The 71470-nt window shown below is 37.2% G+C and overlaps 9 protein-coding genes across 9 annotated transcripts; all 9 read left to right on the top strand.

The window, feature by feature from the left end:
• The first annotated feature begins 10604 nt into the window (after positions 1 to 10604).
• On the top strand, positions 10605 to 13206 carry LOC108667633 (cuticle protein 7). Its single transcript, XM_018154677.2, has 4 exons — positions 10605 to 10668; positions 11014 to 11088; positions 11745 to 11882; positions 12660 to 13206. The coding sequence occupies exons 1-4, from the start codon at positions 10660 to 10662 to the stop codon at positions 12801 to 12803; spliced, it is 366 nt and encodes a 121-aa protein (XP_018010166.1). The 5' UTR covers positions 10605 to 10659; the 3' UTR covers positions 12804 to 13206.
• Positions 13207 to 16152: 2946 nt separating this feature from the next.
• Positions 16153 to 18343, top strand: LOC108667632 (cuticle protein 19). The gene is made up of 4 exons (XM_018154676.2): positions 16153 to 16235; positions 16733 to 16851; positions 17459 to 17596; positions 18136 to 18343. The coding sequence occupies exons 2-4, from the start codon at positions 16735 to 16737 to the stop codon at positions 18268 to 18270; spliced, it is 390 nt and encodes a 129-aa protein (XP_018010165.1). The 5' UTR covers positions 16153 to 16235; positions 16733 to 16734; the 3' UTR covers positions 18271 to 18343.
• Positions 18344 to 21256: 2913 nt separating this feature from the next.
• Positions 21257 to 23558, top strand: LOC108667629 (cuticle protein 18.6). Its single transcript, XM_018154673.2, has 4 exons — positions 21257 to 21348; positions 21862 to 21967; positions 22729 to 22866; positions 23276 to 23558. Exons 2-4 carry the CDS (start codon positions 21872 to 21874, stop codon positions 23477 to 23479), a joined length of 438 nt encoding a protein of 145 aa, XP_018010162.1. The 5' UTR covers positions 21257 to 21348; positions 21862 to 21871; the 3' UTR covers positions 23480 to 23558.
• Positions 23559 to 26859: 3301 nt separating this feature from the next.
• Positions 26860 to 29157, top strand: LOC125178977 (cuticle protein 19-like). The gene is made up of 4 exons (XM_047883965.1): positions 26860 to 26915; positions 28021 to 28113; positions 28491 to 28628; positions 28886 to 29157. Exons 1-4 carry the CDS (start codon positions 26913 to 26915, stop codon positions 29036 to 29038), a joined length of 387 nt encoding a protein of 128 aa, XP_047739921.1. The 5' UTR covers positions 26860 to 26912; the 3' UTR covers positions 29039 to 29157.
• Positions 29158 to 30157: 1000 nt separating this feature from the next.
• Positions 30158 to 30845, top strand: LOC125178978 (cuticle protein 19-like). The gene is made up of 2 exons (XM_047883966.1): positions 30158 to 30316; positions 30574 to 30845. Exons 1-2 carry the CDS (start codon positions 30161 to 30163, stop codon positions 30724 to 30726), a joined length of 309 nt encoding a protein of 102 aa, XP_047739922.1. The 5' UTR covers positions 30158 to 30160; the 3' UTR covers positions 30727 to 30845.
• A 2717-nt stretch (positions 30846 to 33562) lies between these two features.
• On the top strand, positions 33563 to 35376 carry LOC108667630 (larval cuticle protein A2B). Its single transcript, XM_018154674.2, has 4 exons — positions 33563 to 33616; positions 33957 to 34055; positions 34376 to 34513; positions 35093 to 35376. The coding sequence occupies exons 2-4, from the start codon at positions 33957 to 33959 to the stop codon at positions 35276 to 35278; spliced, it is 423 nt and encodes a 140-aa protein (XP_018010163.1). The 5' UTR covers positions 33563 to 33616; the 3' UTR covers positions 35279 to 35376.
• Positions 35377 to 39405: 4029 nt separating this feature from the next.
• Positions 39406 to 43182, top strand: LOC108667624 (proteoglycan 4). Its single transcript, XM_018154667.1, has 2 exons — positions 39406 to 39516; positions 39801 to 43182. The coding sequence occupies exons 1-2, from the start codon at positions 39466 to 39468 to the stop codon at positions 41523 to 41525; spliced, it is 1776 nt and encodes a 591-aa protein (XP_018010156.1). The 5' UTR covers positions 39406 to 39465; the 3' UTR covers positions 41526 to 43182.
• A 1923-nt stretch (positions 43183 to 45105) lies between these two features.
• LOC108667628 (cuticle protein 7) lies at positions 45106 to 46855 on the top strand. The gene is made up of 3 exons (XM_018154672.2): positions 45106 to 45166; positions 45391 to 45531; positions 45999 to 46855. The coding sequence occupies exons 1-3, from the start codon at positions 45158 to 45160 to the stop codon at positions 46482 to 46484; spliced, it is 636 nt and encodes a 211-aa protein (XP_018010161.1). The 5' UTR covers positions 45106 to 45157; the 3' UTR covers positions 46485 to 46855.
• Positions 46856 to 54211: 7356 nt separating this feature from the next.
• On the top strand, positions 54212 to 56469 carry LOC108667631 (cuticle protein 19.8). The gene is made up of 4 exons (XM_018154675.2): positions 54212 to 54283; positions 54772 to 54885; positions 55763 to 55905; positions 56196 to 56469. The coding sequence occupies exons 1-4, from the start codon at positions 54278 to 54280 to the stop codon at positions 56338 to 56340; spliced, it is 408 nt and encodes a 135-aa protein (XP_018010164.1). The 5' UTR covers positions 54212 to 54277; the 3' UTR covers positions 56341 to 56469.
• Positions 56470 to 71470: the final 15001 nt, after the last annotated feature.

Consider the following 71470-nt stretch of genomic DNA (forward strand, 5'->3'; position numbering starts at 1 on the left):
AGTCCATTAACGATGTATTGTTTTTGAGTGGCGTAAGATCTGCTCGTTACACGGCGCAATAATTAAAGATATTTCTCATCCTTCCCGTGTAAATTTTTAAAAGGTTACAAGGAAAAAATTGAAAAAATTAATATGAACAACAAATTTTTTGGTCAAATGCAGTCGATCAAATATGTTGACAAAACTTGGTAAATATACTCTGCAAAAGGGGCTTACGTTTTAATATATAATTTTAAAGTTGCCGATTCAATGAAATGTCCATTTTTCATAACACAGATGGATAATTTTTAATCAGTCCAGATCCAGTATAGGCAAACGTAAATACATTTGTTCTTATTTTTCTTTTTTTTTATATCACATGACGGACGATCAATGTAGCACCGACCCACCGGGCTGATGACGCTGAGACATCGTTCAACTAACGTTACTTCAACGGAACAACAACGTTTAATCCAAGTCTACTCAAGGTCAGATGCCCGTTGGGAAGGCTTCAAAATGAAAGAGTTGGGCTTCGACAAGAAAGATTTAGGCTTCAGCATGGAAGAATTGGGCTTCAAAGAGAATGAGTTATGCTTAAAAATGAATGACTTAGGATGCAAGATAAAAGAATTAAGCTACAAAATGAAATAAATATGCTTCAAAATAAAAGAATTAAGCTTCAAAATGAAAGAAATATGCTTCAAAATGAAAGAGTTAGGCTTCACATTGAAAGGGCTAGGTTTCAATTGAAAAATTTGAGCTTCAAACAGTTACCTTGTAACCAGGACCGAGTCTGTGCATGGCGCAGACTTGATGCGTGGTGAGCGCCTCGCTGAAGAGGTACACAACACTCATTTGACCACAAAACACTCGCTCCTCGTCCAGCTCCGGAGTCGCTCCGATGTGGCATTTGTCCCATGCCTGTCGCGATAATGCGTGTATACGTGATACCAGATACCAACGTCATTAAGATTGTTGTAGGCAATTATGTTTGAGAATAAAAAATTCAAGGAACATGTACGTTTATTATTCTAAAACCTAAATTTTCATTGAACTTGAGGGTGGAATGAGAAAGTTAAGTAACATCTATCAATATTAGAATAACATAGTATTTCAGAGTTGCGCATTGATACATTTTAAACGCGTAGCGTAGATGTCTTAAAGACGATATGCATTAAGTAATTGATATGCTATAAATGACAATTTATCAACAGTAATTAACAATTTTGACCGAAGTCTAACATTCTGACGGTAATAAAGCTCACCTTGCGAGGCTGGAACTCATATTTGATGCAGTGCTGGTAGCCTTTTCCTTTAACTTTGAGCGACGTGAGCACGAGGCAATTGCCTACAAAATGCGCCGTATAGCCAACGCCTTTGCTCGTCTTGAAACTGAAACAAACATGGAGGAGACGTTAAGTTAGACAAGAAATTAAACTCGCTGCAGAGGGCCTGTACATACGAGATCATGTTGCGGCCTTCTAAATAAACTCTACAGAAAAAATTACTGGAGGAATATGTACTTGATTTAGATGATTTCGCTAAATTAATCACACAGAAGACTACAACATGACTGAACTAAGTCTAAAAATAAAATTCAAAAATTTAAACGTTAAGTTAAACAATATTAAGAAATTACACTGCCTTCTTTTCGTATCGAATGAAGAAGTAAGGAGAAAAATGTTTGTGACCGAGTAAGGTATTATCGGTATTGGATCGGTAAATAATAATATTTATCTCGGCAGACGACATTCAGGCGCTTCGAATAAAAAATCCTCTTGATAACTGCCTTGTTTCTAGCTTAAGGGTACGTCACAGCGAGCGCAGAAATAATGGCCAGGACTGCAGCGGTGTAAAAGAAAGGAAAAGCTTTGCTTGAGGCACGCAGCCTGAATTGCCTCCAGTAACGAAAGGAGGAGGATCACACAACTTTCACCGACACATTGCAAGAAAAAATCTTGATGGGATGACTGCAACAGTTGCGTCGTGATGCCGGAGTACACGCTTCATCTACAGTCGTTACCTATTTCATGTGATGCAATGCAGCGCTTGAAGCATTAACAATCGATGATTTATGAGAGTTCCATGATTGATGATTGACTACTTGAGGCCAGTGATAGTGGAATAATCTTTTTTATTCCTTGCAATGAGGAAGCAATACAAAGTTCAGCGTTCCAATAATTATCCGAGTACGTAAATACTACAATTAATTTTACTTAATTCATCCAGTATATGCTAAAAACGCATTCTTATCAAGAAGCTAGCATTGAACTCGTAAAGGACATGGCTGAGATGTACAATGCATGATGAGAGCTAAAGGATAAGTATGAACTTGATGATCATTGTTCTTTTTTTGTTTGAATGAAGATAATCGTACGCCATTACGCATCGATACCCAAACACCGACGATCCGTGCGAGTGCCGACATGACGCAAGAGTGGCGTAACCCAACAAGCATTTCGAACTTCTGACGCCACGAAAGAGTTACGAATTAGCCAATTTTAAGCCTGAACCTTAACCAATATTGCAGTCTGTAAGAGTGTTTGATTAGGTTTGCACACGAATATTTCGATTACTAATGAGGTGAAATTGTGAAATATAAATCATGACAATTCGGGGATCATGACACAAATTCAATTATAAAAATTATAAAAATTAATTCAAAGCTAAAATCTATAGTTATTGTTCATTAAAAATAAAAGGAATTTGAACACTTAATTTACTCTCTATCGACGAGTGGTCAATGTGCATAGTAAAAATGTAGTTAGAAGCACTTCATGACTACCATTTATGACTGATGAATTTTTTGCTTAATGGATTTGAAGACGAACAGTAATGTTGCGATAGGAAAATGTACAATTTTTTCGACAAATTGGTTCAATAATGTCACCAAGCCTCGAAAATGAAGACATGAAATTTACGGATTCCCACTTATTTAGCAAGCGAAGAATAACGTAATCGCGCGGCGCTTCACCGACCAAAAGAACAACATCAATGTTTTTTGTTTTGTCCATGCAGTATAATTATTACACTCCCGTCTGGCAGCGTCACATGGATGTTACTCTATCTTGACACTGACAGCTCGAGCTTTAACAGCCAATAATCACAACACAGTAATATAAGCGTAATTGTACTAACGTCCAAATTATCACTAAGGTGGATAAAGTTCCTTTTCATGGATCAACAACGGACTAGTAATACACACGCGCCACCAATGAAGTCACGAGAGCGAAACGCGAAAATTGCGTGTAATTGTGAAGAGGTTCTCACGATATACTGCAGCAACGAACTTGATTAAGATCACTGAAGTATACGTATGCTCGGTCATTGTTCACTGCAGTTCTTGCGTTCAGAAGCAGTAAGTGGTCAAAATGATTCATCGAACGAATATAGATGAATTTTCATCTCCCTAATCTATGAAAAAACAAGAGTTTATGAACCGGTATTTCGCAAGACAATATTTTTTAAATTATTTCTGAAAAATGATTAGAAGTAGAGGAGCAATTTTTTAAACTTCGGATAAGGCTTTTAGAAAAATTATTTGCATGCGCATCAGACAAGAAGCAACTTCGCACATTTTCAAAGAAACATCAACAAGGTGGATGATTTCGATCATAAAAAAATTTTAAAAAATCATTCATTCCCAATAGAAGAGGAATGGTCTCCAACGTTCCAATAGTGTCGAAAAAAGAGCAGCGCTGGTCTAGTATTGTGGAAAAACGAACAATAAATAAATGATTATCAATCGAAACGAAGACACTATTATGAGCGGCACGCTCAGGGCTAGGTGAACAAAATGCAAGGAATCTTACCCACACAACTTCAACCCAAGTTGACTCCTTGGGAGACAATTTTTCTTAAGCGAATCTTTGTATATTTTTCAAACGAGAGCGGGCTAATCATCGTCATAGTTTGGCAGCAATGTTGTTTCATAAAAAAACGCGGACTAAAGCAGAATTACACTGTTAGAAAAAAAAAAACAGTGAAGAAACGGTCCCACTGGCATTCTCGTGGCCGGCCGCCCCGCAAAAATAAACTGTTTCGCCGTTTTTATCAGACGTTTTACGGATTTATAGTGTTAAATTAGATTAAAAATGGCGATACGGTGTTTCTTTTCACGTGCCGACCGGCCACTGAAACGCCGGTAATACCGTTTAACGGTAATTTTTCTAACAGTGTATAAACATCCCGGATCACTATTTAGGGTTTGCTCCGCGTACATCGAAGTAAGAAGTAAAGGAAAGTATCGAAGTAGACGCCTAGCGAATTTCCAGCCTTACGTACTGCGGTAAAGTCCGAGTAAGCGATCCCAGCACTGCTTCCGGCGGCTTCCGGCGCCTTTTGATCTCACCATTAACAAAGAACCGCAAAAAGTCGCGAAAAACTTCGAACACAATCGAGTAATGCAACAAGACTTCAGTAACACTTGAGCCCATTGTCACCAAGGTCGGATTGCACAGAATCCCAGCTAGATCAAGCGAGGGATCGAACGCTGAGTGCAGATGCACCACCTTAAATTGTGTCACCGGGAGCCACGCCACGCAAGACATTGTCTTCTATAAAGCGATCAGTGACTCACAAGTTGGTGTTAGTGATTCGTTCGATCTAAACGGAGTAGCTCATCTATCATGGACCGATATTTGCGACGAAAATTACCGAGAATTAAGTGCTGAAAAAATAATCTGTTTGTTTCTCATCGAATTTCTACAAAACTTGTCAAAAAACTATTAAATATAGCGCATTATTTTATTCACTGAATATTAAACTGCTTGTATACGGATACCTAACGGAAAGAGTATAAGGTTTGCAGTCTAGAAATAATCCAATTTTCTAGCAAAACTTTGCAGTCATCATTTCTTTTCAAGCTATCCAATTCAGTATTTCTTTTCAAGCTATCATACGAAAACAGTTACTTAAATTAAAATGATGACATTTATACAAAATATCCAATTAGTAAGTACACGATATCATCATATTAACGAGCGAAATAAGAGGGAAGTCAAAAAGGTACAATTAAATACGATGCTATCTCGAATTGTTGTGGTAATGAAACTAAATTTTCCGAGGATTTCAGTGCAGGCGTGTGCATCCCGTTGTTTGTTTTAATTACTTAATATTCCAGGACTTAAAACGTTGTGGACCATTTCAAACTATATCAAAATAACAAGGCTCAGTTTCGTATATGTTTTAATTAAAAAATAATGAATCACAGTCAAACTTGAAACACTAGATAACATTTTAATAATTTCCGATTTATCCATCAGGTGTAATTCGAATTCGAACTCTCGATTTTTCAATAGCTTATATATTAGTCCAGGGATAAAACGTACGACTCTAATTTAGGAAATTCGTGATCCAATTCCTAAGTCAGTCACTTTCCTGGTGCATAATACTTCAGCTAGTCACGCATCAGTTGTAATCCAGTGTTTGAAAACAATAAATGGTACGTATAAAACATCGATATAACGTTCATATGATATAAGTCGCATATTATCAAAATTTTCATTTTCCATTGAAAATGAATCATAAATCATAAAGGAAGGCGAGCGGCATACTATTTGAATTGATAAGCCAACTATAACGCACTGCTATTAGAAAGCAAACTCTTCATCATGATATTATTGTGATTGAAAGATATTAATTTTCATGTGATGGATGATATAAACCAAGAATAATACGAGATGAATAAAACAAGTGCAGAGATTTATTTGATTCGTGGGCATAATGCTGTAACAAGCTGTACAGAAAATTTTGATAAATGCCTCTAGTAGTAGAGACATATTTATTTTCATTCGATTAGTAACATTACAAGTATGCAATATTGATAAAATAACTCCATTAGTAACAAGGAAATATTGATATAATAATTCCATCAGTAACATCATCAGGAGGCAATATTGATACAATAATTCCATTAGTAACATCATCAGTAGGCAATATTGCTATAATATTTTTTCTGTAACATCATCAGTAGGTAATATTGCTATAATATTTTTTCAGTAACATCATCAGTAGGCAATATTGCTATAATATTTTTTCTGTAACATCATGAGTAGGCAATATTGATATAATAACTTTTACAGTAATTGTTCTCGTGCTGCAGGAGCTGACACTGAGATGGATACGCACGAGCCTCGTGATCTGCCTTCTGCACACCACAGTCAGGGCAGGACATGTGAGTAATGAGCTAATTGTTCTATTTATTTTCAATCAAACTAAAGAACGTAAAAAGGATTGATAAACTATAAATAACTTGATAAATAATATAACGAAGATGTTGCACAAATATCTAAATAGGCACAGCCGTTTGAACAATATTTTTTATTTTATTAATTTTTTGCTAAAATTAAATTCCGGCCTCAGAAAAGCAGAGATTTCGATTCACCTTTTGGTAGATTTATTCTCAATAAATGAATCTGGCAGTGGATGTTTTTCCGAACAGGGACCACCAAAGCCGTACAAATTTTCCTACGAAGTGGACGCCAAAGATGATAAAAATGAACTAAACTACGGGCATGAGCAAGAGTCTGATGGACATACCACCAAGGGCATGTACAAAGTCGACCTGCCCGACGGCAGAAAACAAATTGTAAGAAATTAAATTATTTAGTATAGTTGGACGAGTAGCATCTTCATGTCTGTGAGAGTGAAGAGTAGACTTGTTGGAAATCACAGAATTAGAGGATGCGATTTGACCAGGTTTTATCTTACGTAATTGTTCCGTGATATAAATTATTGGAATATTTTAAAATAGGTATCAGGAATTGATGTCGGAAAAACACCGAGATGAACAAGTGTAGGATAATGATATAATGAGGAACATTTTACTGATATAATTTTTTTTTATATAAATAATAACATTGTACAGTCAAAAGGACGCTCAATTTTCAGGTTACTTATGAAGTAGACCACGATTCTGGTTTCAAAGCTGAGGTGACGTTCGAAGGAGAAGCGAAATTCCCAGATAAAGGAGACGATAAAGGAGGTAAAGGAGGAGACGATGGCGGTGATAAGAAAGGTGGTGGAGGAGACGGTGGCAAGGATAAAGGTGGAGGGAAGAAGAAAGGTGGCGGCGGTGGAAAGAAGAAAGGAAAGGGAGACGACAAGAAGGGCGACGATGATGACGACGATTGGTATGGGTCTTTCAAGGGATATGATTTCGAATTTTAGTACAAGCTTTCACAAATAGTCTTCGTATTTAACACTTTAAATTGAGCGACCGATGTAAAAAGAATTAGCGAACTGATAGAAGAATCTCTTTTGACTAGCGAATAATAATAACTGGTACATTTCATACGTCTTCTTATGGAAAAATGTCCTCAGTATTGACCCGTTTATATCTTGTACTGTTCTTTGATTAATTAAAAAAACTCAAATCCTTCAATAAATGGCAAAGTTCATCACTGGGGAGACAACGATTTATTTCGTGTAATTATTTGAGAGCGAGTGAACACAAAACTTCAAAGTTCATTTTAATTTTCAAGATAGAATTAATATCGTTAAACAAAAATTAAATTTACGGCATGATTAGCTGTTACATCATCTCTAGAAATTCCGAGACTAAAATCTAGATTCTGAGGTGTTAACCATAAAACATAGAATGCATTCAAAACGCCCTAACTATATGGCCACAATATCGTGACATAACGGCTATCATAATTGTCAATTATTAGTGATGTAAATAAACACGGACAAATTCGTCGAGTTTTCTATGACATGAATACGAATCTGGGATGAAGTGCGATTCATTTAATTGACGCTCTGGTAACGCACCGAATTTACTCGGCCTTTGAACAGCTTACACTTCGATCAGTTAATTAAATTCAAAGAAAGCAATATCATTAGGCCATATCTAAAGATGGATAAGTAAGAGAAACCTAGTTAGACAGCTTTTTTCTCAGACGCTTCAGATTTTGAAAGCCAGTGATTTCGCTAAGCGAAACACAAATACCACTCAAACCTAATGTAGGTGAATTCTAGCATGAGCAGCAATTTTTTTGGACGCTTTCTCGCTTTCTTTTAAATATGATAGAGAAGAAATCTAGAGCAGCAAGAAAGCACAAAGAGCAAGGAAGGTAGCAGGCGCCAAGCTGGATGGAACGCCCAGCGTCAGCTGTTCGACTAATGTAATAACTAAGCCCGAACCTAGCCTGTTATGACACTCTCGAGAGAAAGACTCGTAGCGCCCAGTGAAAGTGCCTGCTGCTACCGAGTGCAGTTCTAAAATTGAGTCACGATGTCCAGAACAAAGTGGCCTCTAGTGAAACAGACGGGAAGAAAAAAAATATATCATACCCTCACCAGACACAAATAAAAAGATAAATGGACGGGAAGCGACCGTGACGCAGCAAGATTCTTATTCGCACTAATGAGCATGAAAGCACGTCTTGAAACACACACTTTCCGCTTGCAAATGCTCTTTATGGTATAATAAAAGTAGTGGAAATGGAGCAGTACAACCACATCAAAAGATTACTTGATCATTCTAATCCTGAAAAGTATTAACATTAGTGCTTAATTAATGACCCATTTAAGAGTGTAGTTTCATAATCGCTAAATTAAGAGCCAAAAATTAAGATTTGCCGTATCCTTAAAAGGAAGTAGTTTAGTGAATGTTTCGATGAATGCATTCCTCTAGTATTGTCAAAGCATGGAGAAATTATTCATATATATTAGGTGCAAATAATTTTTTTCGGCTTGCACAAAGTGTATATTTCACGCATGCTAGTCGCAAATTCGACTATAACATTTTTTAGCATTAATACCAAACTTGATACATGTGAAAACATATAAGAAAACAGTGCAATCGCGTTTTAATCCACGCCGAAGCAGCGAAGTAAACTTAGAAGCAACTTCACGAAACACAGACCAGTTTACACAACAGTATTGGAAGCCGGGCTATCAAGATGCAGCTACAGCAAAAGTGATAGGGCTCAAAGTATCGTGTAAGGATCACATGAGAAATCTATTCGAAGTAGCACGAGCATTGCACAGTGTAACCGATGCGTGATAAGATCGGCGAGTTGCAAGGCTTCTATGATCGCTCCACTGCACATTCTTAGCTAATCTTCATCGACAGAGAACTGATACACTGCGCACTAGCTGCAACACAACGAGCAGCACACACGCGTCCGCTGTACGAAAGTGGTCTCTCGCAATCCGACTTAACGTGACCTACCGCAGCATTTGATTCTCACGGAGCTGAAATTCATATCATGCAAATTGAAGAGTCTTCCCGACTTGCTTTTCAGTTACCGTAAAAAAATATTTTTTGTGATTCATTTGGAACAGTAAGAATTAACAAACATGAAAAGGCGAATAATTTAAATTTATACTAAACAGTGGCAGACTATCCATACTAAAAAAAATTAATTAGACAAATTACTTATGTAATGGTGCAATGTTTCTTCTTTGCTTCATTTAACACTGACCACTTAATACGGCGTTGACCGAGATAGATTTTCATCTAGCTAATTTACAAGCTAAAATAGAGTTTATCATATAGGGGACTGATCAAACATACACTAAAACAAAGAAATCTAATGCAACTCCAGTTTCGAAGTTCGAAAGAAATAGATTTTTTTCTAATTTAAACAAAAATTAAATCTACTAGATAAAATACAAAATAGACATTTTTATACCAACCCCCTTTACTTCTTTTTGCTATGCTTCATGATTTCACACTACAAATAGAATTTGGAATCCAGACAATATCCCTATATACGATCGATCATAAGACAGAAACGCGCTCAAACGTACTTGCCCTAGAGCCAATTGATCGTTAAACATCGTAGATTCACTAGATTGTGAGTCATATTCGTTGAAACGAAATTAAAACCATATTTCCTTTTCGTTTAATTAACGTTATTTCAACGCTAGACATCTGTTGGGAGAGTACCTTCAGTTTCAGACTTCGGAAAAAAAGACTTTTATATAAATATATAATATATTGAAGAATACAAATCATGCCTTTTTTATAAGTGAACTGCAAGTCGTCACAAGAGAGAACGCAAAACTCACGAGCTCCAATTACGACCAAAGTGAAGCAGAAGCGACGATTAACGAAGGTGTGCGTGTCCTAGGAAGGGTTTTGACACCGACATGTGCGCATGCAAATAGCGTTGTATGGCGACGGCAGTCAAAAGTCATCACGCAAAGACTATATAATGGCAGCCGCGCAGACTAGGCATCACTTGCCCTAGAGCCAATTGATCGTTAAACATCGTAGATTCACTAGATTGTGAGTCATTTTCGTTGAAACGAAATTAAAACCAAATTTCCTTTTCGTTTAATTAACGGTATTTCAACGTTAGACATCTGTTGGGTGAGTACCTTCAGTTTCAGACATGGGAAAAAAAAGACTTTTATATAAATATATAATATATTGAAGAATACAAATTATGACTTTTTTTATAAGTGAACTGCGAGTCGTGTCAAGAGAGAACGCAAAAATCACGAGCTCCAATTACGACCAAAGTGAAGCAGAAGCGACGATTAACGAAGGTGTGCGTGTCCTAGGAAGGGTTTTGACACCGACATGTGCGCATGCAAATAGCGATGTATGGCGACGGCAGTCAAAAGTCATCACGCAAAGACTATATAATGGCAGCCGCGCAGACTAGGCATCATTCACCTGCAGAACTGACCGCGAGCAACAGCTTACCTCCTCAACTTTAAAACATGTACAAGGTATATGAATATTCAGAATATTACCATAGCTGCGTCAAAAAAGTAAACGTGTTCATCATAGTAAAATTTCACTTCAGGGCATGTTATTTTATGACTTTTTTATTCCTGAAATCATCGCAAGTCCAACTGCATAACTAACTAAGAGAAATTTCTGCCCAATTAGGGAATATCCCTAAAGTACTATATACCCCATGAACGAAGCAATTACCAACTAAACCCGAAATGATAGATACCTGATATGAGAGATAAATTTTTGGGGACACATATTGACACAGACTAAATTTAAATTAGATTAATGAGGAACCTAAAAGCGCATTAATTAACAACACTCGCGTCAACTTTCAGTTCGCGTTGTTCGTTTGCCTGGTGGCGGCGGTGTCATGCTCGCCCATCGACCCATACGGACCTGTTCACAAGCACGTAAGTCAATACATTTTATCAACATTATAATATCAGGATTTTATATTAATCATGCAAGTATCACGACACAATATATGTTTCTATAACCCATTACATTAGTCGTGACAACGACTAAGACTTGCAGCATTAACTAATATTAATGTGTATGGTGTTTACTGTAATCCATTTGACCCGTGAGCATTTGACAACACCAATCTTGTTATCCGCTATTGATAACAGAATCAAAATTAGAAGAAAAAATAGAAGTTTCCGATCAGAAACTTGAGTTAATATGCATTCGTTAGTTTAGTTTATTTACTTCTGAATTGCGAATTTATTTAGACTCCGTGTGATTTATAATGGGAATGTTATATGCCTTTGTGTAAGGTGATACATATTCAGACACGTTACATTCTTAATCAGTCAAATGACAACCGGGAATAAAACAAGTCAAATAACTACAAGCAAATTTTGTTTTTATGAAAATGGCATCGAAAGGAAAACCAAGTACTGTTATCGGTGAACCATATAATTTTAGTTTTGGGAACCTAACAAGTTTCTCGACCGAACATCATAGGGAGATTTTCATCTATGTTATTAATATCGATCGATCGTTCTGAGTTGGCGGAATGAGATTTGTCGATAGCGAGCGCTCAAGGGATTTCATTATGTTGCAGGAGCCCAAACCTTACCAGTTCGCATACGGTGTAGCCGATGAGCACTACGGACCTAACTTCGGACAAGAGGAGAAGAGTGACGGCAAGAATGTGTTGGGATCTTACACCGTCCAGCTCCCTGATGGCCGCAAACAAACCGTGAGTAAAAGCATATTGAGTAATATATTCAATATATTGAATATATTGAGTAAAAGTTATGATCGATAGTATGGCCTCAAAATATACGGGAATATCAATAAGTTTTAATTAAAAAAAACAGCTTTGCGTTTTCTCTGATCAAATAATTAGTTTTACTCGACGAAGTACGACTTTCCCTCAACAAAAACAATACAAATGACGTCAAGTTCAGCGTGCAATAAAAAAACCGGTTGCAGTAGAAAACTATTGCCCGGAGTAAATATTTGCGGAATTGCGCAAGAAGTTTTGATGCACGACAAACAAGGGACAGCAAAAGTTGTGCTGCTGATTGCACAAAGCAGCGCACACAAACACTGAGGTGACAGCGGCGACGCATTCCCAAGTTTGCGATACCCGCAGGGGGCGGGATAACTTCGGTGCTCGTCTCATAAGACGGCAAATATTACGCCTCTTGCAAAACATGAATAGCTTGTTAAAAATCAGTGTTTTTAATGCAGTATCAGTGAAAAATATCAAACAATTGATTTTCTTCTATGGTGTTGGTTAAAAAATAAACAAGCAACAAGTTCAGCAAAACACCTAATTTGACTGAAAAGGGACTCGTGTTTTCAAAACGCTGAATCTCAAACTGAAGTTTTTGAAAATTTCCCGCAAAATAAAACATTGTTTCAGATACAAACCCATATTCAAATACAGCACTCTATACCAAGGTTGCCTTGTTACAGTAAGTCATTTCACTTAATAGTGTATTGATGTTAAATGTTTTGTGGTTAACAGGTGAAGTATCAGGCGGACCATCACAACGGTTTCCACGCTGACGTACAGTACTACGGTGAGGCCCAGTACCCTCCCCCCTCCAAGAACCCTCCCTTCGTGGTCAAGCCCCAGCACTACGCACCTCCCCCACCAAGCTACCATTAAACCTTTTGAAAATCAAGAGACTTCCTAACAGCAGATAGCGTAAATCGGGATACTCGGAAATCTTTGATCGATGTTCGATCGAAATATGCAGCAACGGATTATATGAAGTCATAAATATTAGTTCAGTGATGGCAGTACGATCATAGAATAAAAATAGCCAGCCGAATTTTGATTATGGAAGTAATAACATTGATTATGACTGTAATGAAAAATATAATTTGTTGAAATTCGATGACGCTATCACGCTTGTAGGAAGAGAAGACGAGCCGGCTTTGAGGAATACGCATGGATATTTGTATTTGTTTCCTGAGCTTGATTTTGGCCTATTGTTGAATGCCAAAGATCACGATGACTGCAATTTTGTTCACGAATATTTTTCTTTTTAATAAAAATGTTACGTTTCTACCTCACTCTCATTTTTTCCTATACCAAAATTATAACTCGTATCATCATAAATCATAAAAATTTTAGACATACAGTGAAAATCATTCTTCTGAGCGGCAGCTTATCATGAAAGTCGCAAGTACCGAAATGAAGACAAGCTGCTAATTTTGAAAATATATCAGGCCGAATACAATTGTTGTTCTGAATAAGTCATAAATTTGTGACTTATAAATAATAAAGACTTATTTATTTGATAAAATAATTAAGTCTTGATAATAAACAACAATTGTTGTTTATGATTATAACAATATAAACAACAATTGTTGTTTATAATATTTCGGTGAACCATAATATTATTATGGTTTATTATAAACAACAATTGTTGTTTATAACATAAAGTCACGAATTTGAGCCAGCAAGCCTTTCAAACGATAGTGAGAGTAAGTGAAATGTTCTGTGTACATCCCGTGGATATTCTAACGGGTCAAGTGGCATACCAATGGTGCGAAAATGATTATACATAGGTGGTTTACATCAACCGAGAAAATAAGAACGAGAAGACTTGGTAACCGTTAATTGTTTGTAGCACATCCATTAGAAAGCTCGTATTAGATACGATAACACAATTAGATAAGATATGCTAACGCAATCATCTTATGTCAGTCATAGAACTCTCCAAACCATAGAACAGAATCGAAACAAGAGACCAGGAAATGACAACAAACAATGAGTCACGGTCCCTTATTTTACACACAAGTTTCACTAATGAGACATGTTCGCAGCCTAATATGTTCATTTATATGAATATATATTCATGTAAATGAATACGAGTTAATATATTCATTTACATGAATATATAAACGTTTCACTAACATGAAACGTTTATTCATGTGCAAATACTATTAAACAGATGGAGCATTTTTGTCAATCAAATCAGGAAAACAGGTTGGGGCTATCGAGTCCAACAACAATAGGCAGCGAGCTTGAGACAAAGTTCCATTAACCTTGAATCGCTCATTCAGAAAATGAATGGGGCAAATTGTCCAAATTATGACAGATTTTCTGCACATAGTACTGATACGCCTTTCAAGCCGAGCCATAATAGGTAAGAACGACCAACATATGGGCAAAAAGTGCAACGCTATTTGGACAAATCTCACTCTTTCCTCTGAATTTCTATTCTAAAATTGATAGTGTCATTTAAGAACGAAGATTTCAGAAAATAAACAACTATACTTCAGGTACGTTGAGCATCAGATATTTAGGATAAAATATAAATAATTAAGACTGATGTTGCATTACTAAAGCAGGCAAAAGTAGCGCTGACCAGTTCTGGTTGATAGAACAATTAATTAGCAGCAGTCATGCTGATAACAAGATAGAACAACAGAGTCAACGCAAACAAAATGTTGAAGCGCAACATTTCGCATTATGTTTACAGAGTTTACCTGTTCGAGGTTGATTACCAATTATTTGTCTGTCAGCTGAGCTATTTGCGTACACCGAACCTCCAGAAATTTGGTAAGATTTAATTGTCATAATTTTATTAATGGTGATTTTAATTGTCAGTTGTCACCATACAAATTTCTTATTCGAATTCTTATATACTAGGTATGTTTTAGTTATCGACTCACAGAAATCAGTCTATAATCGACAGGATAACCGCGCATTCAATTACTTTTCTCAACGAACTGAAGAATCTCTCTGAAGATTCATTACACAAAGACTACAGAGATCAGTTCATTTTTAGTTAGACCCGCCACAAATTTTGCAACTCGTGTATCTTTCAGCCTGATCAAGATATGTACAATAATTTTCCTCATATAGAAGCAATATTGAAAAGCTGTATTTTTTCCACCAGTTAACATAATATTTAAAGCCACACACGTAAAAACAATCACGAATATCTATCTGCTTTCTATTTTACAAAACGAAAAATGCGTGATGCAAGAATTAATAGCCTATTATTTCATCAAATTAATTTCAGCCTGAGGTCACGAAATATTCATTAGAACGTCAATTACTTTCACTTGGTATCAAGGTGCACAATAAAAAAGTTTGCTATCCACGTCGTAGTAGTCGAAAGTGAGAGAAATAGCGAGAGTCTCCGTTCCTATTCGCGTAAGAATGTTTCAGCTAATTTACGTAGCCCACTGGAGAGCAATACCATATGGTTATCATATGTATGGTATGAGCTTTCATTACTTTCAGCTAGAATAAGCACCGACAAAAAGAACCTAAATATGGATTTTTGACGACCCATATTCAAGTAGAAAAAGCATTCAAGTGCGACCAATATTTGTTCTATAAGCATCTACTGACAAATCACACAAGAGTAGTCGTTAAACTCGTAGAAATGAAATAACTCGCAAATGACCTTGTGGGCGACTTAATCATTATCGTTTAATTAACTAATTTTTTTGTAGTATAACAATATCAGGTTGTTATTGCATGAGGCAATCGAAATGCAAATGTAACGCCAATTGAAATGAACATTTTTCTTACCATGGGGAATGGATTTTCTCAACGAAGGTTCACAAAAATTAAATTTAAGTACGGAGCAGATGCGTAAACTTTGAAATAAGTTATCGTTTTTAACAAGTCATGACTACGCACCAGAAAATATTTAAAACTTAGAAATTAACCTTATTTGCGAGTCAACTAATAAATAAATACTATCTAGGTACTCCTATAACATGTAACACAGTATTTCACCAACGTAATTAATATTGCGATAACACAACAAGAGCAGAGGAAGCGACAGCCACAACTCGATCGTAGCGCAACTCACTTTCGCAAGATTGTAGTCCATCGTTCATAGGATGCTACCGGCTGGCCTAGCAGGCGAGAGCAATCAAATAATTACAGCTGCTCGAGCTGTTCAATGGTGGGTGTTAAGTGCAGCAAAGGTTCCGCCTACATACAAGACTAGGTGCGGCAAGCATCCTATATAAAACTCATAGCACCTAACGCAGTACACATCATAAGCGATCTTGACCGCGTCCCACACACTCAAGCACTCCTCAGCAACCGGGCGATATTTTGAAGGTAACATAACGTGTTCGGAGAAAGATTACTAGTAACGGTAATAGATAACATATTTCATATCAGAATTAACTCAAATTAAATTTATAAATCATAGTAATATAAAGGTGTACGGTACCAAGAAAGATTACAATTTGCAGCGATCAATAACATATTTCATCTCATAATTTACTGAAGTGAAATTCATGGATCATAGTACAGTGAAGGTGTTATAAAGAAAATTCTATGTAGCAGTAAACCATGACAAAGTTCATCGTAGAACTTAATCAAGTTAAATTCAAAAGTCATAGTAATATAAACTTATAAAAAATTGCAAACAGCGAAAAATAATAATAAATTTAATCGCAGAAATTATTAACATTAAATTCAGGTGTCGTAGTATATCCTATAAAGATATTCCAGCAAAGATTGAGTAGCGGAAAACCATGACAAAACTAATCTCAAATCCACTAAAATAAAATTCAGAAGATATAGTACAATAAATGTGTTCTGTATTATAGAGATGGCAGGATTACGATGCTGTGTGGTGGTGGTGATTGCTGTGATGGTGGCAGCAACAGCGGCGACACCCACTGACTTCTACGGACACGGTGGCGACCACCACAAGGGATACAAACCCGTTAGTTATTCCACGGAAAACTTGAAAAACTTTAAAATGATTATTATTATTTTAATATTTATGATTTATCAGTAGCGTCTTTAATTAGTCTGTCAATCGTCCGTCAACTTCATACATGAAAGTAATTTTTTGACTTAATTGACTATACATTTTTGACGTAAGAGACACGACGGCATTGCATAAGGTAATCTTTCACTCGAGTACATCTTTGCCTGTTACAGTTGTGTTATATGCCGAAACATGAAGAAGTTATATGCCGAAACATGAAGAAGTTCCTAGACAGGAGCATTAAAAATTTTCTTAAAATAAATTACGCAGTGATAGGACCCAAATTGAAAGGCATTCCACCGAAACGAAATACATTATCATGCTCACTTCCAATACATCATCTTCTAACATTACTATTAGAAGGAAAATGGGCTGGTGGGCTGAATGCGGGTCAATTGGAATCTAACTTGCCATTGTAATGCCTTATTTTGAGAAGATCCAAGAAAACTAAGATCGTAAAACTCATATAATGTTTACAAATCCATCACTTAAGATAAAAAAAAACTAAGATCGTAAAACTCATATCATGTTTACAAATCCATCACTCTATGTCCGGCAGCCCCCGAAACCGTACTCGTTCTCGTACGGCATCGACGACAAGCACTACGGTCCATCGTTCATGCAGCAGGAGAAGAGCGACGGACACAGCGTCAAGGGCTCCTACACCGTCCAGCTACCGGACGGCAGACTGCAAACGGTACGAAACCAATGCCAAAGCTGACATTTAATGCTGAAAGAATGTTGAATAAGCGTTGTTTCAACGAAATAAGCTTGAACTCAACGTTATTTCAATGACATCTGTCAGGGGGGTTGGTTTCATGGCACAAACTTGGATTGATGGCAGTAATTTGGGTTGAAATTTGGGTTAAATTTGAATATCCGGGAGAAGTAATTTATTTTGGCAAAGTTAGTATAGACCATGAAATTATAACCAAAAATAATTCAAGTTCTTTACAAATCAACTGCAAGAATTCACAAAAATTTCAAAAATTTTTGTCGAAGCTAATTCAATGAGTTTTCTTTATCTAATATACAATGACTAATGCTTTTGAAATAACATTTCAGCTTACAAAATCATAGGTTTCAAATGAACTATTTTGGAGACTATTTTTTCTTGTCGAGTATACTACAGCTAACTTCTTTCTATACATTAGACAATTCTCTGTTATTTCTGGATACAAGTATTGTATTGACCAACTACTCATCTCAATGACATCTGTAATTGCATGATCACAGGTGACGTACACGGCTGACCACGACAACGGATTCTTCGCGGATGTCAAGTATTCCGGGAAAGCGCAATACCCGTCCAAGGGACACCCGCCTTTCATCGTCAAGCCTCATCATCATGGCGATATTGGCTACCACTAAGTGGGACGCACGTCTTATAACAATAATTTCTGTTGCTCATTTTCTATAAATAATAAAGAAAACTTTCATTTACTGTCTTTTCATTTAATGAATCATCGTATTATAGAAAAGATACAGGGTGAAAACACACGGAGAGGCTCGACAGTATACTGCAGAAAATGAGTAGCCATTTAAATTACTGAAAAATGCTCCATAGCAAACTAGCAGCCTCTGTAATAAGCCAAAAAGTTTGAATGGAAAATACAAAATATTAGTAATAAAAAATTAACGTTCAGCTGCGCATACGCAGAAATAAGAAAAAGAAGCTAAAATATACAAATAAAGACGGGCGTTTTTCAGTATCTTCATTTGTGGAATACTGAGCGCGGCGAGAAGGCGAGTGAAAGTTCACATGATCTGTGCCTAGCAATTAAGCGATGTGGTTGTTGTGCCGAAAGAGAATAAATAAAAGTTTCACCAACGCTTTCCAGTTTACTATTTTTTAGAAACTGTATCAAAAAAATAGCCAAATACGTAGAAGTATACAATTTTTGGAACATGACTGTCCAGAAAAAATGGAAAACTTGCATGGTCATCGATGGAAAAAAGACTACCATTGGAATTTTTAGGTCAACCAGAAATGCTAAGCCGGATTCTAAATCAACAGAAATGAAGTCATCACCAGACCGGACTAGGCTTTTATGGTCGTCGCACCAGCTGTTACTAATTGAAACTTACAGGAGAGGATGGGGAGGGGGGAATTATTTTTCAATGCAGATTATCAGCAGAATTTCAGTTTCAGAAGAGATTTAGAACATACAAGAAGCCCTTGATTTGAAATTGATCGGTAAAATAATCGGTGTGATTATGGGCGCTTAAGCTAAGCTCTTTACAAAAAAAAATATTTTAAAAATCTCAAACCAGCACAGAAAAAAAACACAGCATCATAATCGATCTTCCGTCACATTGAAATATTGGAATTTTCTTTCTTTTGGGCGAAGAAAACGGTTAGACAATGAAGCTGACACGGTTTCTGGAGATTAGTGGGACGAAACTTGGCACATAATGGGGTTCGAAAGCAGAAAATGCCCTAACACCAGCAGTAAAACGAAAACTATTAATTATAGCATAGCGCCCTGGAAAAATCATGGTGGTAAGATTTTCTCTAGCAACCTGAAAACAATTTTCAAGCATAATAGAAGCAACTGGGGGCACGAGCGAAACTAGCTCACCTAGTGCTTGCAGCAGCAGGCATAATCCGATAAAAGGAGGCACGAAAAGGACCAATTGAAAGAGAGAGCCAGGCAGAAAGTTGGCTCATTAGAAAGCGCGTCAGTTGGTGCTTCACTTAAAGCTACCGGCAATATTCCCAGTTCACGCCTAACCCATACGCGCAACGCTTTCCAAAATATGCACTTGCCTATGCAGCAAAAAAAAATCTATGGATTTACCTGGCTTCTAATACAGAAATTAAAACTATAATAAAATTTTGCACACTCTGGCTGCTACTAGTTTCGCAATAAATATAATCCCAAAATTTTGTAAATATTTCACACATTCCAAGTCTCTCGTTGAAATATGACCACATATATATAGGTAATAAAAAATTTGAAAGTAAAATATATTTCAACGAGTCAAAAGTTTCTAGAAAGCTAACGAACAACATTCCGAAAGCCAGAATAAACAATAATTATCTGATCAATTATTAAACGCATACACCATCGTAGTAAATTATACCTGGAAGGTGCCTGAGTGCACCACGCACGCGTAACACCGTACGGTCGTAAACATGACATTTGTGTTACATGGCACTGCAATTCCTTGCAACGAACTGCCGCCGTATCCCACGTATAATAATAATTCACTGGAGAAAACTTCAGCAGACAGGCAGCACGCAGCAAGCGAGTGAGTCTGCAGTTCAGGAAGAACAACTGTATGCAGCAGCGGCAACACAACTGCAGGTAAAATTTTATTTCTCATTATATACTCAATTATTTCGATTTTTACTTCCGCTAATTTGGAGACGTATTAATAAATCTAATATTTAAAGAAAGAACAACAATAAATATAAGGAAAGCTCATGTAGGGGGCTTTGAAGTAGCTATTAATACATGCAGACAGACTCGGTAACGAAGAAAAGTGCAATAAGAATAAAAGATGTATATTTGAAAAGCATAATCATTCAAACGAATGATAATAGTAAAAAATAACGATAATTTAAGGATAAATCAGTTAAGAGAGAGAGCATATTCATCTCGGTGAAAGTAAATATCATTCTAATGAACAAAAGAAGAATGAAAATAAAACGCTTATTAAACTATTACTTATGAATAACTTGAATTCATTTATAGGGTGCATTCGATTTCCGTACGTGTACAGAACGCATAACTATTACAGAACGCATCACTTATTGCTTAAAAACAAAATCAAGTCGGTTTAAATTATTGAAAACCTGAATTTCATTAAGAACCGTAACAAAATACGGTCATCAAGGTAATAAAATACATAACCCTGTTGATTTCACATGCATTAAATACGAACTAAAACGAACCGATGTTTTCTATTAGGATAAATTTAGCAAAACCATATTTAATAACATGGTTTTGCAAATACTTGTCAAACTCTGAGAACTGCGATCATTAGTAATGAGCCGGAGTAGTCCAAAAGCTTCAGAGTTGAGATTGAAAGTGTATTCCACTCAAGGCAATGCAGATTGCTATTCTAAAAGTTTCCGATTGCAAATAAGTTACCCAAATAAACTTTATAACATTTATTAGAGTCAAGGCCATCGACAATTGCAACAGTGAACCAATTTCACGCTAAGTAGCCACGATATCATGCCGATGAGACGCAATGTAGATAAAGAGATGGAGTTCGTGATGACGAGTAACGGTTGCGCCGACCCTCGCAATACCGGCCTGATGAATAGATAAGATGAAAGCGAAACCGCGTCCCAGACGCTGCAGGTTTAAGGCTAAGAGGAGAGCATATAAAGCAGAGGCGTTGCTCAAGGCACAGTCAGTTACAGCCACATCTCACCTCATCTCGCATCTCATATCTGAAGCCGCGATAACATAACACGCACGACAAAAGCAACTGGTAGGTACAAAAAATAATCCTACAATATTGATGAGTACGAACTATGGGTAATTCGATTCATCAAAAATACCTCAAATAATCAATTTTAAACATTGAATTCATACTTCTACTACATTAAATTTACAAATTCTGTCAATTTGATCATTCAATTTAATATCAATTATAGACTTAACACATTAAATTCTCATCTCATGTATGTGCCCATAATTTGCGATCGAACTGCATTACGTAATTTTAAAGATAATGGAGCAAATATTTCATACTTAAAAATTTAATATTCTTCTTGGTGTAAATCTTGAGTCCATCTGTTTTTGTATTAGTACTTAGTAAATTAAAAAAATGAAGTATCAGTAACAATATTATTCAGTGACAATACATATATTATATATTTGTTATTGTAGATACAGTATGAGTAAAATTCAATACTGAAATATTAACATATATTGTATTTCTTACTCTAGATACAGTATATATGAGTAAAACTCAACATAGAAATATTAACATTTATTGCAGGCGGTACAAGATGAAGACCATCGTCTTAGCAGCGTTTGTAGGGGTTGTGGCGGTATCAGCGATGCCTGAGAGCAGCTACCATCAGCCCAAGCATGTCTACAAACACGTAAGTTGCCAACCAATATATTATGGTTGAGAATTGCATGTCGGTTGTAGGCTTTTGGCTACCAATGAAGAATATTTTAAATATCACTCTGTTGAAAGAACTTTCAAGGACAGATTGGCGTGTTTTTGTGAACTTTGACTATCTTTCGTATCAATTAAAATAATCATTCTTAATAAAGGTTATAGAATTGGCATCGACAACAGAAAATTCCAAACTCTGTCTGACATATTTTTTACAGTTGTAAGCACTCGTAACAAAACAACATTGAACAGTCGTAAATATTGGCTAGAATTTCAGCAAAAAAAAATAAATTTCCCATGGCCAGTACTGCAATGAAAATATGCAGCTGAGCCTAAAAAAGATAATTAAAGGTTCATAGCGAAACTCACAAAACGAGGCGCAAAACCCTGCTACAATGTTACACGCGCTCCTATAAAGAACGCATCTTGCGTTTCAGACATGAAACAAACTTTTTCAGTGTGTTTCATGATTGCACTTCATTCTTGATTACATGGATATATAACATCCATGGATCCATATAACATCCATTCCATAAGGATCCAGATTGGATCCATAATTTTTCAATCCAATCTTTATCACCTAAAAATCAGTCAGCTTCTCACCAATTGCGATCATTTTAATTATAATTTACAAGATGAACCGACATATGGAAATATTTCAGAAGTGAATAGCAGTTGTAAATTAGTTGATACTTTGCCATGGAAATGTTTCAATTTTTCGCTCTTTACCCACCCACACAGCCAGCTAAGCCGTACAACTTCGCGTACGGAGTGAACGACCCTTACCAGGGCATCGACTTCGGCCAGCACGAGGAAAGCGACGGAAAGCAAGTTCAAGGCTCGTACACCGTGCAGCTGCCTGACGGACGCAAGCAGATCGTAAGTGTATGATGTACGATGAATTGGGTCAGTTACTTGGTTTTCAGGAACTCTCGAGCCGTACTAGCACACGTTGCATCATAAATACAAGTAGGGGCTGATTTTTGCTCTGTGACTAGAAAAGACGTCAGTAATTATCTGAAAATATTGTCTTTGATATTATGGACCTGCTGTGTTAGCGTCAAGATTTACGAATGTTAATCGCTACGTAAAATGTGAAAAAAAGTAGAAAACGCAGAACTCGGATATAGTTGAAGAGAACCTCAATAAATTGATAGATGTTGAAAATTGAACACAAAAGAATTAGAATAGAAAAGCCGTCAAGTTCTTTTTATTCATCATGTGTTCTTTACTCGAAGCAGTAACAAAATAATAAAATACAGTGTTTCACACCACCAAAATGTTTCAGGTGAAGTACATTGCTGACCACGACCGCGGGTTCCACGCGGACGTGCATTATGAAGGCAAAGCTCAGTATCCTCCCAAATCAGAATACCCTCCCTTCATCGTGCCCCCTCACAAGGGGTACTCAGAGCCCCACCATGAACCAGTCTACAAGCCTCCCGTGCACCAACCAGTCTACGCACCACCCCACCAGCCCTCCTACCACTGACGCCCCAAATATCAATACTCCAGTAAACTCGCTTAACGATAACGGAAATTTATTTATGAATAAAATTTGTTATTAGTCATATACTTTTTTTATTTCTAAGGCATCCGCAGTTACTTGATTATACACGGAAAAGTTTTAAAAGTTAACAGTATCAAGTACCTGTAATGAAAATAACAAGTGATCGCAGACAAACATAGCGAACAACAAAAAAAAATCGCAAGCAGAATTCAGTGCCATTCGATTAAAAACACTTCGGTCGCATGATAATGACGCTATAGCATAACATTCGTATAACTGATAGGATGCCAACGCCTTGAGAGATCACAAAGTTAATATTTTCGGGAGACACGAAAAGAATGATACCTGGAATATGCCTAATATTGAAATTAGTATCAGCATCATATGCTATTTTGGCAAGAGTTTCCCAGCCTAAATTCCCTGTCAAACTATTCAATCACTCCGATGTCTTCAACTGCCATGGGTTTGATTTTAAAACCCCGAAAAACCCTTATTCTATGGTTTAAAAACCATGGGTTCAGTATCGAAATTTTCGGTGTTTAACCAGTAATTTGATTCGTATTTAATATTCAAAATCAAATTGATTGCACATATTTTTGAAGAAAATGCAGGAAAGAAGTGGTTATGGAGAACGTCATGTCTTGATGCAGTGAAACTAACGGAACTCACAATAAGCTACTGTGAAGTATCTTGAGGTTTAATACCCACAATTTTCTAATTTCGGTGAAACTTGCATCACGGCAAGAGAAAGTAATAAGTATACTTCCACAAAGGTTCTTTAATTGGCACTCGACTCGAGGCAATTTATATTGGCTTAACTTGCAATGACCTATTCAATGGGCTCAACTTTCTCCCCTTCACTGTGTCATCAAATCGCACTAGATTTAATTGGGTGAGTTCTACCTTGATGCTTCAGGCATTGAGGCAGACTTAAGTTTCTAGCGACAATAGGAAATTACTGCCTGTTGTCTGTTTTATTCAGTAAATTTCATCAAAATTTCAACTCTGCACAATATTAGGTGAGTTCATAATTAAATTATAGTTAAAAAACTACAGAATTTCATGAGAGTTTGGAAATGAGCTAGTATACCGAGACCTTCAAGTCGCTTGATTCAAATGTGAAAATAAGCTCTAATGTCCCTGCCTCAGCGAAGCTTAGTTAGATTTTATTTTAATTGCTGAACGGCTGAATAAACAAGATTTCAAACCAACCATTTCACTTGTAGCCTCATTCTACTGTAAACTGCAGTCACATCTGCATGGAACGAAGCATTAGTCATCAATGTCTTGATGCAGTGTTATACAAAATTATTTGCAATTCCAAATTTGCCAGTCGGAACTGAAGCACCGATCGGTCAGAAGGCTGCCGAGTATGTGCGCGGCAAGGGGGGATGGCATCTGGCAGGATAATGCTTCAACACAACAGCAACTGATATTGGTACTCCCACAAGGCCGCAAGGAACATTCAATGTTGTCACGTGTTCCTTTTATTTGGATGCCGACCTCATATACTCGAGATCCGCGCAGCTGCTGAATTTTTCGCTTTTCCACATCAAAGTGACAAGGAAGTCAGCATTGGGCACGGGATTTGATGTGGGCCTTAGCTGCATGGGTTTTTGTGCACGTACGGCTTATATACCACGTAGCACGATCGATAGATGCCAAAGTCATTCACTGCCAAGAAATATTTCGGCATGAGCTGGTGTTCAGCGAGCACTATATTAGCTTTCCGAGGCGGATATGTTTCTTTCGCTACGATCTTCACGTGACCTTCTGAAAAGCAGAGCTATTATATACTGACGGCAGTTCCTACAAAAGACCTGCCATTAGCTGGGTATTTTTGTTAGCTGATTAAGGTTTACTTCTGCTACAGAAAAAAAGCCACCATTGCTGAAAAGAAACTCGAAAATCATTTATAGAAATTCAGTGAAAATCTTGCTGCATTTCCTGCGGAATATAGGGAAGAAAGCGTTTATAGTGTTATGCGAAAAGAGCTATTTCCAGAAGACAGAAGTACATCAGATTTACCAGTTTCTGATCTTCTGTAGCTTATTTTGTCACACGGCGAACACTCTTCAAAGTGTTTGAGTCTCTTCGTCTCAATCAGCTAACACGTTTACCTCAATAATGTTGCAAAAATGTTGTCAAGCAAATAGGAAGGGTTTCAAAAAATTATTCAACACTGAATTTCAGTACAAATTTATACTAAAACACTTTATTATGTAGGAATATATGATGTATTCTACAACACTTTATTTGCCATCCCATCGAACATTTTATTTATAAAATGTATCAAAATTAAACAATAAATGATCGTTTGAAATGTTTAGGCATTTTTCATGATTATTTTACACTAAGTTTTGACGCACAATGAGTCGACGTAATACGACATCTAAGTCTAGACAAGAATATGAAAGCGCGTTATGATTAATTCATGGCGAAAAATTTCCTTTGCCGTAATTCCACAGGTCTCGTCCTATCATTGAACAAAGTAATGCGTCCAACCGAAATGAGTTTTAATGTTGATGTATCATAACTCGATGTGGAGATCAGATCTCAACTCGTCTAGAGAGATTTAACATCCAATAGAACTGCACAGCTTAGCGTTATTTAAAAAAAAACGTATTGGGGCCTAGATCCCTTGAGATAAAGGGAGTAAACCCAATAAATTTCCAAAATAATTTCTAATGAAGTTCTCGTTCTTTGGCCAGTTTTGGTATTGTAGTTTGCGGACCGAAAATAGTCAGACATTGAGCGTGTGTTCACAGAAATGTACCTTTGAAATTTAGCAATTTAGCACATGAAAATTATTTACAATCCAAAAGATGAACCAATTTGTGTACATAATTTCAAGGTCGTTGGAAAATTATTGAAATATTCAGAATAACTGAGCGGCGAAAGTTATTTGAATTAAAGTTAAGTTTAAAAAGTATGCACTGAACTTTCCAACATTTATTCACAACCTACGAATATTCGAGTGTAAAATAAGAAGGCATGTGACATCAACGGAACATAACGGATGGGATTTTACAACTTTTCCTTTCAAAATCGCATGTGACATTTAGGGCTTAAAATAACAATGGGCCTGAATTGCCTATTAGAAAGGTAACAGCTTTTTAAACATTTATTTAAATTTAAAACCTGGCAAATAAAATGCCACGAAAATCGAGCTTTTAATATTGAGTATGATGAGACTTTAAATAACATGCAAGTGCACAAGAAAACTCCTGCAACTGCGGTGGCTGTAAAAATCAATGATGCAAGGAGATATCGTGCGATCATGACGTGCAAAAAGGCGACTATGGAGCGGTCACGAAATATGGGAAATGCTCCTTATAAAAGACGCCGCTTGGAAGCAAAGTCAAGCACTTCCCTGCAAGCAATCGCCAAGGAACGACCACCAGCTTCAAGCAAAATGGTGAGACCATCGACAAAACTCGACCAAATAAAATTTTAAAAACGAATTTAATCTTCACGCAGCGCTCTAATTTAAGCATATTTCTAGCAGAACGAACCAAGATTCTGGAAAAACTTTGAGTTATTGACTAATTTAGAACCATTATCCGCCTTCGCATCGATATAACCTGTTATATAAGGTTCGCCTTTGCATTGATATATGGTATTTCCGATACATGGTAATTCCATTAGTGCAGTTAAAACATAAAATAACAATTTCTTCATAAACATCGCACGTGATCATAAGTTCCAAGACATTTAAAAGATGCATTGTGAAGTAGTTTTGAAATAATATTACCTGTGAATAGAATGCTAGCGCAGCATCTACATGTACCCTTAATTACGATCACTGATTAAAATGCACTACAGGACCAGAAAATCCTTTTCTTCCCTAAAAATATGTATGATTGTCTCTCATATATTGCGTGAAAAACCGCCAGACTTAATGCTCAGCCACTTGATAATACGATCGCATTTGAAGTGGAAGATTTTATAGGCTATTTCTCGACAGTTAAAGAGGGCAACTTGAACTATTTTCCTTTAAGATTTAATGCCGCCATGGACCCGAAATGACGCACTGCAAGGGCAGCAATAAAAAGTTACGATCGGTTGTAACGAGGAAATGACTCCAAAGTCAGTGTCACCGAAGCGAATTTCATGAACGAGTACTCCAAACAGACGAGAGGACGTAAGCTCGGGCCCAATATTGAGGTGCTTCTGAAACACAATAAAACAAAAGTTGTGGCGGAATGGAAACCCTTCTGTTCAACTAGCATTAAATTTGGTTAAAAAATACTAAAGATTTGAAAAACGAGCCAATTATTAAAAACTTACAAAATATCGTGGGATCGAGTTAGGAGCAAGTTTCAGATAGTTTATTACGCAAAGATACTCCGAAACTTTTGAGAATTCTTTCTTTTACTGAATGAGAACTTTTTACAATACATGAACGTAAAAAGAGTATTCATTATCGAGTCGACTAGTTCTTTCTTCCTAATGCACAATAATTCAGGGATAGATGGCTTTTTTTGTAGAACATTTTTCAAATAACCTAATTTGTCACACAGAAATTCAGCGTGATGGCACTTTTGATTGTGGCGGCGGCGGCAACAGCGATGCCAGACAGCGGATATCACAAGCCTCAGCCCACGTACAAAGCCGTGAGTTTAATTAAAATATGTTAATATTTCTTCATCCTAAAATGAACACAAAAGTCCCTTACCTTAAGCTGGATTATATCATATTAATTAAGTTGTTGGATCAATAACATTAAAAAAAAATATCGTCGTCCAGAGATGGGACACATTCCCCATGCAGGAATCTCCGAAAAAAGAGAATTTAAGACAAGTGCAACAGAATGGCATAAAAGGAACAGAATGCAAATACCATCAAAAGCTCCAAATTACTACTTGCAAAAAAGTATTAAGTAATTACTCCTTTCTTGCAAAGAAGTAATTCATAATAAAAATAATTATGACGCTAACCAACAGCGCCCACATTATTATTTCAAAGAAAACGAATGATTTTCCATGTACAGCAACCAATGCCGTATGACTTCGCGTACGGAGTGAACGACCCGTACCAGGGCATCGACTTTGGCCGCAGCGAGAAGAGCGACGGACATCAGGTACAAGGCTCCTACTCCGTGCAGCTGCCCGACGGACGTAAACAAACTGTGAGCAGCTAACGTTTTAACTCTGAAATAATAGTGAAAAGAACTCTGAAATTGATAAAATATTGACAGGAATGTGAGGAATATTCGTCCATACCACCGAATACGATATCTACAACACATTAGATGGAATATTGTAACAATTCGTTACTGAAATGCGTAGTATGACTTGCGTGACTCTATAACAATTTCATTATTCATAAATTACGGAGGAGATTTTTATAAGATCATACAAACGATTACCTTGATTTCTTGCGCAGGTGAACTACCGAGCGGACCATGGCTCGGGCTTTCACGCTGACGTGATTTACGAAGGCAAGGCTCAGTATCCTCCAAAGTCTGATCATCCGCCCTTCGTGGTCCAGCCCAGCAAAGGTGGAGGCTACCCAGCTCCCCAGCCGTCCTATCACTGATCACTGAACGCATCGCTATACCCTGACCAAATACCGTATCACAATCATAGGCGGGCGAGAATGTGAACTTGTTAAATCTGTTGCATTTATAATAAAAAATAAAGCAAAACTCAAACCAAGCATCTATTATCCTTAACAACCAGAAGTACATATAGTATAAAACATTAAGTGGAAATGGAGGTTTATAAGCTCTTTGTGCAATGAAAGTAAAGAAACAGTCATCGCCAACAAGGAGGAACGTGTCGATTATCAAGCTTTTCGTAGTTCAGATTGATAATAATACAACTAATTATTATATTATCATTAAATCATGAATATAGCTATGTTTCAATCGTGATCAATCTGTCGAAAGGAATTATTTTCTAGTAATTTATGTGATACTACGATACATGCCTCCAAGAAATCGCACGTGCGACTCATTTGTCTTGGTGCAGCTCTCGGATGGAACCCCGAATCACACCCACCATATCTCACAAAAGAAGTTCGATTGTATTAATAATATAGCGGTTTCAGCGTTTATTAGACCGTAGGCCTGTCGTCGATTCTTAACATCGCAGAACATTCGCAGCATTTTGCGGTCTCGAACTCGCAACTCACTGCTACAATTCTGCTGTGCTTAACCGCCCGGCCTCCTTGCCGATTCTGACCAGAAACTGGCGCACAGAGCTGGGATCGAATCCGTGCCTCTCTGCGCCAATTCTGGTACTCTGGGCCACCCTGCCCAGAGCAGTACTTCAGAACGTTCGGTGCGCGCTTCACTATAGTGGAGAACGGTGATTTGGGAAATTGGACGTTGAGGAAAGTGAAACTGTAAATTCTCAATATCTTTGTAGAGAGGATGTAGGCCAGGAAACCATGTTGGATCAATAACATTAAAAAAAAATATCGTCGTCCAGAGATGGGACACATTCCCCATGCAGGAATCTCCGAAAAAAGAGAATTTAAGACAAGTGCAACAGAATGGCATAAAAGGAACAGAATGCAAATACCATCAAAAGCTCCAAATTACTACTTGCAAAAAAGTATTAAGTAATTACTCCTTTCTTGCAAAGAAGTAATTCATAATAAAAATAATTATGACGCTAACCAACAGCGCCCACATTATTATTTCAAAGAAAACGAATGATTTTCCATGTACAGCAACCAATGCCGTATGACTTCGCGTACGGAGTGAACGACCCGTACCAGGGCATCGACTTTGGCCGCAGCGAGAAGAGCGACGGACATCAGGTACAAGGCTCCTACTCCGTGCAGCTGCCCGACGGACGTAAACAAACTGTGAGCAGCTAACGTTTTAACTCTGAAATAATAGTGAAAAGAACTCTGAAATTGATAAAATATTGACAGGAATGTGAGGAATATTCGTCCATACCACCGAATACGATATCTACAACACATTAGATGGAATATTGTAACAATTCGTTACTGAAATGCGTAGTATGACTTGCGTGACTCTATAACAATTTCATTATTCATAAATTACGGAGGAGATTTTTATAAGATCATACAAACGATTACCTTGATTTCTTGCGCAGGTGAACTACCGAGCGGACCATGGCTCGGGCTTTCACGCTGACGTGATTTACGAAGGCAAGGCTCAGTATCCTCCAAAGTCTGATCATCCGCCCTTCGTGGTCCAGCCCAGCAAAGGTGGAGGCTACCCAGCTCCCCAGCCGTCCTATCACTGATCACTGAACGCATCGCTATACCCTGACCAAATACCGTATCACAATCATAGGCGGGCGAGAATGTGAACTTGTTAAATCTGTTGCATTTATAATAAAAAATAAAGCAAAACTCAAACCAAGCATCTATTATCCTTAACAACCAGAAGTACATATAGTATAAAATATTAAGTGGAAACGGAGGTTTATAAGCTCTTTGTGCAATGAAAGTAAAGAAACAGTCATCGCCAACAAGGAGGAACGTGTCGATTATCAAGCTTTTCGTAGTTCAGATTGATAATAATACAACTAATTATTATATTATCATTAAATCATGAATATAGCTATGTTTCAATCGTGATCAATCTGTCGAAAAAAAACGGTTGACATCTCAGAGAAGAAGAATGAGAGGGGGAAGGGCAAACAGCGACAGTAACAAGTCGAAAAAGAACATAGAACATTAAAGCTAAACAACAATAAATTTCTAAATCAAAGTCACTCTCGAACCGTCCCAAGAAAACAATTAGAAGTTCTAAGGTACCGTCTCTAAAACGGTTGATTGTGAGCCGTTTTAACTCAAGTTTTAATGAGTCTCGCAGAGAAACTTTATTAGTAGCAAAAATATCCCTTCACACAACCAGTTTGAAATAAAGAGAGGCGTAAGGAGGCATTGCAATATTTATTTAACAGGCAACGCATTTTTGTAGCCCATTGTTACTCACACATAAGCAGACATTTGCATAAATAAAAATAAGATCCTCAAAATAATGTGTTTGGAGCACAGCTTGTGACCAAGAGTAATGTTTTTGAACATTTCGATCGATATCATGAAATAACATCCTAAAAGTTATCACATAACAACCAATGTCATTCAATAAACACGACTCTCAATTTAAATAAAGAGAAACATGATTATATACTTTTAAGCAATGTTTTTTTTACATAAAAACTATTTAATAGTGCAGTAAAGTATCCCTTGACAGAAACAACGCGCATAAAAAGAAAAATCGGGTTGAATACATTTATTACAATCTATCTTGACAAAAAAGTTCCTTTGATATTAAAATCCTATTGTACTTGCTATCTATAATTTCAAGCTTTCAATCAGAACACATGCTTGAATTATTTCAGTGAAATGGATAAGCCCCACAGGACCAGACTTATCCCAGCCGATTAAAATATTTTACAGTGACGGGTATTTTAGAGTGAAGCTGGAGGAAGCATTTTTCAGCATTAGTTCTTACAATATATACAGTAACCTAAGATGCGCCTTTATAACGGACACAAAAGAACCAGTCAGGGTATAAGATGTCCCGCAAATTTCGAGATCTTGGTCAGAAAATTGTCATGTTAGGACGAAATTATGATTTCTTAAGCTGCTTATTGGCAGAGGCTTGGCGTTTAATATTTTCTTTGTGAGGATTTTGTAAACAGATTTATATCGGAGAGAAGAAATTCGGAGTTATTTTAGTGATGTGTTTAAAAATTTCGAGGGTTGATGAGCACTCGGGAAGACTAGGGCAAGTGTCGGATACCATTTAAAAAACTTGCCACCACTAATGGTCAGGAGCGATTCGGAGTTATTTTCATGAGGTATTGAAATTTTTTGAGGGTAGATGAGGACTCATAAGTATATTCAAGGCAAAGGTCGAATGTGATGAATAGAACTTACCACCATCAGTGACGATGTGTTTTATTAAGAAAGGGAATTATTTTCTAGTAATTTATGTGATACTACGATACATGCCTCCAAGAAATCGCACGTGCGACTCATTTGTCTTGGTGCAGCTCTCGGATAATAGGACTTCTGACGAGCACAGACACGCGTCAGAAGTCCCCCCTGAGGGGCTAACAACCCTAGTTTTGACCAGTATTATACGGTTATTATCGAGGAGCGGCGAGTTGCGTGGCGACGCATGTGTCATTGAAGGTAGCATACCAGAACGCCTTCGCCCAGACTGAAGTCATCCCGTTGATCGGGACTTCATCGTTGCTACCTTCAATCAAAGAGTTTGTTTCGACGATGCCATGTAAATGCAACTACATTATTGCTAGCAGGACACAGCAATCTTTACTAAAAACAGGCCAAAATAGATAACCGCACAACATAAAAATATAATACTTTATCATATTTCTTGATTAGTTTAAATAGTTCCATATAGCATTAAATACAAATGACTTTCAACGGACTTATAACAGTATCAATTCAAGATACTAACAACAAAACTATAAATGCTCCAACTGGTGTTATACTTGAAAATTTTCAAATGATTCGTAGTCAATAATGGCTTGAATTAGGAAATTGTTAGATAACTACATTCTCTGATCTTTAATGGACCCCTAACCTTACTAACATTTCAATCCGTCAATATTTCCGGATAACATCGCTCAACAGCCTAAATATTAAATAACTTGTTCAAATTTATTCTTGGCTTTCCTAAACAAATATCATGTAGGAGACAAAATAGTGATGATTATGACTTGAAATCTCTATATAAGCTAATGGATACATAAATATTTGCCGTTAGTATTTATGCGTTTTTATCCGTAATTTTTTACGAGATATTATATTTAATATAATTTCTTACGAACATTTTCTCCGGTATTTAAAGGCCAGTATTCAATGTATCATATGCGGAAAAAATATCCTGGCAACCAAAAAAGGCGAAAGTCTCGATACATCTCACTGTTGTTCCATTCTCGTTAGCGGTTCGGGAATAATAGGGAACTTGCCTAACACACTTTGCGTGTGTCCTAACTATCAATGAAGAGGGGAAAAGTGTAGCGTGACAGATGGTGGTGCTCGAAGAAGCCTGGAACTATAAAAGAAGAAGAACCAAATGAAGCAGCATCATAACTTGTCAGCTTTAACACCAAGTAACATCGCAAGGGAAGCCTCTTCAAAAATATCAAGGTGACGCTCGACGCTTATATGTTATCAAGTAATTTGAGGCCAGGAGCAGTAATGATTGTATAGAATTTTGGAAAGAAATGTCTGGAAATTAAATTTGGAGGCAATAATTCTAGCATCGATTCCAGAATATTAAATGATAAATATAAACGAGTGTGTACTATAAGTTAGCGGAACTTAGGCACGCAAATTAACATTAATTAACATTACGCTAACGCCTCAAGGCGATTGAAGCCAAAATAAATTTGAATAAAATATTCCTATAATTGTGGTTTAGTAGAAGGAAATGAGGTAAAAATAAGACAATTGTCAACAAACGATGAGTAGAAACAATTTTGTGCAGATGGTTATGAGGTTCACTGCGCTCGCAGTTTTGGGTTTGTCGGCCATGGTAACATCGCTTCCATCGGATCCCTACCAGCCTCCAAAACACTACAAAGAAGTAAGAATATATTCACAATTTCGGCCGTATAGTAACTTTTACTTAGCAGTATGACGATGAGCATCAGAACAAATCATCATGTTGCGGGGCTGAAACTGCCTCTTCACATTTTCTCCTTAAAAAATTATCTTGAGCCATAAATTTCGATTTGAAAGTGAACCAAGTTCTGAGAAAAAACCGCAACATGATAACATTTACTTTCAAGTAATTACCTTACTTTGTACTTCTACTTTGTACTTTGTACTTGTAATTTACTTGTTAGTGCACAAGTAACTTGATAACAATTATAAACAAGGATATTAACTATTTGCAACCCACAGCCAGCAAAGCCGTACAACTTCGCGTACGGCGTGAGCGACCCATACCAGGGCATCGACTTCGGGCAGAACGAAGAGAGCGACGGCAGCCTGGTGCAAGGCTCGTACTCCGTGCAGCTGCCTGACGGACGGCAGCAGATCGTGAGTTGGCAACGATAATATTATTATTACTGTGAGCAAATCTATGATAGAAGTCATCAAATCATACGCTGGGAACGATAATATTATTGCACTGTCAGCGATTGTATGATAGACGTCAGCAAATCGTGAGTTGGCAACGATAAAATTATGGCAATGTGAGCAATTGTATGATAGACGTCAGCAAATCGTGAGTTGGGAACGATAATATTATGGCAATGTGAGCAATTATCAGAAGGACGTCAGCAAATGGAGAGCTGGGAACTATAAAACAAGAAAGGTAAAGACCAATAACTTCGTACTTGCACTCCAATAAGCATTCGTAGACATTTCCTTATGAACCCCTTTTTAATTCGGTTATAATTATGCCAGAAAATCTTTCCTTAAGAAAATTTAAGGGTTGTTTCGAAACTAAAAAACTATAATTGGTCCATACAAGACAATGCATTAAAATTATTTCTCGGTTATCCATTACTTAATAAAGTGAAGCTATTTACATCACGTGCATTTTCACCGAAAAATGCAAAGACGTACCCATTTCTAATGTATGAAAATAGCAATGAAATTCCATCAATGACACAGGTGACGTACCAGGCTGATCATGACCGCGGGTTCCACGCCGACGTGAGCTACAAGGGCGAGGCGCAGTACCCACCCAAGTCTGAGCATCCTCCCTTCGTGGTCAAACCAAGCAAGGACTACCACCAACCCTCTAAGGACTACCATCAACCCCCCAAGGATTACCATCAACCCCCCTCCTACCATTGAAATGTCATACACTAGATAAGGATCCATTTAGCTATTGAACTGTTGGGTTTATGTTTGGTTCTTTTAATTTGTTGAATACATTTGTACACTAAATATAATTAGAAACTTTAATGATCCCACTTCGAAGATGAAGTAAAGATTGTGACACAAAGCACATCATTATCAACGAGCTGATGTACGAGTAGAAAAGTCTTCATAAAGTTAATTCAAAATTTACGGAACACAAATGACAACCCGGACAGCTGAGATAATGACGAGAACGAAATATTGAGAAAAACTGCACAATCTAGACATAAGGCTATATATAAACCTTCAACCAATATATCCGTCGTCGAGAGTAACGAATATGATGATTTATGCATGTATGATTTACGCACTTCAAACATTAGGAGCACAGTACGGGCAAACTTTGGTGAAAAACAGACAACACAGAACTGGCAAGTGTGACATTGCCCACACGGTTATTAACTTTCTACAGAGCTCGCCGACTTTTGAAACTGCTAACCGAGAGACACAAGAAGTAATCAGTATGACTGTGGCTGACAGTTCGATAATTAAAGGACTTTGAATAACAATTTGGTTTTAAATTTGGGACAAGACATGTCATACCGAAGATGTTTTAGAAGATGGTTTAGTTTGTGCGAGAGTTTCACTTAGAAAACTAGAAGAAATTCGCCGTCTTAGGGAGATGTAGCTGTCCATTCCAATTAGAAATACCATTCCCTGCAGTATGTCAAGATATGTCACTGATTTCTTCAAGAACTGATTTTTCGAATGTGTCATACTCCGACTACTCAGAAAAAGTCAGATTTGGAGCAGGGCATTAGAGAACTGCAGGATAAACTCATGTACACGCAGATTTATTTTTCTTCATTTTATGGATTATTTGTAGACATATATCTAATAGTAAAAATATGAGCATTTGGTTTAAAAATGATAAGAACAGCAAACAGCAAAGAAAATCAGACCAGCAGAGTACAAAATGATGTTGTTGTACACTAATATATTAAGACAAGGGATGGCGTCCATATTTCGTCCGGAACGGTCGTCGTAGTGAAAGGAAGCGACTGCGGTGATCCAAGATCAGTCAAAACGCTCGAGACGACGAGACCATGACGGTGCTGCGCAAATACAAACGACGTAGATCAAAGACATTACGATCCTGATGCATGATTGATGATGAGTGCGTCGGCGTCGTTGATAGCCGCTCACGGAAGGGCCCGGAGAAAGGTGGCATACGAGCGTCCTCATAAGGACCGTATTATAGGCTCATAAAAAGGCAGTTGCAGTAATTCACAGGCTCAAATATTTGCCATTTCTGTTTCAAGATACAAGAATTTAAAACGAATCCATCTTAATGAATAAAGTTGGAAGCATATTCATGAATTTCATTCGGTTCAATTGAAATGATTTTTTTTTGTGTCCTACAAGATTTTGAGGCCACGCCTATATCAAATCTGGAAACCGGTTATATGAATATTTAATCAAATTTTCAATTGAAAAACTAGTGAGCAGAAAAGTAGTGGAAGAAAATGAATGATATCTCAAAAGCTAGCCCACTAATATTTGACAGAAAATAAAATGTACGTTACCTCCCAAACGAAGCTATACATTACGTTAATTCGTTGCTAAAACAACGCGTGTATTTTAGGATATTTAAAGGATATTTACTATGAACTTACCCTAATTTATTATCAAAATAGCACATTTTGGCGGACTGCCTGACAAAACTGCACATAAAAAATGTCGACCAGAACTACTGGGAGAGCAAAGGGACATAAGGGTTACAAATACGGTCGGTCGTAAGAAAAGTTACTGTATTAGGTTAAAATAATAAAGAAAAATAATAAATAACAATTAATTATGTAAGCAACATTTCGTTATACTATCATAGCGTACATCAATAACCGGAAGAGAATTTAAAAACCAATTTTCAGAGCAATATAACATCGATATTAATATTTTTTGTCGGCAGTAATTTTTGAAACAAGATTTATTCTGATTAAGCGAGCCATCACCAATGATATCACTTCATATTCCAAACAATTTCATCGTTGCACGGTCACCAGTCTGAAAATTTAATGGTGGCGTTACACAGAAATGAAGCCAAGAAGTATAGAAAGAATTATCACATGGCGATCAAATATTTATTTTTGAGCATGGCAAAAAAAGTTAGAAATTCCGTTTGATAGCTCAAAATCTAAACTTGGTTGTAAGCATCGTTAGAATCAAGGTTCATAATTGAAAAAGAAATTCATCATATTACAAGGACATTTTGTGGCATGATCTGTCAGCAGTGCAACATCGCTACGACGTACATAGATAGCCGTGTTCAGATTTTAACAGAACAACTATCATGAACCAAATATTTCAGGAATAACTGAGTCCTGGAATTATTTAGTCAGTCCTCTAATCTCACAACAACAGAAAATGGATAGTGAGCTTTCTAGTTGTGGGTGTAAACAACGTGAGGTTTCTGATGAAACAAGAACTGAAATTGAGACAAATTCCACCAATATGCTATGGCCATATAACTTCTAGCTGTTAATGCCTTACAATTCATTGATTAACAATGTTTGTCTGAAATTAAGTATAACCTTTTATTTTATGTCCAAATGATATATTCATGAGAAACCGTATAACTTAAAGTACTCAATAAATAGGTAACTCATTGTAAAGTATTAAAAAATTATTTAAAAGTGACGTTCCCAAAAATACTTGAACAATATTTGTGGCGAATTTTTAAAAATTTCGTACTTTACAAAATCAATCCATCCTCATGTGACACAAAAGATGGCAAAATTGGATTGACGACTAAACTGAAGAAAAACTACTTGAATTAGAATTGTCCTTAGGGAACACATTGTTGCAGTTGGTAAAAATTTGTAAAAACTGTCATAATTCAGCGGTGCAGGAATTCATCAAAAACAGTTGTGACGCAGACAAAGTTACACGACCTGTTCTAATTTAAAAACAACGTGAATAATGCCTAGCTAAATTTGCTGCTTGTGAGTCAATCGTCTTGTCGTTTCATCTAATAATCAAGAGTTAATTAATGAACTGGATGAATTAGGAGAAATGCTCTTATGAGAATTATGATGGGAAATACTTGAACCGTAAATAAAAGTTGTTTTGGCTAACTTAACTTTTTAAAGATTTCAAATAATTCACTTAATTACAGAAAAATACAAGGATCACCTGAAACACAACGTTCAATATAAGTTAGTAGATTAATATAACAGCGCCGAAAGCTATTAAGGAATTAGCGCACATTTATTGACCATCTGGCAGCTTTGACAATGGATGCAACTGGCATTAATGAGTGTCTATCTATTATCGCATCTATTCGAGCTGTGAAGACAATACACTAATGAATGCGCCTTATTCAGTAAACACAAAGTAAAAACCATTTCAAAATAAAATTAATTAAATTTGTGACAATGTCAGCGGGTGGAATAAATATGTTTTGCCACGGCAACTTGGGAGATTTTTTTTACAAGTTATATAATTAGAGTTCATTCGAACTTATCGAGCTTTAACCATACCGTTGTTAAGTAATGATATAAATTTATTCATAGTTCATAGTAACAATTTTTCCGTTTTCATTTAGAGCTTTCCATCCTGTATAGGTTATGCAAACATCCCGGATTCATTCATTCATGTTTTAGTTACGAGCTGGCAAGGATTGCTGCACGGCACAACGCAATTGTACAGACATATTTTACCAAATATATTGTGAATTATCACTGTTTTATCTGAACTGAAACCTTTTCCGGACCGCGTCGAGTTACAGTGATAAATAAGTAGCCCCCTATCACAGTTAGCCTCACATTTGACACTTAACAAATTTCAAAAATTGGTAGTAAAAGAATCGTGATCCCTGGACACAAGTCATTCGAAAGTGCAAGCGGTATGCAAGAACGTACCGTATGCGAACATTTTCGTTTTCTCCAAAAATCATTAGTCCTGCCACGCTTTCACGTACGGCCCAAAACAGCTGAATGTTACGAACAATTGCCATGCACATGCAACCGAACAAGTTGGGAAGAATTTTGCATAAGAATAATGAAGTTAATGAATGGCATGGGCCGGTGCAAGCTTTGGGAACGAACAGACATCTACAGACGGTGGTCAAACGTGGACATCGTTCGTAACGGACCGAGGGCAACATATGTAACAGCGACGACATGAAGTTATTACCGCACTCATTCGTGCTCTGGTCTATGGCCGCGCTTAGTGTAAGTTATTTATATTATTAACTGATTTTATTTGCCTGAAAATTCATCGAATTTTGTGTGAACTGAAATCCACTTGAACTTAGTGCAAGAGCTTTAAATATTAAATTGTATTCTATAATAGTAAATGCCATATTAGAACAGCAATTCTAGATATGTTAAAACTGATCAAATAAATTATACAGAGGTACATGGTGATATTGTGGACTTGAAAATAATTCAGTTAGTGCTAGATGATAGTTAAACACAATCTTAATCCGATGAAATAAACTTGTTTTTTCGGGCAGGTTCTTCTGTGTCATCCAGGCAACACGGCACTTGCAAGTAAAGTCGAAGATGGTGAAAATGCCAACATTACAGAAGAAGATATTAACTTAGAATCCCTATTCGAAAACATATTATTGGAACAATATCCAGATGACTACGTGGTTCTCACTCCTGTGGTTAACAGGCATGCTGAACAAACGACGTCCGCCCCAACGACTTCCGCGCCTAATATTGAAGAGCCATATTTCATCAATGAATTGACAATGCATGAAATAACTAATAGATCCAACCAAGTGTCAAGTGATGATTATCGGGATAAGGAAGTTTCGACTACAGTATTCGTGAAACTTACTGAAAACGTACCACCGATGGAGCTAACAGAAAGTGAAATTGCACTCACTACAGGAATATCAACGGAAGCAACCAATAATGGTGAGACTAAGATAATTAAGGAACAGGGAGAGTATACGAAGAAATCAACATCACCGTCCGAATTTCAAAAGCCGACAACAATAGCTCACTCGCAAATTGATATTCACCCGACCAGCTTGGTACATCCTAACTTTGCCATACAGGTCAGCGAAAACGGGTCAAAGACGCAAGTAAGTGTGGTAAAAGTGAACTTAGTGAAGCCCGTTTTTAATACCGGTACTGTTAATGACGGCAAAATTATCACATCGCTACCCAGCCTTAAAATGACAAGTCCACTGAAAATCCGAGATATCACAGCCAGCAAAACGACATCAGAGCCGTCAACCACTAAAATAGTCATGAATAAAGAATCTCTCGGCACTACATTCAACGTCAGAACTCATAGTTCCCAACTACGTAAAAAACAACCATCGAAGTCAAGTCAGGCCTCAGTGAAATGGACTAATACCGTGCGATTTCATCCCACTCAACCATACCAACAACCGCAATTTGTTTACACGCAACCGACACCAAGAAGAACGAAGATGTCAACAAGTGAATATCGTATTGCGACGAGACCAAAGTTGTCAGAAACATCAACAACCACTAAAGTTCCACGACCAACTCAGCCTCAGGTTCCGAAACTTTTGGTGACAGAAGAAGATGGATTTTACACGAGCACGTTGCGAGTAGGTACCAATAAACGAATACGTAGCAACTATCATGCTAAACCTTACTTTGAACTATCAAAGATGAAACACACTCAAGCTGAAAACGACAAACCTGAGAGATCAAGACCTAACACAAGCACCTCAGACGATTTACAGACTTACGAGCCCACTACCCAAGCATCAATAAGCGAAGGATACAATGAGACTACAACAGAAATATTGTTAGATTTTCAGACAGAAATGGAGCAACATCACCGCATACCAGCGAAGAACGAAGTCCCATCCACACCTAACTTGCTACCTCATCCGACACCGACACCCAGGCCAGCACCAGAGCGGGGACAGAACTCAATAAAATCTACTACACCTTCCTTTATTCCCAGTCATCATCAGTTATTTCATCAATCGACAAAATCAGCACCCAAATTCGTCAACAACATTTTTACAGGAAGATTGTCTTACAGTCATCCTACAGTAATGGATAACGTAAAAGCAACAGAACCGACCGAATTCTACCATCCTACAAGCAGAGAAACTTTCCCTCAAACTCCACGCACAGTTACTCCGAAAATAACTAAAATGAAAAAGGGTTCACATGAGAGATTGAAAAATTACGCAACCAGTTACGTGATACCGAATAACACCCTGCGTAAATTTTTATGAAAGCATTTTACGAAGGCAACATTGTTTAATATTCACGATCAACTCTAAATATGGCAAGGTAATTAGCAGCACAATTGGAAAGGAAATTCTCATCGAACAGTATAAAAAATTCAAACGCGTTAAAAGACTAATTTTCCATGTGGGTGCACACAATAGGCAGTGTGCAGATCATTTTTCCGGTACCGAGCGAAAGGTCGAACTTCCGAAAGTGTTGATGGATGATGAAATCCCATATACGCACGCATCGGAGCGCGACAGCTAGTGAGAGTGGAGCAGGCAAGTTGTGGAGGACTATCTGCTTGTAATTTAAGATCCGAGACTGCTTGGCGCTGACAGATAACGATTCCCGCGTCGTTTGTGTTGACAACTAGTAATTCACCGATCAGGAAATTATAAATGTCTACATAAAATATGCTCGCATAAAATCAATGTTGAAAGTAACATCACTATATCACTCAGATGACGGCGAAACTTGGTGTGTTATTTATTCATTACAATCACGAGTGTGAGAGTGAATACAATATCATTTGGGGCAAAAAATTAAGTTGAACGGCTAAAAAGGCAACTAATGTCGTAAAAGATCGGGACAGCTTTAGAAAGATAAGGACGGTTTCTAGAAAATGAAAATTATTTATAACGCACGAGGCAAATCATATTCACCACTTCCTGCATGGTAGTCAACGAGAAATTTACGAAGCAAATTATATAAACTACTCAGATGAAGTAATCACTGACTGTTCACTTTGATTACTCATTCCTAATTCGAGCTTAGCATCCAATAGAATACACTGAATAATGTACTTTTAAATTTAAGGCTCGGAATTCTTTTGATCACTAAACATTTTTAGAGCAAAAAATTATTGCGATCACTAAACATTTGCTGATCAAACAGAGGTGAGAGAGGGGAAAGACTATATTCGTACTTACCCTTTCGACCGCAACACAGGATAGACAATGTCGCTCACTCACCTGTAGAGAAACAAACAGGCTTGAAAGAACTTTTACATATCATCATAAGTGATTCCAGATAATAAAAATTAATAATTACGAAATTCCACTGATATTTCGCGTGAATTTCATATAAATTTAATAAGTACTCAATCGAGAAACAAAGAGACTCGAAAGAACACAAGGTAAGTAATATTGGAAGATTAAAAATAATAATACACAAGCAATTATTGCACTGCTACGTTGCGCTAGATTTTTTTCATGGAGATTAAATTAATGACAATTAGTAAACACGGGTCTAGTTCTCTTTTTTCACTCAGTCCCGCAACTCGTTTCGAAATTTCTGGTTGAAACGAGCAAGCTGGTTGGGGGTTAAGAATGGGCGACATGCCGATCAGAACTGAGGCCTGATCAGAACTGACATCTTATCATTATATACCATATTCTATTATCTTAAAAGAGAAATAATTACAAAAAGCTACAAGCGACATCCAGTTCAAAACGATCAAAACCAGATTAACAATACCTACATCCAGAAACGATCAAAACCTAGATTGAACCTTTCACCACCTCGGACAATGCCTCCGTAATTGCATGGAAGAATCTTCGGAAAATTGAAACACTCTCTCCCATAAGATCGCCGACTTTCGCGCGGACCAGCGGTCGTGATGCAGAGGATGAAGCAACGATTCCATCTTTTTTGCAACTTCACGGCTAATATAATGATAAAATAAGGTATATATCTGCTATCGTGAGTCTCGCTTCATGAAACTGAAATTCTCAAAATACACGATTAATCTGACCACGCCTGTACTATTTTCCTTGCCTTAATGCATCATGTACAATGTCGGGATAACGTCGATCAAATAAACTTTGTGACTAACTCACACAATTATTCATCCAAAACACGTAAAAAAATTGAAACATTCAAGTAATTGAATTAACTTCGATAGAACGTTTGCGTTTCACATAAACCTTGCGACGAAACCGACGAAAAAAACATCCACCCTGCAGTATATAACCACAGTAGTATATTAAATTGATATATAAACTGATAATATATTTTAAATACGGCAGTAAGTTTGAGTAGAATGATCTATACAGTCATACTTTTTACAGCATCATATTACAAAAATACGAGGCACGGTAAAAAACTAACCATTGACCGAATAGGATCGATCAGCAATATTCATTGAAGAGAAAGTTGGCGGTCGACTGTACAAGCCGTGAAACTATGCTTTGTTGCAATTACATTAATTAGCGGAAGTTCGTCGGTGTTGACAGAACAACTAAATAGTTTTGTAAGTTTACGAGCTACAATAACATAACGCAAGCTAAAGTAGTAAACTCGCGCGACAATAATTCGGAGACTTCAACACGAACGAGCTCGTTTCAACCGAGATTTAGTACCGTGCTCTATATATAAAGTTGTCAATTAAGTTACTTCATACTGCGTCTCTCTAACAGTGACACTAAAAATATAATACAGTTGGTGCATTATTTGAGTTCGATATACACACATAATGCTACAATGGTTTGAAAAGTTATATCTTACATAACCTGAATTATTATGATATAACATATCATCCATAAGATCATTTTTAGACAAAATATCAGTCTAATCATGCAAGTGGTATGAGAAAAAAATTAACTTCGTATAAAAACCAACTTTTTTAAAAAGTATTGTAATAAGGGAGTTTGGCTCTCTATAGGTCTTATTTTCTAACATGGAAAAGATTTGGCCGTAAGACAAGAAACTGGACTCAATTAAAGAGCTATACTCCAGAACTTTCGGACGCAATAAGCGAGAGAGAAGCAAAGCGCCGCAGAGCCGATACAACAGTTGGCAGCTAAGAGAATCGAGAAGAGAAAAGACGAGTAAGTAACCCGAGGCACGACCATGTGCGACAAATCATCTTCTAACACCAACAGGCGGCATCAGCACGCGAACACATCTAACTTTCTGTCCCTACACAGTCAATATAATCTAGACTGCGATACCGTACATCGTTGCGTGGCTAACGTGGAGAAATCCACTCGTCACAGAAGTGTTTATCGCAGAGCATCAAAACAACGACAATCTCACCGCGAAACACGATTCTTGCAAACGACGAACATTAAAGTCAGTACGATTAGTATGTCATATTATAAAAATTACGCTGCAACTATCTCGATTTCATAAACTTAGTAAAATGGTAAGTAGCTTTACAGAATAAATGGAGCAAAAGAGGCGAAAAAGTGGATGTTTACCTAGCATAAAAATTATCATTAATGAATTCAAATGAATTTTGACAATATTTTATACAGACAATACAAGTGAAACGCGATAAAATGACACAAATATTCTGAATAAAGAAATCTCAGAATACTGAACACAAAAAAAAATTCTCATACCTAAGTGAAGCGGCGTCACTTAATGCAAACACCCCATTGAACGAGAGAGCTCTATAAATTACATACAAAAGCAAGACTCGAGAATTAGGGCATACCAAGGGAGGAAGAGATGTGAAGAAAGAAACATTAGTGCGGGGAAAAGTTTCTGTTTCCTAGCCAGCGTCGCGGTTGCCGGCCAAAGAAGGAGTAGGAAAAGCAGAAGCTATATAAGCATCTGACAACATCCAGAGTCACGGCAGTTCCTTACTGTGCTTCATCAAGTGAAGAGCTCCTCGCAACAACAGATCATCATGATTAAGGTAAATACCACACTAAAATGAAGAGTAATTATTGACTATGAATAAAAGTGATTCCTGTAAATTGTGCATTCTTATTTCAGACAAGTATTATCCCAATTTTTTCTCAACTGATTAATATCATCAAGATTATCTTTGAAACTTTATGAGGAAAAAAACATCACATCATATTATTTAGCGACATCATTAGTTTTTATAAGCGTAATTAATTACTGGTCTTTGTAAAGGTAATTGTTTGGATGTCAGCGGTGCTGGTAGTAGTGCCAGCGCTGCCAGTTGCGGACGAGCGTCCTCATCAGTTCGAGCCTCAGCAGCCACTCTACGACCAAGAGCCTGAATTCAAAGCGCATCCTAGCCCATACAAAGAGGTAAACATCCCAGACACATGAATTGAAACGTAAAAACAATTTTGCAATTAATTATTCTACCAAAATAAAATTAAAATTCGGAATGAACTGCAGACAGAAATGAAAAACGTTAACTGGTGAATGAGAGGTTGCGATAAGTTTACAGTAAATTTACGAGTAGATGGGAAAACCCTGAAAGGCGAAAATTTTGAGTGCAAGTTTTTAGTTTGATACAATTCTTGAACAAAAGTACTCCGATAGCTTGTAAGAAAGAGGATGAACAGAGCAGGTGACATAGATGCCATGCAACAGTACATAATGGGACTGCACTTTTCCACAGAGGCTTCCTGGTTCTGAAATTGTTGTATGGATTAATGAAACTAATTTATCATTAATGCATCCAGCTTGCTCGAAATTCCAGGACCAAACTAATCCCGTTCAATTATTTACTAAAATCAATTCACGCTTCTAATGTATCAACGTTTCAGGAGCCCCCCAAACCGTACGCATTCGACTACGGAGTTCGCGACGATTATTCCGGCGCCAACTACGGACACTCGGAGACGTCCAACGGCAACTCCGTCGAAGGCTCATACCAGGTCGCCTTGCCCGACGGTCGCATCCAGATCGTCAAGTACGTGGCAGACCACAAAAACGGCTTCCAGGCGCAAGTAGAGTACGAGGGAGAGGCAAGATACCCTGAACATAAACCCCAAGAAAAGCCTTTATATGAACCCCAACCTCACAAGCAGCCTTCCTATGAACCAGAGCCATACCAGCCACCCCAACCACAATACAAGCCACCTCAACCACAATACAAGCCACCTCAACCACAATATCACCCACCGCCGCATAAGAAGCAATCTTTCAAGCAAGTCCCACAGTACCACTCAAGCGAGCCAGAACCTAGTTACCAGGAGGCCCCTGAGGACTTGCCCATCTATCACCCTGACGTTGGACCAGAATTCAAGTAAATACATAACCTGAGGCCACAAGTCGAGAACGCTGCTGATAATTTAAGCTTCGACAGAGAATAACTGTCAAAATCGACCTGAGTCACAGAAACTTTAATCAATTCGAAGCAACATTGACGGGACTTCGGAAATCAAGACACTACATCAGGTTGAAGAAATAAGAAGCTGTTTTTAATGGATTACAATTAATACATATACTACACGCTATTTATTTGTTAGACAAACAACACTGTTTTAGACGCTTAGGTTTATATTGCAATTGTTTGACTATTTTTCTTTGTTGACTATTTAATATAAATTGCAATCAGGCATTGAATTTTGACTGCCTAGTCATAAAAACGATGAAAAAATAAAAAACGTCTTATGTCTTATAATTCTTCGTTTCCGTACTCCTCGAACAAGCCTCCAAACATAGAAGATAGAACCCATGAAATAATAAGGAATTTACTCTTCACTCGAAACCTTTGGCATGTCATAGGTCGATATCAAGCAGGTCGATATAAAATAATTTCTACATTTCAGCACACATATCTTCAATCTATAGATTTTAGCTCTGAATCAAAGAACGATATAAAATTATCTGGAAAACAATTTAATGTAAGAAATACGAAAATTTTACAGTTGGTGAAACAGATAAACATTAAATGAAATTAATTGTTACAATTTGATAGGAAATTTGTTAGGAAATATATTATTCCTAATTTCTAATAAGTATGCGATTGAGCATGAGAATGAGTTTCTATGTTGTTCTCATGTATATAAAAAACATTTTTCCAGTGCAGCTGAGAAAGAGTTTTCAACCATCTTCTTTTCAATTGCTTTACAAAAATTATATTCTTCAATGCAAGTGAATTTGAGTGAGCAGAAATCGCACAGGTTTCCGTCTCAAGGCATCAGAAAACTACCAGCAGGAAAAATTACTACATATCACAAACGCTTAAGCATAAAAGTCTGAGAGATGAATTTAAAATTTATAGGAAAGAAGAATTAAGGAAGACAAATATTTAAATAAACAAAATTCAAAAGCAATAGTAAAAAAGCGATAGAGTTTAAACTGCATTTTCCAACAAAAATGAAAATACAAAGAATGTAATAATACGCCTCGGAACGTTTATGTTAACATTTTCCTAAAAATCACGAACACAAACCTAAATATTTTCAACTCATTCGGTACGAGTTGAAAAATATGCTAAATTCTGACAAGCTAGCGAGCCGCCAAAGTAAGGAGAGCTGGGTTCATAACCACTGCATTGGTTGCATAAGAACGCGACTCTCCGAATAAGGGGCGCGTGCAGTACAATGCACGGGAACAGCGTCAAAACAAATACGACAAAGCGTATCATTACGCGCACTGCGGTGTGACATGGCCTTATGCGGTTGAAAGTGTCTGCACAGAATGTGGGGAGTGCAAGTACCGTAGATTATGTGCATAACAAACCTATTTATGTTGGCGTTGTAGCATATCCTAACGCATTGTAAAGTTTTTACCATGATGTGAGGAGTGCAACAAAATAGATTATTTTTATTACTGACAGTATATAGTAGATGCTACATGATGTAAAAGAGTATACTAATAATGAATGCGGCATCTTTGATATTTCTTGCTAATTCAATAATGAAACAAGCTCATACTATGTAAATTAAATGTAGCATATTTTAGATGAAACTCCTTCAAAAAACTAATCATTTTAATAACTATAATCACTCGATCACGAAACACCAAACTCATTAAGACAAACTACATTTTTTGCTATGAACAAAAAAAGAACGATAGTGAAAATGAGATAATTATAATTGTTACAATTATCGGCAAAGCAATACTGTGCAGCTGAAAGCGTTACTGATTTTAAATCAAGTTACTGACTAGGAAAACTCAAAACAAATATTGTTCTTGAAACGAAGCGCAGAGTTAAGCGCATTTCATCCAAATCTTGCAAGAGCGCAGTGCTCGCGACACCTCATAAACTGTACAGATAAAACATATCGGCCGTCGATCTGATGCTTGAAGCATCGACATCGGACGATGTTTACGAAGGAAGGGTGACCATATTTTGCAAAGTGTCGACAGATTTTGGGAGGTTAGAAGACGAGACGCAAACGACCATCAGGTTAAGGTTGTTCACCACACCCAAATGTGCGGTCACGAGCAGCGCGCTCGCATGCAACCGTTAACAATCAACAAGAAAATTCAAGCGAGAGTCGATTATGAATTGATCAAAGTTTGGTTGACCTCGAATGCTTTAAATAGAACAATGAAAGTTCAAGGGAATGTTCTGGGATAAATCACATACAATGTGACTAAAAAAAATTTAAAGAATATTTAGATAGATACATTGCGATGCAAGCTGATTAATTTTACCCAATTGGGAGATTACATGTACATTTTTTAAACACACAGACGCGCAAGCAGGAAAGGATTCTTCCATATCATCAGAATGAATTTTTCTTCACTTACTTTCAAAGCTAATCTTTCAGACGCGTGTGCACTCGTACACGAGACAAAATTATTCAAATATTATTCTACGACGATAATATTCTCAATAGTTCAAGCATGACGAAAATAAAAGAACGTAATATTGAAGGTTGTCAACAATTTTGAACGACAATTAAAAGTGAACAAGTTATAGCCCCAGACCTCGGGTTCAATGAAGAGGAAAAATGTTTGTTTGAGGTCACACAAAATCGCAAGCAATGCAGTGAAGTGCACCCATTGAGCGAAATGGAACTCTCACGAGCACATTTCCGACGTCTTACTGACATGCAACATGATCGTGAAAGGCAGGCTATGATCATCAACCGTCACAAATATATTCTCCGGACCGAAAACGATTAACCTTGAACAGCTCGTCAAAAATTACGCAGTGATGTTTTTATCGGATAATTTTAACAGAGATGGTCTGATATCACCACTGTTATTTTGACATGGGTGATCCGTTCATTGGTAATGCGCTGGCCAATGGCTATATACGTACTATACTTTGGCCTCAATGAAATTCTGTCCTAATTTCCATTTATAGGAAATTAAATGAACTGGTTTCATACAAATTCCCTCAGTTGTAGTTGTCCTGCAAAAAATAACGAATTTTGTGTATACCACAGGTGACATTGGCTATTGAATGGAAACGGCTGACAGAGTGCAAATTATCTTCGAAACAAGACCGCATTATATAGCAGTGAAACGCTTCAGGCAAGCCCATTGCATTCAAGCCCCGCGCCCGAGACCGAGTACAATGCTATTTTGTAAGACGTGTGTGTACCGGATGGAGTGAACTGAGGTCAAATGCTCTAGAACATTTGCACGAACCTATAAGAAATTTTTAACGAATGCAAGGCTTCAATCAATCAATAGTGTCTCCGTAATTTAAATGGTAATGCATGGAATGTCCCTCGATTTCCTCTTGTGACATGGCAAAAAGCAAGTCAGCTAAATTAGTAAAAATTATCGGAATATCTATAAATGGAAAAATTTTGCTTTTAATGAAAGAACTGGCAGATGACATGATTAATTTGATTAAAAAAATACAATATTTCGAAGAATGGTAATTGTAGATTGCAAAAAGTGTCGAGAAATATGCAGTCACAACACAACGAGCAACGCCAATTCCACATGCGTGTAGTTCCTTAAGCGATCTGATGAAATATCCGCCATGCTATACGCAGCTATCGCGAGGCTCCAGCGAGACGTCGATATCAAGGGGAATGTTAACAAAGAAAATATCTGACAGCTTTACATGATGAATGGGTCAAGGGTTCGATGAACAGAACTGATCCAAGGCAATACATGAGAAATTCAGCAATGAATCAGCGTCAACGGAATAATGAGTAAACGATGTTGTTGAGGAAAATTGACGAGTGGGGAAATCTTTATCTTTATATTTAATACTATATCTACGCGTTAAGTTGAATGTACAATAATATAAGAGAAATAGAAGCAAAAATTAGTCTTTCAGTATAGAAATAAAGCAAGTAAAAATAGAAGCCACCGACACATGGCACTTTCGACGTGAATTTTCTCAAGCAAAAGGAGGTCAACAAACGAGACTCAACCCTCCAATGCAGTGTTGCGTGCACAAGCCAAATATGAGTGACTGCTCTAGATTCAAAAGATGATAGAGAAAACTCTACTCACTTCGAGCGACCAGTCACTTATGATGCATGTTATTGCAATGAAGTTTTTTGTTCCGATTACACCTCTGTAATATATGCTTCGTTCGAAAGCAAGCCTTATGTCAGGTTTAAGCCACAGCGAGGATATGACGTTATATAGTTTTAAAAATTTCCGTTGAGAAATGCAAGATTTCAATTTTGGCTTGAAGATTTCAATTTTGGCTTCAAGATTTCAATTTTGGCTTCAAGATTTCAATTTTGGCATCAAGATTTCAAGTATTTTTTTATACATTCCAGACTAATTCAGTTCACTAGTTAAAGTTTATGCCAATGAAGAGGTTGTCAGTTTCAACGACGATATAAAACTCGACTAGCAGATCGGAGTTCAAGGGAGCGAATAGAAACTTAGTAATTAAGTTATAACTAAGCTATTTTACAGGCGATTGAGATCGTATAACATGAGTGCGGCAGCTGCTCGAGGCTAATCATAACCCAGTGAGTTATTATCAAGTAGAACAACGCGCGCACCCCAAAATATTCAAAGCCTCAGGTCATCACGTATTATAAAAACACATTAATCCACGGGCGAACGCGGTACACCTTCCAGTGTAATGATCGTGTTCTGACAACGAAATCTACAAAAAGGCTTTAAAAATTCTTCATGAGTGAAAAAAAAGTGATGCAAGACAGCAGATTTGGTACGATGAAAAATAAATTTTTAACTTTCATGTCGATCATCTATAATAGAAAATTAGCTATAGATAATTCTCATGTGAGACAAAGAGACTTCACGTACAATCCAAAATTTAGAAAAGATGAAAAAAAAACAAAAAAAAGTATAACAACTTTTATAACACACCTGTGACACTGAATTTCCCACACCTGTGATGTCTGAATATGTTAATTTCCACCATTTCCAATAAGTTGAATTACTAATAATTATTTTTCATACTTAAATTAAATTTAGTACTTTCTTACATTTTACCAATAACGGGATAATACCATTTACTACTAATCTACACGAACTGGGAACTTGTTAGGCCTGAATGGTCAGATATGTTCGGGATCATTGGAAATGTTGCTGCGGGGAAATTTTTCAAGCGGCGATGGCTTGAGTGTAGAAATAGAATACACACTTTTTGAGCTGCAACCAAAACTTCCCTGCCCTTCTTAGAGTCCTAAAATTTCCACCTACTACAAGAAGGGTCTGGAATCAGTACGAGGAAAGCCAAACTGGAAAAGTTATGCCTTCCTTGCATGCCAAGTTAGAAAACATCAACCTGAGGGTCACGAGATAAACGCATCAATGAATGCTATTTAAACGCGGCATGTCAGAGAAGTTAGATTCATCATTGTCCGCGTCTGGACATTATTGACATATTCCTTGCAGATAGAAAAATCTTGCAGCAATTCAAATTGGTTTTGAAAAACGACTCAGTACTTTTTTATATGAATATTTTTAATAACAGGGTGGAATGATCTCGGCAAACTAAAAACAGTCGGTACAAAGCCTTAAAATAATCAAAATGTTAAATGAAAAGCATTTTTCCTAAGCAGCATGTGAAAATCTACTGCACTGCACATGGCTAGAAGTGAGTCAACGCTAAACTTAAATTAAATCGCATATTTTCAGAAGCAGGCCTATATGTGCGGTAAAAGAGAAAACATCTTTCTGTTAGCATCAACGCATTCTGCAAGCGTTCGAACAGCACAAGCGCGACTATAGCTAGTAGACCGCTAATGCATTGCGGAGCGTCAGTCGAGCAGTCGCCACCTATTCTAATGAAGCGGTCAACCTGACGACCTCACGACCATTTAAGAATTAGCAAGAGCTTACAGCTCACACGCAACATTTCCAGCTATGAGAAGAACAACAGGAGCAGAATAATCTAGAGTAACAATAGACTAGCGTGAAAAATATATTTACGAAAATCATGTAAAATAATACTTACCCCCAGGCAACTGAAGTTGAAATAACGCTGATCAAGTTTAACTTCAGTACAAGTAATTTCTCAATGAACACTAGTGCAAAAGTATTGGTAATTATATAAAAAAACTGCTAACGAGTTCGGAAAATGTCCACTACTATAACCCCACCAAGACTCAAATTCATGGTAAAAAAGATTTTTGGTAATAAAGTAAGTTTTAAAGGCCAAGTTTAGGTGAAGCAATGCTGTGTGTTACCAGCCTTGATGTAATGAGTCTTTAACAGCACAACACGGGACGCTGACCGCCTACCTATACACGATGGCTAAAAGTTTGATTATTCGTGACCGGTGTCACTGCAAGACCTGCATGCGGTCGAGTGATGGGAAAAAATTAGAAGGTTTAAAAAGAACACGGTTATCAATGATGAATAAATCGTACGGTTGTAAAAGCGGTGGTCAAGTGGTGGTGACAAGAGTGGATTAAAGATAGGACTATTACCTCGTAGAGGTGATGGGAAAAACGTTTCATTTAAACGTGAACATGGTCACTTTTACACGACTATAGCATTGCGGTCAGCTAAAAGAAATGCAGTTTAGGGATGTTCAGCATAGCTTCAACAAAGGAGAATAGGGCGATTTATGTTTAAGGTCTCGTACCTCTACAGGAAAAGTGTTCTTGCAATTATGAAAATTGATTGATGAATACATGACCAGCTACCGTTGGTTATAACGTCTCGCTCGTTTGCGAGAAAGAGAGTTCTAGTGATGTGGAAAATGACTTGATCAAGGTACAATTGTTACCCAAGAGCAAAAATATTAGCTCCTTATTGAAGCATAGTAGTCACAGTTCAGGCCTCTTAGCAATAGAGCAATTAATGGAACGAGGCAAATCCTCACGAGATGAAAAGTGGAGTGAATTTGTAACTTATCTTAAAAGCGGCCGAAAACGCTTTTCAGTAGATGAAGCAAGATAAATATTTGGCTAAATAAAGTGCTGTAACTAAGGCCATATCACGCAAAACGAATCTGTACACTCAACTAACGATTCAGATGTTTCTAAAGTAATAAGAAAATTAAATACGACTAGTCATGAATGTTTTTTCATATCTTCTTTCATACGCGTGCTGCACACCCAATGCATACTCAACGAAATCAGTTCAAACGTACACTAAAAAGTTCACTGCACGAGATAATCAACATATGCCCAGCTAAGTGAGCTAACCTACCCACGAACTCCAGTATGATAATTTTTGAAGTGACAATAAGAGTCAATAAACAAGCGAGATCGTACGTTGATACAAAAAGTATAACTCAGTACTCACTGCAGTGAGTGACAGAGCGCATTTTCTCGTCGACGAAAACGTGAAGTCACGGACGGACGGACGGACAGAGAGACAGACGGACATGGCGAGCACAATAGCGCCTTTTTCAATAAATGAGAAAATGCGCTAAAAATGGTATAGCGACAACAGAAAGTGTGGATGGAAACAATAATTGCCTGCAATGGTGCATGAATGAAAGCATGGGAACACCCTCGATCCAAGAGGTCACACCAAGCCATCGAGTGAGGGAGGGAGCACTCCACCCTCGTTACATTCTTGAGCGACCTTGCCATAACGAAGACCCCTCAGCGATAGAAGGGCCGGTCGGAGTATATAAGCCAACGAGCAATTCAATGCATCACCAAACGCTCAGTGCATCTGCTCGAAGCAACAACATCAGCTGCTTCCTCGAACGAACTCGCAAACTTCTACCATCATGACGGTGAGAAGTGGACTTGATATTAATATACTGGATAATTAACCAAATGAATAAAATCTATTGAGGTGAATTGGAACGCCTGAACTAGTCGTCTACTCTAAACGACAGGAAGAATGTACGCGTCCAAGTTCAAACGAATAGCTTGATAATGGAGTTCTTAGGTTACGGATGACGCATTGCTATAGTTATTCAACGTTACTAGCTTGATGTTATGTTGATTGTTATTCAACGTTGCTAGCTGACATTGCAACAAACAAATATCGTCCAATAAATATTCAACGTCAATAAAATAAATTCCAAAATTGTTAGTCTTGTATGAATTGATACAAAGTAAGAAAATTCATGTCACACATAGGAACCGAGGTTTAAAAAAAATTATCAATTTGATAAAAGGCTAATCTAGCATAGTTTAATTTTTTTATCGCTCGTTTCAAAATGTGTTCCCTGCATTGCTGACGTTTGAATTATTCACTCATGCATTGCTGATACAGATGCTGGCAGTAGCAATGACAGCAGCAGTTATGCTGAGCAGCGTGATGGGTGACAGGCCGCGCTACCAGCCTCCTCAGTACCAACAGCCTCACCATCAGCCGCAGTACAAAGAGGTCCAGCATTAAATTGAGTTGAATATATCATTAGACTGCTTAGATCGTAAGTTCATTACATTAATGTAAAGAAAACGCTAAAGAACATTAATGTAAAGAAAACGCTAAAGAAAACGCTTTTTTCGAACATTTTTTCGATGCAGATATGATGAATTTATTTAGCATTGTTTTTGCTTTTGAATTCTTGGTGAACACTGAAATTTATCTCGCTTACGAAATAACCGGTCATTTATTTAGAAGTACAAATAGAAACAATTAAAAGCTATTTTCTAACTACAAACTTCAAAAAGTATCTTTAGTCAAATGTTTTATGAACAACAATCTTTTGCGGTCCAATTGTCTAACTCAGTTATCCCATGCCCATAGAAAGTAAATTTCAATTACATCCCTCACCTGTCCCATGTCGAATCAGGAATTATCAAAAAAAAAGTCAAGCATGCATGAATCTGGAATGAAGGCGTTAAATGACAACGACATTGATGCGCATGAACTTAACAAAGCATTTTGTGAACAAGTTAGAATTATTTATAATTAGGAACATCGTTTTTGAACGATGATCGCCAATCAGTAAAACAAGCGTCATAATTTCGATACCTTTCGATTTTTTGAATTGATTTCAAATGATCTAACAAACTGTAATTGACTAGAGTCTCTCCTATATGTTATATGTTCTGTATAAGATGAGTTCAGAAGTTATTATTCGTTACTATAATTTAAATGATCTTACTGAATAGTCATTGGCCACAATCTATGGAATATATTCGTTCAAGCAGAGAATTAAAAATTAATCTATCGAAAAATAATTTCGCGTGATCTAATAAATAGTGATGATACTCGTGCAAGTAGACAGCATTACGACATTATTTTGGCGACGCAGGAAGCGAGGCCGTACCAGTTCGACTACGGGGTGCAGGATCAGTATTCCGGCGCCAACTTCGGGCACAGCGAAACATCCGACGGACACGCCGTCAAGGGGAGCTATCAGGTCGCTCTGCCCGACGGCCGCCTCCAGATCGTCTCGTCAGTATTTCGTGAATTGTTTTCGTTTTATTAGTAGACCAATAATATTGTAAATGACACGTCTTCTAATACGGAAGCAGAAAATACTCAATAAATAATTGTATTGTAACAATTAAACTAGTCAATATACTACACAAAATTAGTCAACCAGTTAAAATGAATTAAAACGAATTCATAATTCACTAGAATGCTTAAAAAATACACGTAAGAACAACTACAAGTAGCCAAAATAAGAAGAAAGAATTAATAATTCTCAATTGCTCGAAATGAAACAACTTTTCCCTCTCCAGGTACGTTGCCGACCACGTCAACGGGTACCAGGCTAAAGTCGAGTACCAAGGAGAAGCCAAGTTCCCCGAATACCGGCCCCAACCCCAGTACCAACCCCAACCCCAGTACCAACCCCAACCCCAGTACCGGCCTCAGTACAGCTAAACGGTACACGAACAACGCGCCCTACGAACGACGCGCAGTACGAACGAAAATAACTTAACGCACCCAACGAACTTTCCTAGTGATAATCTGTTTATGTATCTAGGAAATAAATATCGAAATTATAATGTATTTTCTGCCTTTCTGCAGTCCTTTTGAGTTAAAATAGTAAAATTAGTTGCGAGGTTTGAGGAAGATGTACAATACATGTAATGACAGATGCAAGATATTCTAATTAAGAAATAATAATATTGCCTTCGAATAGCTAAGCTTGAGAGAGCGAATTGCTGAGCTAGAGGAGGAAATTTAAAAATTTTTTTTTTTTTTGATCAACATTTTGATTATTAAAGTGCACGTCAGCATTAATTAACTGTTAGGAAACACGACAACACGACATGTGCTAATTCGGATAATTTTGAAATTATCTGTGGAAATCTTATATTTCCAAGCCAGATTTAAAGATTAAACTTGAGATTTCTTTTCAAATAAACGCCTAATTTGAGCCCAGAATGTCCTTAAAATATAAGTGGAGCAGATCGGATTGTTGCAATCGTAATTTCTTATATATTAGAAAGTTTTGTGATGTAGAACATCTAAACTCAACAAAATATAATTTGTTACTGTTTTTTTTTTCATTACGAATATTATTACCAATTTACCATTAAATATTATTCTGAGTTTCGTATGAAAGTATTTTTGTTAAACAAGGGCTTAACCGGATTCTCTCATAAGCTACGCTATGTTATAGATCGCAAAATTGCCATCTATTGCACATTTCGGATATACAGTTTTTGCGTTTGAAGCCGGCAGAAGAAATATACAGAGTTGATTTCAGTGCCCATCCACAATACTGTTTGGTCGGTACTGTATCAGGATAGGATATTTAATTTTTTTCGCTATGTAATCAAGAAAGAAAAAGGCGTCGAAAAATGGAATGCGTTTAGAAATAAAACAGGAATAAAATAAGGTTTCTTTGTCGATGATTTGAACGTGTCGTCTATATCAGATTCGCATTACTGTGTGATTTGTTAACGGAATATTTGCTTAATTGATCCCAGCGAACGCCGCTTTAATCCGCTTAAACTATAGAGGCCAGCATCTACACAAGGCTGACGACGTAAACCTCTTCGATCAACTTTCCAAAGCGTTCAATATTGCACAAACATTTTCCCTGTGAGTTTTAATAACAACACATAACTACACGCGGTTCAAGGTGGAGGGCAAGTAAGAACCGAAGTTCAGCAGGAGCGACAAGGACGGAAGTTTCCATGGTAAATGGTTGGATTGGCGGTGAAATCAGCGTGTCAACCCATAAATAACCAACGCCAAAGCTCTGATATTCTTCAATTGCCTGCTATCTAACAGAAGCGAATGTCAGCCCTTTGACGTCAACAACCTTTGAAGATCAAATTATACACAGCCAATGTTTAGATACGGAATTAAATTCCGTCTAAATGAGGTAAAAATTACGACCGTTATATCGAAATTCAAACAGACGGGTTGTTACTTAGAGCTTTTTTCAGCAACTTTCGTCGCAATCCAAAGTCGCAAAAAAGTTTTTCGACATTATTACGTTATATTTTGATGCTTTACCGAAACAAGTGAGGAGGCGAATGAATAAAACTTCAGTTTATAACAGGGGCATGAAAAATGCTTTATTCGAAATAGATCAATCGAAACAGATATCCTGACCAAACATCAGCACTGAGCTAGCACACAAACGATGCATGAGGAGTTGTAAATTTAAATGGTCACAGAAACAGAATTTTAGTCGCATTTGGGGTGAAAATCAGATTAAATTTTCATATCTGTATTTGTTTATAGTTATAATACTTATATTACATAAAATTATACGATCTTATAAAATTTTAATTTTTTGTTTTTGGGAATACTACACATTCCCATTCATTGAACACATTTTGTAAATTACAAAAGAATAACAAGAACTGGATATGTGTTTTTTAGTTCATTTTTATCTTCGGTTATATGCATTTTTACTTCAATTAAATGAAAATTTCACTTACAAATATCAGTAATATGGAACACAGTCCGAACAATTGTCATCGGAGGTCCTCTACAAAATTTAAGCAGTATAGAGAAGTTACCCATGACAATTAGAGATTTCATATTAGGGGCGAGTACAACAGAAAACTTTCGTTCCGATGGCTGACACAAATAATTAACTCTCGGCGAACTCAACTTCTAAACTAACGCTGGACTACAGTTAGAACAACAAGAACAACACTCATACACAAATGCGAACAATGATTATCACTGGAACATATTACATATGCACTGATTCTGTCACAGAAGACGCAATGTGCGAGTCTAAGCTACACCTAACAATCGAAAACTCAACATATTATAGATCGTAACTGAAATATCATGAGAAATGAGATTATGCATAACCTGGAAATTTTTCAGCTATTTATCGTCAACATTACTATCCTTTCGTCGAATTGATATGTAAATTTACCTACATCACTGTGCACAGCAGAGAAGCAGCTGCGTAGTACGAGACGAAATCAAACACAATAATTTTAAAACATCGTTAATCAATCTGAGTACAGCGAATCAGTTTTTATCGAATGTAAAGATATTGCTTCCCAAAATATTTTTTTTTTTTGTAGCCAGTGTAACAGCTACTGACTTGTGGGCTTTTGCGGGGCGCTACACCTTTGGGTAAACAGGGATAAGTTTCGCAAATTCCTGAGACCACATTTCGGCCAATAAGAAGTCCCCGATGGCAAAATGGATACAAGTGAACGGAGAAAAAGAGGCAAGTATTTTATTTGGGGGCAGCTCAAAGTTTTAATAGGGTCCAAAGTTGGAGGACAAGCCAGGTTGAGCGTATCCGGCCGCTGGCGTGGGGAGCACAGGCACAAGAGAGTGAGACTTTGGCCAAATGGCGATGCACTTATTGCTTTTGTGTGTCATCTTGAGCCCCACAGTGCGTATCAGTGCTACGGCCGCTCTCTGCTTGTGTTGTGTGGTAAAAAGTGCGTCACTATCTGGATAATACAACCCAATAATTTTTCTGAGTGCCGAGACCCTGGAGAGCGCCTTATCTCGCAAAGGCTACCCGCCAATGTAGGAGCATTCCTATTAGCATAATGACCGGCCAAGCACGGGTCGTGTGTTCAAAGTTAGGCTTAAATTGCCCATTGTTTGCCCAATATTTCGCACGCATCGTACATTTGTTCTCTAATTAAATGAAGATTAGACGCTAACTACAAGCTTGTGAGAGGCTTAAACACAAATATGATTAAAAAACGGAACAATTAGGTTGCGCAGGAACACAAGTTAATGATTTACAGAAAGTGCATGCCGGGAAATGAGGCAAGAAATATACAAACAAATAATACAATATTTCATTAATATGGAACTATTTTCCTTCCTCAAAACGCTAAGTGAAAGTAACTATCGCACAGAAGGCCATACGTCAATCAAAAATCCATTCATCGATAACTCTAAAAATCAGAGATGACTGATATTTCCGATAAACTATGAAATTAATATCTGTCTTTTAAGAGACAAAATATATTCTATCTCTTAGATTTATCTGTTATTTATATTTACCCATAAAACGGCACCATGATAAATTGGCTTGAAATTAATCCACTGAAATTTAACAAACGCCTATCATATATGATAAACCAATGCATTTACCTAAGAAAAATAACATTGAATTGCCAGATGAATGTTCATATTCCCAGTACAAGAAACAAAATGTTCCAATGAGTAAAGAATGAGATGCTGAGGCGGTTAACTCACCTAATGGAGAAGCTAGTTTTTTACAATCTGATGGACTCGTAGCAATTGATTTACCAAGACAAGAGCAATCTGTATGCATTAACCTACAACAGAATACAAGCGATCCGACAAAGAGAACACCTGGTCCGAAAACGAGATTACTCTATCATCATGAGCAGTGTTTTGAATTGATTAATAAAGTTAATTTCCAATTGACACAATCATAAGCAGTGGAACTGACCAATATCTGATCTCCTCTTTATTTTTAAGTAAAAAACAGCAACCATGTTGTTGACACGATAGAAATCGTCGAGCTCATGCAACGCATATGAAATTCACCTTGTGTATGAATGAAGGCGAGGGCGATGATGACCCTAAATATGGTTCAATAAAGGTCAATGGCGAGGATCATGCAGCGCGTGCAGGTCGGAACACTCACGTCCAAAAACGTGATACCATCTAACTTGTTTTGGCAGTTTCATTAAAACGATCCTTTAAACATTTTGAACGGCGTTTTTTGAACCGTTAATCTATCAAAATAATTGTACAAAAAAGTGAAAGTCTATTTTTCATAATTATGATAAATATTTTCGTTTCGAAATTATTATAGTTCGCGATATCTTGAAAGCCGAAACATTTCATAAAAAACTTTGCACAACACGCGTGAAATAAACTGACTTCCGTTCTATAACTGGATATGAAACATCATTGAAATTTTCCCGGCATATCAAATAACAGTAAAAAGTTCAAAAAACATGTTTGCCATTATTGATTTAGTGCTAGAAACTAAGTATGTTACCACCTATAATACTTGGGTCGTACGAAGATCAAACACCGACGAGCAGACATGAGGTTCGTGAACGCCGGCAATAGTGCGTCAAGGATCAAAATATTTACCCGAAGATCCTGATGAGCAATTAAGGAGGCATTTTTTGAACCGTTAATCTATCAAAATAATTGTACAAAAAAGTGAAAGTCTGTTTCTCATAGATATGATAAATATTTTCGTTTCAAAATTATAGTACGCGACAACTTGAAAGCCGAAACATTTCATAAAAAAAGTTTGCACAACACGCGTGAAATAAACTGACTTCCGTTCTATAACTGGAAATGAAACATCATTGAAATTGTCCACTTTTCCAGGCATATCAAAATAACAGTAAAATGTTCAAAAAATTATAACTCAGTGCTCACTGCAGTGAGTGACAGAGAGCGCATTTTTTCGTCGACGAAAACGTGAAGTCACGGACGGACAGACAGACGGACAGACGAACATGGCGAGCACAATAGTGCATTTTTTCATAAATAAGAAAATGCGCTAAAACATGTTTGCCATCATTTATTACGTGCTAGAAGCTAAGTATGTTACCACCTATAATACTTGTGTCGTACGAAGATCCAACACCGACGAACATACATGAGGTTCGTGAACGCCGGCAATAGTGCGTCAAGGATCAAAATATTTACCCGAAGATCCTGATGAGCAATTAAGGAGGCCCACTGACACTTGATGAGACGATTCAAAGACCTGAAGTATTTCCACGCCTTCAAAATATGGCTTCGGATGGAAAACCGCAAGAAAAATACGTAGCACTCGTGAGGGTGGTAAAATCGAGACTTACCTACTAATTTAACTTTACAGTTTAATTTAAAAAAATTTAGTATTTTTAAAGACAACTCATAAACATTTGCATTGCAGGAAGCTTTTCAATTTTATAATTTAATAAAAAATAATTGAAGAAAATTGAATGCAATGAAATCATAGGATATCTATTTCCATGCGTAAAAGATTCCCAAGCTTTTTTATCAGCGAACGAACACAAAAAAAAAACTATGAGGTAAAGTTTACTTCATGCTAATAAATCCACGATTAGAATGCATATAGAGCAAGCGGGTATGGATGCCTCACAAACAGATAGGAACTTCGGACGCTAAATGTTCCGAGTGCGCCTGATTAGCGAAGAATTTTTCGCACAAACCTGCAGAAAGCCAAAAGAGATAACCGATCGCCCGCATGCTACGGCGCAGAGGAGCGTGTAGCAGAGCAGTAAAGATTTCGTTTCAATGAATTGTAGCGAGTACCTTGACATTACCGTGTTTAAATGAGCGTCCGCGAGGGAAGTACGTTTGATCTGCCCAGAAGGATTTCGAATCCAAAACTCAACATGGCAAGATATCTAGCCAAGGAAAATTCGAGACGTTAAAACTTCAGACGTTAAACTTTAAAATCATAAATAATTGCAGGTATCCGACATCCAGATACCTTGAATTAAGTTATCAAACGCAAGATATTTAAAATGAGGCTACGCGAGCACATTTATAAAGCAAATGAAGTCGTGGTAAATTCATGTGGGAACATTTCAATCGAGCTCAGCGCAATAAGACCGCCCGTAATTTGATTTCGAAAAAAGAAACTTAGACGACTTGATAATTTGCATGGCAAATTGTAGACCTTCCCTTAGCGCTCAACTTCAAAATTCGACAAATTTTGAGCGCACAGCACAGAGAGACAAATTTCATGCACGTTATATTATACGAGTTGGACACCATGAATTTCAATTACAAGCTAACACACGGGAAATTGAGGCATTAGCCTAAATAAAGTGGACGCGGTAGAATTTAGTCTATAACGCATGCAATTCGACCCTGAATTCTAATTTTCAAGCACGTAACAAATTTAGAATCATGCACCTTCAAGTTTGATGCGACAATAGAAACATTATTACAAGAAAAATATTCTTAGTTCACAATCGTCACACTGAAACAAACAAAGCACGAAGAAGAGACAAGATGCAGCCAATGGCAGCGGCTTTGTCTTAGATCGATGAGCGTCGGGCAAAAACACAAGGCACTAATGAAAGTTTCGCAAAGCAAAATTAATGGCACAACTGCAGCTCTACTCTCAAGTGCCTTGCTATTTGGCAGACACTACGATTGAAATAGGGGAATAGATTTAAATAACTGAACAGAAGTAATTAATTTTGAATGAATAGCTGTTATCATCATACATGCACGTAGAAGTTCAGAGTTACCTGAAATGAAGGCAAACAGAAAATCATCACATTATTATTAATAATTATAAAATACATGATGCGAAGATAAAATACGATTTTCGATCCAAAGCACGGCTATAATGCTCGATCGTCCCTCTTTGGCTGGCAACTTGAAATTGGAATAATTTCCACAGACGACGTGTAAATGAACTTCCCCTAGCTAGATATGAAAATATATCACTTGAAATACAATGGCAACTAATTGATTTGCCCCAGAACCACAGCAACTACACAAGATTATTGAACAAGTTAGGAGAGTGGAAACTTAATGTGATTACCGAACTGCTCAAGATGGTGGAATACAAACGGAATAAATCGAGAAAAAATTACGCGTTCATCGAAAATTAGACTGTTAATTCCAGGGAATAAGATGACGGTCCTTATCATGAGTAATGTAGCCACTCTTAAATGTTAGCTTTGGACTGAGCAATTAAACTAAATTAAACAAAAATCGCATGCGCGTACGTTGAGTGGCCAAATATTGTCTTTTATGTAAATTGTAAACTATCACGACAGTTTAAAATTGAAAGAGGACGCAAAAAAATTACGCGAAGATGTCTAACGAACTTATCGATGTGCAGTAAACACCATGCAGAAGTTCCGAGCCGCAACGTGATTGGGACTGAGAACGCCGCTCACAACTCCCCGAGTAAACAAGAACTTGAAGATAACTTGGCAATACGAAATGTACCGACGAGCGTGGGTATACGAGCTAATGTTGTGCACTAAGCAATTACTAGCTTATTTTGATGAATGTTTAAATTATCTTCATTGTTCAGAGCAGCCAACGGAATAAAAATTAGTCGATTAATTATCTAAAACATAAATTATCAAAGGAATTCTCCTTACCATAACTCAACCCCAAGACTAAGACACGCAGTCTGATCAGCAACAAAGAACATCGAGGCCAAGATCACCTCTCTGACACCTCACATCTGGCTGAAAACTCTTCGAACGTAATGATGCTTTGATAGCCCCAAACAGGTAGATATCAAATCAATATGTTCTCACAAACGTCTTTTAAGCATAGTTGCAATCATCAAGATTACAATTCGAGCAAATGTAAAGGAAATTTTAGTTTTTTGGTAATGCAACGCTATTGTTGCCATAGGCAATACGTGCAGAGAAAGTATTCTTATATCTGTGGCAAACACAAAATAAACCAAGATATACCCATAAAATGAAAACTGTGCCAAGTCGACGCCGCTTCAAGAAATAGAATAATAAGCTGACCTAAAAAAATACGTAGCCTCAAGCCAAACATCGAAGGCAAACTGAGAGCAAGGAAATATCTGCTGAGAATCTGCAAGTGTGCCACGGCGCGAGGGTGTCCCCAGGCGGTGCAGTGTGTAATAACCGCCTGCCAGACGTCCCTTATAATGCATGGAGACGCACTCGACGATCGCGAGCGTATCGTGACGTGCGTACAATGAGCTTGAAAAAACTACAGGGTCAAGCGTGATCCCATAGGTGCATGGTGACTAAGATTCAGGAATCGCAAGTTGGGTGAGAAATTGACTGAGGCATTTCAAGTGTATAGGCCAATATGAACGCAATGAAATTCTATTCAACTGCAGCAACAGCAAATATTTTAAGTTCTCCCAGTGAAACTACGGCAGACAGCTGAATAATATCGTTCGATATGTCCCACAATAAAGCTTTCCTTACAAACAAGCTGCAATGTTAATAAGTTGGAGAGCGTTGTATCAAAAAATAAGCAGTACAATATTCAGATATGGCACATGAAAGAGAGAGTGGCCTTGTATTAGAAAGGCAGAGAGCATCTCTGGTTTTCTTGGCGCAATTCAATGCGCAAGTAAGCGACCATTTCTGGCAAGCTCTCAGGAAAGAAGCGATAAGTACAAATGCATGCATCCGAAACCGATAGAACTACTTCGGCTAACCTTATGCTTGGTTCAAGGCCACCCAGCCAATACTACACCGCGGCTGTCCAATAGGCAACCAATTTACCCACAGCTTAAGATACGGGAAGATTGTAAAATGCAGGTGCAAATTGAAAGTACTGAAGGACGGAATTTTTCTTCGGATCAACATCAAATTGAAGGGTCGACGAACAACGCATCGAAAGTTATTACCTGGTCATTTTTTACAATAATGAATATTGAAAGTTAGTGACACACCGTATGCTAATGCAAAAGTTTAAGACCAGGCTAATGATGTGTCCAGAAATGCGGTTCACTATTTCCATACGTAATAACTTCACACACCATCACGAGAATAAAGAATATTGTGAAGATGACGTAGAGTTTGTTGTAGGCAGATAAAACGATTTTTTGCGAATTTTCGACAGTGAACTCGAGACTGGATCATGAATAAGAAGCGTCTATAGAGAGAGAAGCAGTAAGCCAAAGCTTGGTTTATGATAATGCTTAAGGCGAAGGGCCCTCTAATGGTATCTTATTGCAGGGCCGCTAGAGTGCCCCGTCATGGAAAAATTATAGTCACAAGGGCAAGGAATATCCTGGCGTTGATGGCACGACGAGAGAATATATTACATAGATTATGGAGCGTTCTGAGCGTCCGGTTATATTTTGGTATCGTTTGAGACAGTACAGGGAAAAAATCTTAATTATTATGTGTAATATGTTATACTGAACATAATGACAAACAAATAACTATTTGAGGTATAATAGAATTTGAATCAATGGAGTAAAATAACATCTATGACGGTGAACAAATAATATTAAAAGCCAGTAGAGATTTCGTATCAACGAACTAAGAAATTGCACAGGGCCCATATACTTTCAAAAAAAGTTAAGAGATCGTAAGTTCATCAGCCAATCATTGACGGCCTTTCACGCAAAATCCACCAATCATAGACAAGAAAATAGAGCGTAAGTACTTGCGTTCACTTAGCGAGTTTCGAAAGTATGGCCCCAGGTGATTATCAATAGAATCAATTGGCATCTTTCACACTAGAAATTCATCCATAAAATGCCAATAGAACATGTTATACTAACGCAATTTTTCTTCTCATATAAGTTGTTTAACGTATTTCACTAAGTTAACTTTAGTCATAAAACAAATTGAAGCTATTTGAGCATTTACATCAATTGCTTTCGAAATAACAATCAATATACAAGCTAAATAACTTTTGAACCGAGAACGCAATCATTTCAGGTGTTCATTTTAGCAGCTAAAATTAATACTTTAAAGCACAAATTTTGGCCTTATTAAAAATGTAAACAAATAATAAACGAAGCTCTAAAAGAGTAGTTGCTTCAGCGCTTTTAACAGCAACTTATACCTGTCGCAAGCAGATCGAAGCCAATAATAGAATTATCGGCAATGAGAGGCTTTTGAGAAGCCCGCAATAGCAGTAATTGGACGCATTACAGGGCAAGCTAAGATGGAAGACATACAAGCGTATACGGCCTTTAAGCTACCACTTTGTGGAATCCTCTTCACCATCAGTGGTTCGAACTAACTACCAGCAATTTCAGAGACGAGGCAAAGCAACACATCATGGTTAATCAATGAAGTCGGCAAGAACAACAAAGAATTCATAAGATCACCAAGTTTACTAGAAATCTTTGAAAGTTTGAGCCATATCGTGTCACGAAATAAGGTATGGTATACTATAACATGTAAGCAAGATGACCCAAAACCATTTACAATTGAAAGTTATATTAACAAGAAACTTCTCGAAACTTCCAAGTTTACGTCTTATAATATTAAAGCTTGTCAGAATCACGAGGAAGAGGTGAACGCAGCACTGGCGTTATTGGTATGGCAACATATCGAGCCATTAAAAGTAACGCGATAAGCAATGGCAGGGACTAAATGTAGCGAAAAAATACCAGGCTTTCACACACCATCATCATCGAAATTCCCAGTATAGAACACATTGGAACAGACAAAATACATACAGATACTAAGATAAGCGCGAATGTGGGGATGGAACTTAAACAAAAAACGATTTGTGGAGCTGCCGATTAAATAAGAAAAATAAAGTTAATTACGGCTTCAAAAAATTATCACTGAAGTTTCGAAGTCTAGTCGGCAGCTATGGCGCACAAATAATGCCGTTCATGTTTTTGCATTAAAAGTGTTTGAAAAATACAAATAAAATTGTGCAACCGTAAAATGTTACGAGTTTTTAATTATTATTGGCGTTAGACTTTTCTTATAAACTTATAATTTATTCCGATAATAATAAATTCAAAACGTTACGGACTTGTCCAATATTCGACCTTTCATTAGTACGCTCATATATTTAAAAAGGAAAAATTAACCAAGTGAATTTCGACCAATATGCGTTTCAATAAAAGTAAGATTTTTAATTTAGCACACTAGTGCATCGATTTCAATAAACGACATTAATAGGTTTTACTCATGCTACACGAGCAAATGTGTAGCAAGTTTAAGCTTGTGTTTAAACTTACTACTACTCATTTTGTGAATTACTGACAAACTTTCAAATATCAAGGAGAAAAACACAGTTCATTCAATATTTTGTAAGATATAGTAACATTCTATGGAACAGTACTCATAACATTTAGAGGTTTTAATTTAATGGGTAATGAACACCAGCTTTCTGGTGCAACAATCGAAATTTCCTTATTAATAATTTTTGTTTGGGTGCAAAGGAAATGACCGACGGGAGATGACCAGCAAGGTTATCGCACTCAACAGCTTCCGTAATGGTATTTCAATCCACAAGTTCTGCTCAGACACGAAGGCCGGAACGAACAAAGACGCACATTTTGCAAACACCCACGAACTTCAAACTTGAAGGGCGTGAAACGCTGCTGCACTCCTGAATTACAACCATAAATAACTACCATAATATAATATCGAAAATGAACGTCAAGTCGTTGCAAGCGTATTTAACATGCGATTAGCTGCAATATCAAATGTTTGAAGGATTAAATTGATGAATAAATATGTAATTTTAAACATACAAAACAGCATCAAATTCCGAAAAATATTTTTATAAGGATTGAATAGACAAGGCTTGAGTAACAGGAAATGAGTAGTATAGAGAAAATTAAAGTTTGATTGAAGAACAAAGGACGAGTTTTATTGTATGTTCTTCAATCAAACTTTCATAAAAGAAGAAATTCTGTCGTCCTATGATAATATAGAGGAATTTTGTAGAATAGATACCGAAGCTGCGTAGATCTTGCGAGCAATACATCATTGGGGTGCGGCAGTGAGTGCAGGAGTCGACGTGCAGCGTCATGACTCCGCGATAGAAAAAAAACGGACTCGCGCGTCACTCTCACACGAATCTTCGTGATTCTTGTGCAAGGTCAATTGCGCGGTTTTGACGTGTAAAAAGCTACACACATAAACTTGCGTACAGCAGAGCAGTGGCACATTAAACATTGCTGAATTTTTCCCCGAAAATCTTACAAATGGTGCCAGAACAAGTGAAATATTATATATACCAGAGAAACGTCACTCAAGAACTCGGTTCGCGAATTACATGATACAACAATAAACAGAGGTTAAATTAAAAATTCGCTTTCTACACACAATAAATGGACAAATCAAATACATATCAGCTAGCATATACAAGAACATTCACCGTTAGGTACAAATTCAGACGTCGCAATAGAGGCTAATAAATAAAATTCTTCATAGCTTCCCAACACGGAAAACAAGCGTTTATTCACGAACCTTTGGGCACTTGTGGCTTTTAAATAGTTTCTTCATACGGATTAGGTCAAAAGTGTTGCACGACAGGCAGGTCGAATGTAACGAAAATTCTGAAGTATCTGGATTTCAGATCTAAAAAATGGAGAGTCCAAACCGACGATAAGGTTTATGGCAGCGGATCAGTGAAGTTCAAGTCCCTCGTCGCCCTGACAAGCGATGCAAAAGGCATCATCTTCATACGTACGCAATAATTTCATTGATTCATTGATATCTCGTCATAAAAAAAACTGAAGCTGTAATAAGGGCTAAACCTTTTATATACATACTTTAATAATATAAATATTTAGAAGGGAACTCTAAAAAGGCGAGAGAAGGGGATAAAAAAGGTATAATTTTTCACGCATTACCCAGAGGTCACCAAGAAATCGTTTGGAGTAAATATACCTGAGGGAACGAGAGAAAAGTTCTACGGGCCGCAAGAGAAATGGATAGAGATTCAGCTGATCACGGCGCCAAATGGTTGCTGCGATGAAGACGAATAGACATGCTAGAAGTGCGCGGCTGGGGAAACCTCCGTCAAAACCCGACCAAGGTGTTAGGAGAAAAGCAATACTAAACTAGAATATTTACCTCTTCATTTTTTGGGAACTCGGCGTAAGCACCACAATGTTGGAAAGCTGTGTGAAGATAGACGCAAACAAATATTCTTCAGAAAGCATAATGCATTTGATTTGAGTCAAGCGTTCAAGATTTGACAAGAAAACAGAAAAGGTCGAATGCGACCAGAAAAATATTCCACATACCATATCAGGAAATAAGTTGAAAGGATTTGTGTAAAGAATCAATTCTTAACTATCTTACGACTATAGCTTATCGAAAAAAATTTCAAAGAAAAATAGATAGTTTACAAATAAAATAAACTATATTTACACTTAAAAACACCAGTGATGCGAAAAACCAAAAGCTGAAACCCGTAGGAGTTTCAATGAAAGAAAAAGTGGCGTCACCAGTTCACAAGTCGAAGCGAAATTTCGGTGGCTGCAATTTGGAGGGCCATTTGTCAGCAAAGCCGCGAGCGCGGCTGCTTCTGCGCACCACAAAATTGAACACCCACTTACTGCTCAGGATGTCGCCCCAATCACGGCTATATACGATCCTCTAACGCACTCAGTCCCGAAAGGGAAACTGGAATCAATTCACGAATGCCACACAAATGGCAACCACTTATAGTAAGTCAAGGTCACAAGTGAATCACGTTTAATTTGTTTCGACATTTATTCCACAGCAAGAAAAATATAAAATTGGTAGCAAATTATTGTCGTTATAACACATTTAAATATAAGAGTGAGATACGCTACGGAGGAAAAATACATACACGAGCCTTCCAATTAACGTGGAAATAAAATAAATCAATGTGAACAATCCCAAGGATGACCAATTCATTCCTCAACCGACAGTGGTATCTGAATTTGTAATGCCGGAATCGAGTTGAAATAAACAATTTTAAAATTTTGATGAATAGAAGTCTTCTAACACAATGCAATCCGTATTTACACTAACGAGTTTCTGATATTCTTTATCAACCCTTACCTCGATTTCGAAGTACATGACGAGACCGCATGGTAACGATATTCATAACACAGCACAATAGAGAGTTCTTCCGGTAAAACATAATTCCAAACGGAATAACAAGGTCTTTTGATGAGGCTCTATATGCCGTAAAATTGGAGTAGGAGCCCGAGACATTTTTGAATTCAGAGCACGCAGCTATGGTTGCGTCAGGTTTCAGGTTGGGCTGTAAAACACAACGCTCCATAAGCTCAACGTTAATGAACGACCACAGCTCGCGATTGCATTTCAATTCTGAAAAAAAAACGTGCCAACCAAACAACAGCGTAAAGCCAGCAATCAGGATAAAGATTCATTGCCAAAACTGGCATAAAAATTAGTTACAAGTCGATCTGAATAATAGGAATAATACTTCATTCGGTAATTGACAAAAGGAAAGAGAGATTCTATTTGCTAACATAATTCAGCCGAGGCAATATGTGCAGTATGCCTACTTCTACGAAATAAGAACACTAAATGTGAACAAGTACATGAGAAGAGTGTCACAATTTGACTGAGCAGCGATCGGTCGTAACCAATTTGGTATTCAAGTGACGCGTGGAACATAAGCCAACCTCCAAAAAAATGATAAAAGCGAACGCAATTCCATAAGACTGCGTACCAAAAGTTGGTGTTCATGTTGCACGATCGAGAGCAATTTTTAAAGCACAACTCGATGTAGCAGTGAATTTAGGGCAGATAACGAAGCAGTGCAGACGAAAAAAAACTAACTGTCGATAGTTTCAGTTTACATCGCGACACACACCAAATAAAGAACCCATAATTTGGCACTACTTCATACTTTAACCAACCGTAAAACATACACAGCCGAAATATAGAGCAAAATTAATTATTTATTACGAGCGCATGATACTTTTAACCTTAAAATCTAAAGCTTATCGAATCAAGCACGAGACTCGGAACAATTTAAATCTATAACAGCGGTAACAAACTCCCATCCGTTTCGATGAAAATCATTTGGCAAATAAAGTAAATCATAAAAATCATTGCAAGCGATGAAAATTCAAAGCTAAACATACAAGCATTTAAATTCAAAAGAATGCATGGCACCAACACGCAAAGAGGAAATATTA

The sequence above is a fragment of the Hyalella azteca genome, unplaced genomic scaffold (assembly GCF_000764305.2).
Source record: "Hyalella azteca isolate HAZT.00-mixed unplaced genomic scaffold, Hazt_2.0.2 contig14173, whole genome shotgun sequence".
Lineage (NCBI taxonomy): Eukaryota > Metazoa > Arthropoda > Malacostraca > Amphipoda > Hyalellidae > Hyalella > Hyalella azteca.

Bases quoted from the DNA above. Each gene is read 5' to 3' on its own strand.
- LOC108667632 (XM_018154676.2), top strand. From the start codon at position 16,735: ATGGCAGGATTACGATGCTGTGTGGTGGTGGTGATTGCTGTGATGGTG. The intron at 16,852-17,458 runs GTTAGTTATTCC...TATGTCCGGCAG, and splicing joins ACCACAAGGGATACAAACCC to CCCCCGAAACCGTACTCGTT. The intron at 17,597-18,135 runs GTACGAAACCAA...GCATGATCACAG, and splicing joins CGGACGGCAGACTGCAAACG to GTGACGTACACGGCTGACCA.
- LOC108667629 (XM_018154673.2), top strand. From the start codon at position 21,872: ATGAAGACCATCGTCTTAGCAGCGTTTGTAGGGGTTGTGGCGGTATCA. The intron at 21,968-22,728 runs GTAAGTTGCCAA...CCACCCACACAG, and splicing joins CCAAGCATGTCTACAAACAC to CCAGCTAAGCCGTACAACTT. The intron at 22,867-23,275 runs GTAAGTGTATGA...AAAATGTTTCAG, and splicing joins CTGACGGACGCAAGCAGATC to GTGAAGTACATTGCTGACCA.
- LOC108667628 (XM_018154672.2), top strand. The intron at 45,532-45,998 runs GTAAACATCCCA...TCAACGTTTCAG, and splicing joins ATCCTAGCCCATACAAAGAG to GAGCCCCCCAAACCGTACGC.
- LOC125178978 (XM_047883966.1), top strand. From the start codon at position 30,161: ATGATTTTCCATGTACAGCAACCAATGCCGTATGACTTCGCGTACGGA. The intron at 30,317-30,573 runs GTGAGCAGCTAA...TTTCTTGCGCAG, and splicing joins CCGACGGACGTAAACAAACT to GTGAACTACCGAGCGGACCA.
- LOC108667624 (XM_018154667.1), top strand. From the start codon at position 39,466: ATGAAGTTATTACCGCACTCATTCGTGCTCTGGTCTATGGCCGCGCTT. The intron at 39,517-39,800 runs GTAAGTTATTTA...TTTTTCGGGCAG, and splicing joins GGTCTATGGCCGCGCTTAGT to GTTCTTCTGTGTCATCCAGG.
- LOC108667631 (XM_018154675.2), top strand. The intron at 54,886-55,762 runs GTCCAGCATTAA...TTGGCGACGCAG, and splicing joins ATCAGCCGCAGTACAAAGAG to GAAGCGAGGCCGTACCAGTT. The intron at 55,906-56,195 runs GTCAGTATTTCG...TTCCCTCTCCAG, and splicing joins GGCCGCCTCCAGATCGTCTC to GTACGTTGCCGACCACGTCA.
- LOC108667633 (XM_018154677.2), top strand. The intron at 11,089-11,744 runs GTAAGTCAATAC...ATTATGTTGCAG, and splicing joins ACGGACCTGTTCACAAGCAC to GAGCCCAAACCTTACCAGTT. The intron at 11,883-12,659 runs GTGAGTAAAAGC...TGTGGTTAACAG, and splicing joins CTGATGGCCGCAAACAAACC to GTGAAGTATCAGGCGGACCA.
- LOC125178977 (XM_047883965.1), top strand. The intron at 28,114-28,490 runs GTGAGTTTAATT...TTCCATGTACAG, and splicing joins CTCAGCCCACGTACAAAGCC to CAACCAATGCCGTATGACTT. The intron at 28,629-28,885 runs GTGAGCAGCTAA...TTTCTTGCGCAG, and splicing joins CCGACGGACGTAAACAAACT to GTGAACTACCGAGCGGACCA.
- LOC108667630 (XM_018154674.2), top strand. From the start codon at position 33,957: ATGGTTATGAGGTTCACTGCGCTCGCAGTTTTGGGTTTGTCGGCCATG. The intron at 34,056-34,375 runs GTAAGAATATAT...TGCAACCCACAG, and splicing joins CTCCAAAACACTACAAAGAA to CCAGCAAAGCCGTACAACTT. The intron at 34,514-35,092 runs GTGAGTTGGCAA...TCAATGACACAG, and splicing joins CTGACGGACGGCAGCAGATC to GTGACGTACCAGGCTGATCA.